Source organism: Gossypium raimondii, chromosome 2, assembly GCF_025698545.1.
Source record: "Gossypium raimondii isolate GPD5lz chromosome 2, ASM2569854v1, whole genome shotgun sequence".
Classification (NCBI taxonomy): Eukaryota; Viridiplantae; Streptophyta; class Magnoliopsida; order Malvales; family Malvaceae; genus Gossypium; species Gossypium raimondii.
In genome coordinates, this window is record NC_068566.1 from 31,045,885 (window position 1) to 31,117,973 (window position 72,089).

The 72,089-nt window shown below is 33.8% G+C and overlaps 3 protein-coding genes across 12 annotated transcripts; 2 read left to right on the plus strand and 1 right to left on the minus strand.

Annotated features, from left to right (window-relative positions):
* Positions 1-17,569: 17,569 nt before the first annotated feature.
* LOC128036215 (kinesin-like protein KIN-12E) lies at positions 17,570-25,198 on the minus strand. Of its 2 annotated transcripts, XM_052627136.1 has the most exons (4): positions 24,723-25,198; positions 24,259-24,322; positions 23,823-23,888; positions 17,570-18,416 (listed from the first exon to the last, which is right to left on the minus strand). In XM_052627136.1, the coding sequence occupies exons 1-4, from the start codon at positions 24,809-24,811 to the stop codon at positions 18,384-18,386; spliced, it is 252 nt and encodes an 83-aa protein (XP_052483096.1). In that variant the 5' UTR covers positions 24,812-25,198; the 3' UTR covers positions 17,570-18,383. The 2 variants fall into 2 exon arrangements, 1 of the variants encoding a protein (XP_052483096.1); XR_008193018.1 differs by lacking the exon at positions 24,259-24,322 and having other exon boundaries at positions 24,723-25,194.
* A 2,399-nt stretch (positions 25,199-27,597) lies between these two features.
* On the plus strand, positions 27,598-31,865 carry LOC105788134 (probable methyltransferase PMT18). 8 transcript variants are annotated; one of them, XM_012614877.2, is made up of 7 exons: positions 27,598-27,740; positions 28,178-28,259; positions 29,098-29,823; positions 30,031-30,241; positions 30,383-30,680; positions 30,789-31,256; positions 31,342-31,865. In XM_012614877.2, the coding sequence occupies exons 3-7, from the start codon at positions 29,128-29,130 to the stop codon at positions 31,568-31,570; spliced, it is 1,902 nt and encodes a 633-aa protein (XP_012470331.1). In that variant the 5' UTR covers positions 27,598-27,740; positions 28,178-28,259; positions 29,098-29,127; the 3' UTR covers positions 31,571-31,865. The 8 variants fall into 8 exon arrangements, with proteins under 8 accessions (XP_012470331.1, XP_012470323.1, XP_012470332.1 ...); XM_012614869.2 differs by having other exon boundaries at positions 28,178-28,243; XM_012614878.2 differs by having other exon boundaries at positions 27,631-27,740; positions 28,153-28,259.
* An 8,010-nt stretch (positions 31,866-39,875) lies between these two features.
* LOC105788133 (uncharacterized) lies at positions 39,876-47,557 on the plus strand. Of its 2 annotated transcripts, XR_001131888.2 has the most exons (11): positions 39,876-40,207; positions 40,298-40,376; positions 40,487-40,581; positions 40,879-40,983; positions 41,069-41,148; positions 46,104-46,194; positions 46,269-46,376; positions 46,583-46,669; positions 46,841-46,869; positions 47,028-47,096; positions 47,208-47,285. XR_001131888.2 is itself a non-coding variant. In XM_012614868.2 (10 exons), the coding sequence occupies exons 1-10, from the start codon at positions 39,977-39,979 to the stop codon at positions 47,337-47,339; spliced, it is 1,077 nt and encodes a 358-aa protein (XP_012470322.1). In that variant the 5' UTR covers positions 39,885-39,976; the 3' UTR covers positions 47,340-47,557. The 2 variants fall into 2 exon arrangements, 1 of the variants encoding a protein (XP_012470322.1); XM_012614868.2 differs by lacking the exon at positions 46,841-46,869 and having other exon boundaries at positions 39,885-40,207; positions 47,208-47,557.
* Positions 47,558-72,089: the final 24,532 nt, after the last annotated feature.

The following is a 72,089-nucleotide window of genomic DNA, read 5'->3' on the forward strand; positions in this document are numbered from 1 at the left end:
ATCACGGGACATGGGCGACATCCTGGTGGCCCGCGGTGGTTGGTCATCGGTGGAAGAGTTATACTCCTACTAGGAATCTAACAGAGAGTTTGATTCCAAATTAATTATTCCAAAGATAATATTATTTTAATGTTTAATATTAAATTAAATTTAATATTTATCTTAATAGTATTTTATTAATTTAAAATTAAAGTGATTATCTTAATATTAAATTTAATTTAATGTTTATCTTGTAGATAAACATTCTATTATTTTAATAAGATTTAATATTAAATTAAATCTAACATTTATCTTAATAAATATTATATTAATTTAATACTAAAGTGATTAAGTTTAATCATAGTTGAACTCTCTAAACTCTCTCTATATAAAGAATGTCTTGGGTCATTATTTACATACACTTGAATTCAAAAGAAAGTTGTAAAGAGAAAATTCTTTGAAGAGATTATACAAAAAATTTCTAGAGATATTTTTCTAATTTACAACTTGACTCAAAAGTTCAGAGAAATTGCAAAATTATCCCACTGTTAATTTTTTTTGAAAATTTTATGATTTGAAGAAAGCCTACACTCAACAGACGTGAGCTTGAGGATAGCGGAGAAGACTATTCAGTCGAAGCGCTCATCCTAGATGAATCAAAAAGGTACAATTTTGATTAAATGTTTATTACTTTAGATATCACAACCAATACTTGTTTTGGAAAAACTTTTAAAACTATGGTTTTTTCCCTAAATTTATTTTATGTTGTGTTTTCTAAACCCGTTTTTCCAATACTAGCTTGGTCCTAGAGAGCAAGTGAACTGGGACTTTTTCCTAAAGAAGTTTAGGGAAAAGTTTATCAACAAGCTCTTCGTTGAACAGATGAATAAAAAGTTTCTAAAGCTTAAACAAGGAACAATATCGGTATTTGAGTATGAGCAGGATTTCATTAGGCTGAGCAAGTATGCTAAGGACTTGGTCCCAAATGAAGAAGGCTTATGCATCAGATTTGAAGGACGTCTGAATGAGGAACTTCTGGTGCTATTGTTTTCATTAGAGATCCAAGATATCGCTACCTTATCTGCGAAGGCTTATAGAATGGAGTTAGCAATTCAAGAGAGGAATAAGGTTAGGGAAAGGGAAAGGAACAAGCACAGAGTTTTTGGCACAACTAAAAACACTGGATTCAAAAGACCTAGGGATGTTAAGGGTAATCGTACTGCTCCAGTGAGGGAGTCTCAAACTGTTAGCTTTAATTGGGAACGAAGTGGGCGTCAAGCCACTTTCATGGCTAACACTAAAGGGTCTAGGAAAAGGAAGGTCTCCGTCTATAAAATTTGCTGGAAAGTTACCATGGCCTACTACAACTATGCATCCTAAGACCATTATAAGAGGGATTGGCTAGTGAAAGGAGGTGGGAACACTGAACATTCTGTTTAGGTATCCTGGGAATCTCAACCAAAAGTGAAGAATGGGACAATGACGAAGTTCAATTCTATTCAATGAGCTTCAAGGAAGAATATATCTAAGTCGGGCCCAAAAGCCTCAGATAGAGTCTACGTAATGCAAGCAAAGGAGGATGTTGAAGCCCTCGACATTGTCACCGGTAAAGTTTCTTTATTCGACAATAGCATACATGCATTGATAGATCCTGGATCTACTCATTCTTATATCTGTGATAAGTTTGTGTTTGGGAAGAGTCTTCAAGTTGTCCCTATTGAGCCTAGGATGATAGTTACAAATCCACTCGGTTAGAGTACTGTGGTCAATAGGGTAATGAAGGACTGTTCTTTGGGTTTTGGTGGGTATGAATTTTTGGCGGACTGATGTTGCAGAGTTTTCATGAGTTTGATGCCATATTGGGATTGGATTGGCTGGCAAGGCATAACATGGTAGTTATTTGTAAATCCAGAGGTGTGTGGTTATTATCCGCCGGTGGCAACAATGTGTTCATTTCAAGGGTGAAGCGTGATGTTAGGAACAGTAAAACCTCAGTCGTTTCATCTCGACAAATGTTTGTTATGGGTGGAGATGCATATTTGGCATATATTTTGGACTGATCAATGGTGAGGGAAGACTTCAAACAAGTGACAGTTGTTAACAAGTTTCCAGATGTCTTTCTAGAAAAACTACTGGAGATACCGCCAAACAGGAATGTAGAATTCTTGATCGATACCACATCGTGGACTACTCCTATTTTTAGTGCATCGTATAGAATGGTGCCAGTAGAACTAAAATAGTTAAAAACTAAATTTCAAGCACTTGCATTTGGTGGAGTTCATGTACAATAATAGCTTTCACGTCAGTTTGGGCATGTCAACCTTCGAAGCATTATGTGGAAGGAAGTGTTGATCGCTAATTTGCTGGATAAAACTTAGTGAAAAGAAGCTAGTTGGTCCAGACTTCGCTCGTGAGGTAGAAGAAGGTATTGAGTCATTAAGAACCATTTAAAGATTGCTCAAGATCACCAGAAATCTTATACAAATAGAGAAAGGAAATTTATGTCTTATGAAGTTGACAACAAGATGTTTTTCAAGGTCTAACCTTGGGAAAAGGTCATTCAAATTGGGTTAATGGGGAAACTTAGCCTAATATTCATCGAACCTTATGAGATTTTGGAGCGTATAAGGCCATTGGCATATCGTATAACACTTCCACCAGAACTGTCCAAGATTCATAATGTGTTCCATGCGTCGATGCTACAAAGTTATTGCTTAGATCCAAATCATCTGGTACAATTAAAAGCGTTATAGGTGGAGCCTTGATCTGCTGTTTAACGTCACAGCAATAATGTACAAGTGTACACTGTTAATGCAAGTATAGTAGACAGATGTGAGTTTGTCAGATATCGATCCCACGGGGACTGTAGTCATTTTTTCTATTAATGTCAGTGCAATAACTAGATAGAAACGAGATAAATTGTGAGAGTAGTTGTTGATGCAATAACTTGAAAACAATAAAATAAAATATGATGGTAATAAATTGGGATCCCCAACATGAATCTTCAGTAGAATATTAAGTGCTCACAAGGTATAAAGAGATAGGTGATTGTCTTAGCAATAAAGTTCAATGTATATCTTACCCAGCGTCACTCCTCTATTTAATCTAAGATTTAACCATGCATACTGACCTCACCTTCCGATGATGGCAACATGGCACTATTAAGAACAAGTAGACTAAATTCTTCTAATCCTCACTCAACTTCCGTTGTAATGCTTGTTGGCTCAAACTGTCACTAGACTTTTCAGTGTCAGTGACTGCAATAACACTTCCGTGTTACAAAACATTCAAACCCCAAGATTAAATAATAAAAGCAAGATTGAATAAGATAACATTTAACCAAGAAGTCATGTGTATTTCCATACAAAAAGAAAATAGAGAGTAATTACCAGCATTTAGAAAGAAATAAGAAAGAGTCGAATGGAGAATACTATCCCTAGACAACTCAACTGAATCTCTCTATTCCCTCTTGTCTCGCACTTAGGTCTCCTCGTCAGGAGCTAGTCTGCATCTGGTTTTCACGTTGGCTCACCCGTGTAAGGTTTAAGCTGCCATTGCCGCAAGCTTCAAGGTAGGATAATGAAGACGATAATCCAGAAAAAGCTTGTCTTTCTTTTCTCATGTCCACCTTTTATGTCCTTTTCCAACAGTACAGGTGTCCTTTCCCAAAATGATTCTATCCTTGTAAGTATAGGTTGATACCAGACTAGACAGCTCACACAATTTTAGCTCTTATCTGGACAGCTGTCAAATACGACGACAATTCTGGACGCAATCTGGAATTCACTCATGCAACGATATTAATACAAAAAGATAGCAAAATTAAGGATAAAATAGGCTAGGATTCACTAAGTTATAAAATTCAATTTACTAAACTGAAAATGCTAAAATGTATGCTAGAATAACTAAATGAAAACAATTTAACCAATAAGTAAGGGGGAAAACATATGTTCTTTCTAGTGCTATCACACCCCCAAACTTGAGTTTTTTCTTATCCTCAAGTAAAACAGAAACTAGCAAGGCCACAAAAAATTTGACTAAGGCAGATAATCACTCTAGCAACTTGAACCCTCTAAATTCCCAATGGATGAGTCACATTGAGATAAAAGAATATTGGATCAAAAATTCATAAGCATGAATGAATAAGGTTGCAACTTCATTAATGCTAGCATAATGCTTCAAACCCTAAGTTCAATCTACCAGTACAACATTCATTGTACAATACTAAGTATGCATTTTGTTTTTTGGAATAAGGCATATCATTGCATTATTGTACCCTTGTTCTTGTGAAGTAACGGTTGGGTGCAACAAACCCCCAGGGAGTACGTAATTGCACCGACACAGTCATCCAACGACAGCCTTTGGCCAGATTGATTTTTTCTAACGCTTATATTAGAGTGTTCCCTTTTTAACATTCCATAGTACACCCACTTTGGAGTGTCCCTAATTTATAACTATATACACATATATAAACTACTGTAAAAAGCACATTCATTCAAGATTTAAGGAAAGATAGCAGTCATCCATTACTAATGCAATGAATTAAACCTACAACCTTTTGTCAAATTTATCCAACTAATTCATTGATAATTTACATGATTCAAGAATTAAGCATCGAATGTAACAAAAATTTTGAACAATTTTCATTAACTATAATTAAACCTTGCATGCTTCAATTCCAAAAATAAAAATTTTGAAATGTGGGTGCATTTCCAAGCCCCATGTACATTCCCCCAAACATAAAGTTTGCATTGTCCCCAATGCACTAACATGAAAATGTAATGACAATAAAAATGCAATCACAATATATATTTATCAAAATTAAACCTATAGCTACATGCAATGCATGAATACTATAACTAATACTTAAAATAAACTAACTCAGTTATCCGTAGCTATCGATGTGGTTGCATGATGTTTCTTTCTCCTCCTTTTTTTCTCCTCCCTTTTTTATCTTTTAAGAGCTCTTCCTTTTCTTTTCTTTAGGCTTTGCACGATCTTCGGATTGCTCCTCAATTCTCGATTTTGCCTCAGAATCATCAACTGCTATCTGTGTAGGAGAGGCCACTTGGAGTGGTCTAGTGTAGACCACTATTGCCAATGAATTGTATTGCTCCTCATTGGTTACCTCAGCAACTTCTGCCGGTCTCACTCCAGTTCACTCCAAATTATCAACATTTGCACCCACATACTCAGGTGCGATAAAAATCTCCACAAAAGAATCTTCTTCTTTTTCCTTCTCATTTTCAGCAACTTCTTCTTCTTCAGCAACAACTTCCTCTTCTACAGAAGCAACTTTCTTCTCAACAACAGTGTCCTCTTGACCAGCAAAAATACCACCCTCAAACAAGCTATCAATCTTTCATAGGAATTCATCAATGTCCTTGGATTCCTCTTCTTTCTCATTATTAGAGACCTGCACAATGGGTGGGAATGCCATTGATCTATCTCGGTCTTCTAAGTCCTCATTCGAGGAAGAAAACTCATAATTACGAATGATTAATAGAAGCACTAGGAATTTTGGTAGTGGGGATGGGCTTAGTTGGCCTAATGTGGCTACAATAGAACTATTCTGGGCTCTAGTATAAGCATAAAACAAATTCTGGGATTTCTCCATATCTTCTACTGTAGCGACAAGCCTGATCTGCCTGTTGTTGATGAAATTTACCATTTTTTCGACATCTTTCAGTTTACGCCATAATGATGTCTCTACATTTAGGTTTGTTCCTTTACTGTTGGCTTTGGCTTTGCCCTTTATTATCTTGCTAATTTTCGTCTCCTTCAGTATCGGTGTGTCCTTGCCACGAGTCATTCTCTCAACATAGGCTTCATTAATTGGGCCCTTATTGTCCAGGACTTTCTTACCAACATTGGGAACGATTTCTCTTTGCCAGCATAATAACATCTCTAGTGATGGGAAAAACAAGATCTCAGTCTGCCTTGCGGCACAGTTAGCAATTTCTTGGTGAAGCATTGTGCCTACATCAATTTTTCTGCCATTTACGAATAGAATGTATCAAACACATTCTGTCAAGGATGATTGTGGTGCTGTGAGTAGAGGGCTTTAGCCAGCAATTGACAAAATAAAACCAAATTTTGCCTTGCAGTTTCAGGAAGTGAAGGTACATCATATAATTATTTTGATGGGAACCCGTCTACACTGCTCTCTCGACACACCAGTATCTCACCAACAAGTCTCGTTTTTCATTTATGATGTCATCAATGAACTCAGAGTGTTCGTTGAAATCGACCTTGGTATTGTATAGCTCGTTTATTTATTTAGACAAAAATGAACTATAACTAATGATCGTAGATATTAGCATAAAACTCACATACTAGTGAAGGCGAGTAGCTTCCAGGATGGGTGCAAAAAGTTTCCCACTTTAACTTCGAGATGGTCTTGTAGACTTGTTTACCCTAGTCTTGTTGTGGCGAAAGGGAAATGCCCTGTTCGGGATGGAAGTTTCACATCAACATGTTGTTGTGAAATCGTTCCTTTGCCGCTTTATTCAAAAAGACTACTAGCTCCTTTGTCTGTGCTGGCCTGGGGGATTTTGACTTACGGACTGTGGTAGCAGAGGATGCATGTTCTCTAGCAGATTTGGTGGCTTTCTTGACCGAGCCACTTGTTTTGGCCATCTTTTGTTGAGGGAGAACGGTTTAAAGTTAAAAATATATGATCTTGAGAAGAGAAAAGAAATCAAACTGGTTGCTTGAATGCATTACATTTGGTATAGTGAGAGAGGATTTATAGTGAGTGAAAGAGGAAGATAGAGAGGTGTGTTGTTTTGTGGAGAGATATAAGGCTGGCGGGAAGAGTTGTGTCCAATAGAAATTGTGCTAGTTCAGAAAAATCAAACGAATGAATGAGTTTTGATCCAACGGTGGAATCTAAATTTCCCTGAATTTTGCTAGGATATAAATGGCAATACATACTTATGGAATGCGCTGACAGCAAAAGTTTAATACGTCGAAAAGGGTACATAATTTATTCTGCAAAAAGGAAGGAAAACAAACTTTAACAAAACATAAATAAAATAAACTAAAATCATGGAGTACTAATTAAAAATTAAAACTTTTCAACCAATTTAATGGTCTCTACTTGCTTTTGATCATTGTTGCCAAAATAGTGTTTCAGCCTCTATCCATTTACTTTGAACTAGTGTCCATCACGTAAATCTTAAATTGTGACTGCACCATGAGGAAATATGGCGACAACTTCAAAAGGTCCAGACAACGTGAACGCAATTTACCTGGTTTCAATTTGAGTCAAGAATTGAATAATAAAACCTATTGACCCTCAATAAATTGTCGCTGTAAAATAATCTTGTCATGCAACCGTTTGGTCTTTTCCTTGTGAATTATAGTATTTTCATAAGCATTTCTCCTAATCTCCTCTATTTCAGTGATATCCAATAGTCTTTTCTTTCCAGCCGCTTCATAGTTCATGTTCACTTGCTTAATTGCCCATATTGCTTTGTGTTCCAGTTTGACTGGTAATTGACATGCTTTCCCAAAAACCAATTGATACGGTGACATCCCTAATGGAGTTTTACATGCTGTCCGCAGTGCCCATAAAGTGTTACCCAATCGGAAAAACCAACCTTTCCTCGAAGGATTTACAACCTTCTCGAGAATGTTCTTAATTTGTTGATTCGATACTTCGGCTTGTCCATTGGTTTGCGGATGATAAGTAGTAGCCATTCTATGATTAACTCCATATATATTCAACGCGGTCGCCACTTGGTTGCAATGAAAATGTGTAGCCTAATCACTAATCAGTGCCTTTGGTGTGCCAAGCGGTTGAGTGTCTACTTGTGAAAAAATTTTAGTATTGTCTTTGCATCATCCTCTGGGACTACAACAACTTCCACCCATTTCAAGACGTAGACAATAGCTACTAATATATAAAGATTTCCAAATGATCTTGGAAATGATCCCATAAAATCCATACCCCAAACATCGAATAATTCAATCTCCATAATTGACTGCTGCAATATTTCATTGTATTAGGATATAGAACCAGTATGCTGACACCTATCGCATTGATTCACAAAATTGTAGGTGTCTTTGAATAATGTAGGCCAGTAGAATCCTGATTGGAGAACTTTAGCCGCAATTCTCATACCACCGAAATAACCTCCATAATGAGTATCATGACAATGCTTCAGGATTTAAAGCATCTCTTCTTCCGGAACACAATGTCGAATGATGTTGTCATTGCATACCTTGAATAAATACGACTCGTTCCAATGATACTTCACTACGTCAAGAAAAAATCTTTCTTTTTTATGGCCTGTGACACCCAATAGGAGTTTTCCACACACTAGATAATTAACAAAATCTGCATACCAATGAGTTGCATCTATAGCAAATAACTTCTCATATGGGAATAAGTCAACAATTTGAAGTATGTTTCCGTCTTCGCTACTAAATTATAATCAAGATAGATGGTCTGCAACTTGATTCTCTAAACCCTTACAATCTTTTATCTCGATGTCAAGTTCTTGGAGTAGTAATATCCAGCGTATCATTCTTGGTTTGGCATTCGTTTTTGCAAAGATATATCTCAATGTCGAACGATCAATGAATACAGTAACCTTTGCACCGACAAGATATGAACGAAACTTGTCGAAAGCAAAGACTACAACCATTAATTCTTTCTCTGTGGTTCTATAATTGAATTGAGCTACTGTAAGAGTTTTGCTAGCATAATAAATGGCGTGAAATATTTTTCCCTTTCTTTGTCCTAGAACTACACCCACAGCAAAGTCGCTTGCATCGCACATAACTTTAAAAGGTTGAGACCAATCAGGTACAACGACAATAGGTGCATTCACTAGTTTCTTTTTTAACTGAATAAAGGCATCTAGACATGCATCGTCAAAGAAGAATTTTTTATTTTGTTCCAACAATGAGTATAAGGGCTTTGCAATTTTTGAAAAATCTCTAATAAACCTTCGTAAAACACCACATGTCTAAGAGAATTACGAATACCTTTCACGTTTGTTGGTGGAGGTAAATTCTCAATAATTTCCACCATAGTTTTGTCTACTTGAATTCCTTGACTAGAGATGCGGTGTCCTAACACAATGCCTTCAATTTCTATGAAATGACATTTTTCCCAATTCAGGACAATATGTGTATATTCACATCGCTTCAATACTTTATCCAAATTGTCAGCGCAATGATCAAAATCATTATCATAGACTGAGAAATCATCCATAAACATCTCTAAAGAGTCTTCGATCATATCTGAGAATATTGTCATCATGCACGTTTGAAATATGGCTGGTGCGTTGCAAAGACAGAAAGGCATACGGCGAAAAGTGAAAGTACCAAAGGGGTAGGTAAAGGTTGTTTTCTCTTGATCCTCCGGTCCAATAGAAATTTGATTGTACCTGCCATCCAAAAAGCAATAATAGGCCTTTCCAGCAAGCTGATCTAGTATTTGGTCAATGAAAGAAAGTGGGAAGTTATCCTTCTTTGTGGCCGGATTCAATTTATGATAATCCATACAAACTCGCCATCCCGTCGGAATACGTGTAGGAATTAATTCATCCTTATCATTGTGAACCACAGTGATGCCACTCTTTTTAAGCACGCATTGCACTGGACTTACCCAATTGCTATTAGAAATCCGGTAAATAATTCCAGCATCAAGCCATTTTATGATTTCCTTCTTGACAACTTATTTCATCTTCTAATTTAATCTTCTTTTATGTTCAATCGGTTGCTTACCTTCATCTTCCAACTTGATCTTGTGCATGCAAAAAGAAGGACTAATACCTTGAATATCAATAATACTCCAAGAAATGGCTCATTTATGTTGCTTGAGAATATGGACTAATTTCTCTTCTTGAATTACATCTAGTGTTGCAGAGACAATAACTGGAAGAGTATTGTGGTCACCTAGAAAGACATATTTAAGATGATAAGGTAGTGGTTTCAATTCCAGAGTAGGAACTTCTTCAATAGATGGCTTGAAAATTGGGGTTGTTCTGTTGGCTAGGTCTAAGGATTCAATCTGCCATCCATGCTTGATTTCAAGATTATGAGCTTCAACCATGTTGTCACAATCGTCTAAGGATTTAGCATCAAATGTTACTACAAACTCTTTAGAAAATACTATGCTTTAGTCATTGAAATCTTCCTCAATTATATCACCTAGCACATCAACATTATGACATTATTCTTTGTCCTTGCATTGAATAGATTCAAAAACCCTGAAGGTGACTTGCTCATCATTAAGTCGTATGGTTAGTTCACCTTTATAAGCATCAATAAAAGTTTGGCTGGTCGCTAAAAATGGTCATTCCAAGATTATGGGAACCTCCTTGTCTGCCTCGCATTCAAGCATGATGAAATCAGCCGAAAAAATAAATTTATCCACACGAACTAAGACGTCTTTTATTTTCCCTTCAAGTTGAAGAAAGGATCGATCGGCTAGTTGTAATGTCACTGCAGTAGATTTCATGTGACCAATTCCCAACTTCTGAAAGCAGATAGTGACATTAGGTTAATGTTAGCTCCCAAGTCGCATAAATCCTTACCCAAATAATGATTGCCAATTGAACATGGGTTGGTAAAGCTACCATGATCTTTCAAATTAGGGGGCAACTTGTTTCTCAAAACAGCACTACAGCCTTCTGTGAGTGCAATAGTTTCAATATCAGTGAGCTTATTCTTCTTAGACAATAGGACTTTTATAAATTTCCCATAACTCAAAATTTTGTACCAGAGCATCTACTGAAGGAATGTTGATCCGTAGTTGCTTCAGTGTGTCTAGGAACTGCTGATACTACTTGTCATACTCATTCTTTTTGAAACTTTATGGGAAGGGTGAAGGTAGAGATATATCTGTTTCCGTCGACACCTTTGATTGTGTCGACAGTTTCGAAGGTCAGACATTAGGCATATGAGTGACAATTTGTAGAACTTCTTTGTCTGATGCATCGACAAACTCTTCAGATTCAACCTACTTGCCAGTGATCACTCCATCTGTATCTTGAGGTGCTACAGTAGAGTCTAGAAACGGTTCACCAGTTTGTTTACCACTCCTAAGAGTGATAGCCTTACAATGTTCTTTCTCTATCGGACTAGGATTTTTCATGTCACTCAGTAATGAGCCTAGTAGTCAAGTATTTAGATTTGAAGTAAGTTGTCCTAATTGTGCCTACGATGCTCGAATGGAATATGAATTCCCTTGTATGATAGCTTCCATGCAAGTAATATACTCCTGAATTAATGCCTCAAGAGTTGCTAACGGGTCAGAAGTAGAAGCTTGTGCGTACAGTTGCTGTCAATGTCTTTGAACATGTTGATTTGGTATTGAAGAGTGTTGTGGTTATATTGGAATTTGGTCTGGATGTGTTTGGACTTGTTGTGGATGCATCTGAGTGTGTTGATTGTACTTCTGCTATTGTTGATTGTAGTTCCTTTTCCTAGAATTATAATTGCCCTGAGTAGATATATTCCCATATCTGAATGTCATAGCATTTTGTCTAGAATTCTGAGTTCCCCAAAATGGTTGGTTGCGTGTAAAGTTGTTGTAAGAATTACCATAAGAATGTTATGGATGTTACTAATATAATAGGCATTTTCTGCATGTTTTGGACAATCTTCATAGCTATGGTTGTCACTACAATCTCACAACAAAAAGTAGGAACATCAACTTGTTGAGTGACTTGTATAAGTGGAACTCCACTAGTCCATAGCATACTTTTAATCATGTTTGTGAGAGAAGAAACTTGAGCGCTTAGTGCAGTTATTGTATCCAATTCAATAACTCCTAAAGTAGTTTTTGCTTGTCCAACTCTGAAGATAGGGTATTGATAATCATTTTGAGCAATTCTTTCAAAAATTCTCACAGCATCATTATAAGTACAATCTAGCAGAGGTCCACTGGCTGATGCGTCGACAAAATTCCTTGTATGTAAATTCAACCCATTATAAAAAAATTTATTTTGTGCTTCTGATTGAATGTCGTGCATGGGAAAACATAAAAGTAAATTTTATAACGTTCCCATGTGGTGTGAAGATTTTCATCATCCAGCTAATGATAATCAGTAATATCATTTCAAACATGAGTATTCATTGTCGGTGGGTTAAATCGCAAAACAAACTGTGTTGCTAGTGCGTCCCAAGAAGTAATTGATCCAACAGGTAGTCCAAAAAACCAAGTACAGGCTCTTCCTTGTAAGGAATAAGGAAATAATTGCATCTTCAAGGCATCATCAGGAACACCTTGTTGACTAAAGGAAGCATAAATTAATAAAAAAGATTTAAGATGTTCTCTCGCATCTTCGTGTGGCAGTCCAACATATTATCCAGTAGAATTCAGCATTTGAAACATTACTAGCTTGAGTTCAAAATTCTCTACTTGGATTGTTGGCCTAACCACTCCTAGTTGTAAATCATCCAAAACAGGTATTACAAAATCTCGTATAGTCTTATTTTGTCTGCGAGCAACTTGCAGCAACAATGGGTTATTAACATTTTGTTGTTGCATCGGGGGTATGGTTGCATTGTTCCCTGGTAAAGCCATATTTCTTTGTTCTTAAAGTCTACTCCGAACAGTACTTTCAATTTTTGGATCAAAATCAGCAAGAAAATTTGAATTGCTCCGTGTCATAAAACACATAAATTGAATTTAAAGAGTTAGCAACAAAGAAAAAAAATAGTTAGTGAATACGAAATATTATATACAAAAAATATAGTGCAAAAACACACAAAAAACAAAAATAAACATCAGACAAATGCCGTCCCTGGCAATGGTGCCAAAAACTTGATCAGTTGTTTAACGTCACAGCAATAATGTACAAGCGTACACTATCAATGCAAGTATAGTAGACAAATGTAAGTCTGTCGGATATCGATCCCACAGGGATGGTAGTCATTTGTCTATTAATGTCAGTGCAATAACTAGATAGAAACGAGATAAATTGTGAGAGTAGTTGTTGATGCAATAACTTGAAAAAAATAAAATAAAATATGATCGTAATAAATTGGGACCCCCAACATGAATCTTCAGCAGAATACTAAGTGCTCACAAGGTATAAAGAGATAGGGGATTGTCGAAGCAATAAAGTTCAATGTATATCTTACCTAACGTCACTCCTCTATTTAATCCGAGACTTAAACATACATACTAACCTCACCTTCTGATGATGGCAATACGGCACTATTCAGAACAAGTGGACTAAATTCCTCTAATCCTCACTCAACTTCTATTGTAATGCTTGTTGGCTCAAACTGTCACTGCACTTTCTAGTGTCAGAGACTGCAATAACACTTTCGTGTTACAAAACATTCAAACCCCGAGATTAAACAATAAAAGCAAGATTGAATAAGATAATATTTAACTAAGAATTCATGTGTGTTTCTAAACAAACAGAAAACAGAGAGTAATCACCAACATTTAGAAAGAATCAAATGGAGAATACCATCCCCAGACAACTCAACTGAATCTCTCTATTCCCTCTTGTCTCGCGCTTAGGTCTCATCGTCAGGAGTTAGTCTGCATCTGGTTTTCATGTTGGCTCACCCGTGAGAGGCTTAAGCTGCCATGGCCGCAAGCTTCAAGGTAAGATGATGAAGATAATGATCTAGAAAAAAAGGTTTTTTTTCTTTTCTCACGTCCACCTTTTATATCCTCCTCCAACAATACAGGTGTCCTTTCCCAAAATGATTCTATCATTGTACGTACAAGTTTATACCAGACTGGACAGTTCACGCAATTTTAGTTCTTATCCAGACAGCTTTCAAGTGCGGCGACAATTCTGGACACAATCTAGAATTCACTCATGGGAAAATGCAACGACATTAATGCAAAAAGATAGTAAAATTAAGGATAAAATAGGCTAGGATTCACTGAGTTATAAAATGCAATTTACTAAACTGAAAATGTTAAAATGTATGCTAAGGATAACTAAATGGGAAACATTTAACCAATAAGTAAGGGGGAAAACCTATGTTCTTTCTAATGCTATCAAAGATAACTAAACTGAAAAGTCTCATTAATTTCATCATCTTCTTCACATGTGGGTTTCCTGAATTTGTGTCAAAGCCTATTTTTCTCCTACCAAAGATATCCATTCGTCTTTCTATTAGTTTTAAATGATATCTAGTCTCTCAAACTAAATTTTCAGCCATTAAAACACATGTTTTAAATAAAAGTCAATATTTGTGTTGTTAATGGTGGATTTAAGGATTGTGGATTAAAATGTGGTTTTAAGGTAATTTTCAACTTATTTTAATAAGTTTAGAAGGTTTCTAAAGTTACTTTGAAGTTTCGTTAAGGATTTCTCAAGTTTTAATGAATTTTCGTCATAATAGCCATTGCACGTCGAAAAAATTTGATACTTTGAAACGTGTAGTTTTGAATAGTTTAAAGGTTAGGAATTAGTCGTAGATGAATATGTAGATGAATGGAATTTGTTTCTTGCGAAAAGATCAAGTGTAGACTGAAATATACGAATTTAAAGTTTTCTATGTTGAAGGTTTCAATTAGAAGAGAACGTAGCTTAGGCTATTGTTTTTTATTGTTTAAGGTGAGTTAATGATTGATTGTTGATTGAATGATTGTGTGATTTTTCTTGTTGAAGTGCCAGATTCAATAGGACCTTCAATAAGTAGAGACAAAGGCAAAAAAAAGGCTTATCTGAGCTTTTGGCTTTCCAGCGAAAGTGTAGTTTTGGTGAGTGTTTTGGAATCGCTACTCGTAGATGATTCATTTTGTAATTGGGAATTTAGAGATAGCCTAAAACCCTACTCTAAATTCTGAGTGTAAGTGTTTTCACACCTATGATTAAATGTGATATATTTGTGATTGTGCAATTGTAAAAATATGAACATACATAAGATGTTATGACACGTGCCATAAGCTTGTGATGACTATTGTGAAAGAGAATATGTTGGTATGTTATTCATGCCATGTGATGATAAATATGTGGGTATGTTTTCATACCATGTGACAGTTATTATAATATGCTAACGATGTGAATATGCATTGAATATGTGTGAAAAATTGGTAAGTAAATATGTGATAATAATGTGGATATTTTGGCCTAGTGATCTTATGAGGTCATTGGATGTAGTTTGTACGCTATATGATTGTGAATACTCTCCTTTGTAATGTGATTTTTGGGGCGTTAAGGCCTAGGGATAGTTTTCGGAGAGATAAGGGGATGTGGGCTAAGCTCTATTCATTGGGATATGTGTGTTTAGTGCGTTGGAAAGTGTTAGCTATATGCTTCACTTGTAGGACATGTTCAACTTTATGAGTCATTTTGGTATGTTGGAGATCCGTGTATCCGATGTGTTGCGATAGAGTCCACTTTATGTTTCATAACTTCAAGAGCTAAACTATCATAAAAAGTGATTGAATGTGATTAAATGTGATTTATATGCGTTGTGATATATGCTTAAATATTCATGTGATTAATGTGTAAAAGAATTCATGAAAGATGTTTAAATGTGTAAAATATGATATTAAAGTTAGAGATGTTATGGATATGATGTATACCTGTTTCACTGTTGCATAATGACTTGTTTACATAGTGGTTATTCTGAGCATTTACTGAGCTTGTTAAGCTCACCCACTCCTTTTTAACCATTGCAGATAAGTAACGCCGATGTGAGTAATGTGGTCTCGAGGGGTGATCCTAGCCAAATATTTTAGTTGCTATTAGTAGGTGTTATTTGTTTAATTATGTTTTAGGAAATAAAAGGCAATGTGGTAGACTTTGCGTTGGTTTTACTATGATTTTTAGTTGTTTGCATGCCAAATGTGCTTGGTAAGTTACAGACATAAAATATGATGTTGGGACTGATATTTAGGATATTTTGGTGATAAATTTGCGTGGTATTTAATGCATGATGTTTAGAATTAATTTGGAATGATCTATGTGATGATATATGTTGTGTTTTTAAGGTCTGTAGCAGAGGTATTGATATTCAAGTTTTAAAAAAACGATACCTTTGAAATTTTTGAAGTGCAGGAAGTCAGTTTTGCTAGTTGGTATCGATATTTTAGTACGAGTATCGATACTCAAGATAAAATTATCGATACTTTTCCATTGGTACTAATATTTTTTCGAAAGTTAGGTTCTTAAGACGAGAAACAGTAAGCTAATTTGGTATCAATTTTCCAAGCAGTATCGATACCACTTGAGAGAATTATCGATACCACACTTCTAGTATCGATACCTACGTAACATGTTTGGGAAATTTTGCTAAATGGTCCTAATACATGTTTAGTACTTATTTTATGATTATTCAATGAATGTTTAGCATGATTCAACCTCCTTAGAGTGTGTATGACTTACGTTTCATGTGAATGCTATTATATTAAAGGAAAACAAAGATGCATTTGTAATAATGTGACAATTCATGATGAATATGAAGGGAGACAGTGGTGTAGCATCCTTGTATCTAGGCTCGGTGATCGAGCCAGGTATAGGGTGTTACAGAAAGCACAATGAGAGAGCAGTATCCTTATCTCTTCGTAGATAAGAAATTTTGGGGACAAAATTTTTTATAAAGGTGGGGGAGTTGTCACACCCTCAATTGGTAAGTTGATATTGTCTTGGAAATTATGCTAGCAAGACCGCCTAAGTTGTAAGACTTAGGCAGGTTAACGTTGGCGAATTCCCTAGAGTAGTAATTCGTTGAGCTTCGCCGAGTCTGCAAGATCTCATTTCATAGTTGGCAAGATCCTTATTTGGCAAACTCTTCCGTAAATAAGGCCACCACCCGTGTTTTGTGTTGCTATAGATGTACTTGTAGTGGTTAGTGGGACACGTTTAATTCATCTAGCATCCTAGTGGAGGTAACATGTCAATAATTGTAACATTCAATTTGTGCAAGTGTACACAGTCGTTCAAGTAATAAGTAAATGAGTTATCTTCTCCACAGGGAATGTGTATGTTAATCGATTAATTGTAAAATTATAAGTTAACAATTTGGTGATAAAAACACAATAATTTGAATGATAATGATCAAACTAGATTAATTTAACTAGATGCAAAATTGATCCCCAATGCAATTTTAATCTAAGTATGCAAATTATCTAAATGTATGAATGAATTTAGCAGTAGAAATACAACCTCAACAATCAATAACGTGAATAGGCTAGGATAACTACATTAATCAACTTGATTAATTTTCATCATGCTTAACAGTGTTCGGAAAACATTTCATGACAACTCGATCTTTCATGAGTTTGGAAACCAAATTAAGTCCTTTTGGAATCTTTTACTTAGTGAAACATGCATTTTACTGATCATATTAAACTAAGGGTTTCTTAGTATTTATGTGAAGTAACAAGGATGGGTTAGGTTTGAAACAGTTTAATCACATAAACCTAAAAACTATGCAAGATAATAGAGCTCGTTAAAATTGTTATGAACCTTCAATTTAGTCAGGTTACGATCTAAATTAAGCATGCACTTTTCAACTATTGTGTCCATTAGCCGTCGTCTAGTTAGGATTGCTCAGCTAATTCTAATGCATCCAATCACGTATGAATGAAATACATACTTGAATTTAATTGAAAACATGATCAACTAAGGCACAAACACTTTAAACATGAATCAAACAAATCTCATTGAATTAATGCATTTAACTTAGCTAAATAGATTTAAGCTACCATTGCTGATGTCAAGATCACAAAACACATTGCAAGCATAATTAATTTAAAACAACAAGTAAGGGAAGAATAAACTCTATTTCAAGTCGGCAGCCTCGCGAACTCTGATTGAAGGTGTTTTCCTTCGCTCCTCTTGTTGCACTTTTGCTAATGGCTCCTCAAGGTGGTCGACTAAGAGATGATCTTTTCAAGGCTTTTACTGGCTAAAAACTAAAGGGAAAAATGGAATGATAGGGATGGTGGATGAAGAGAGCAAGAAAGGGAATGAAGAATGTTGTGAAAATGAGGGATGAAGAGATGAGTAAGGGATGATTGAAAAGGTGAGATAGGTATGGTATTTAAAATTGAACTAGGTAGGAGAGTTTACTAAAAATAGCAATAATAATCCCTTGGATTTCTCTCTCCTTATGGCCAACCATGATATGTGGAAGAGAATGTGGTTTGGTTGCTTGATTCAAGCATGAAATCATGTTTGAATCATGCAAGGTGTGGACATTTTCTCAAGCAAATCTTGTGTGCCAATTTCCAATGTTCTTCCAAGTTTGCGGACCTTCAAATAATTGTCCCAAAATTGATTTCTTGGCTGCCCAATTGTGGTTGCCGAATTGGGCCTCTCTTCTCTTGAATTGGGCTATTAATGACCCAACTAGCTTGTAGACTTGACCAACATGTATCATATTTTTTATTTGGTCAATGCGGCATCTTGATGACCCATTAATCTTAGTCTTGCCATCCAACACATGAGAATAATAACTCATGTCCATGCAACACTCAACTCTATGGTCCACTGCATAAGTAAATTTAACATATTAATAAATAACATGAAATACTTTAATTTTATGCACAAAATCATATAAAAAAGGACAAATTTGCATACTTTATAAATTCATGTCCATTATTAACATTTAAGCAAAATTCACTTAATTAATTAACAAATACTCAAGATTAATATTATTTTTAAGCAAAAAGGTGGTAAAAATTACTATAAAAAATCCTATATAATTTCGTTTACAACAACCAGGACACCTAAGAGCCTCGTAGGATGTGATTAATTAGTGGAAGCGTGCGTGCATGATTACTGATTAGAGATTAAACCTGAGTGGGATTTGGGCTAGAGATAGCTATAAATAAGACAACTTAGTAGTGGAGAGAAGATTTTCATTTCATATTCTCTCCTTGCCTTTGTTATCATCGAAGAAAACCCAAAGTTTTTCTTCATTGTTAATGGTAGTTAACAACCCGATTTTAGTGGTGTCAAAAATAATGATTTCGGGACCACGATTCCGAAAAGTGAGTAAATATTTTATTTTTATTTAATTTTTATGTGGTCATATTGGGATCATACTAAATTTTTGTTAAGAAATTTTAATATTTATTTAGTTAATTAAGTAAAAAAGGACTAATTTGTAAAGTTTGCAAAAGTGGGTTCTATTAGATAAAAAGGGTCAAATGACTTTGAATAGGTAAATCAATGGACTTGGAAAGTAAATATACCATAATTAAGGTTAGTGGATGTTTACAGATAGGTTTTATTGTAGTTTTAATGATTTTTAAAGGTTAGATTAGTAATTTAATAAATAAGTTAAAAGTAATAGAATAAAGATGAAATAAGCATCATCTTCATCAATTTTCTTTTCTTTCTTGGTCGAACACCATTGTTAAGGAGGAAACTTTTGGTTGTGGTTTTGCTCATGCATGGTAAGATTTTGAGTTCCGCTTTTAATGATTTTATGTTTTTGAACTCGTTTTAGCATAACCTACTTAGCTCGAGGGTTAATTTGCAAAACTGTTAAAGATTGAGGGATTTTCCATGAAAGAGTTTGATGATTTTGTGATTTTAGTCGGTAGATTATTAAATCTAGTAGTTAAATGAACATGATTTGTTAAATGAATTTTAATGATATTTTATGAAGTTAAGGTTAAGGATTTATTGGTTAAAAGTGTAAAATTCCTTAAGGTTATGTGAAATTTTAAGTAAATATGGATTGTTTAGAACCTTATTAAAATTGGCTAGTATGTTTGGTGATGGAAAATGGTTAATTCATAAGTTAAGGATTTGGGGATTTAATTGTTTATAAGTTAAAATATTAGGGATAATTTTGTAATTTCATATTAATATGTATTATTGGTTTAATTGGATATTTGAAGTTAATTTAAATACTTAAGTGAATGAAAATATTATTTAGATCAAGATATGCAACAACCAAACTTAAATCGGGGAAAAGTTAAAGCGTTGGACTAAGATTCGACTCTATTTTTGCAACCATAATTATCGAGGTAAGCTCGTATTATACAATTTTTTATATTAAATTTTTAGCTAATTGTTCTATTTAATTCTTCATGGTGGTTGTGATTACATTTTTTTTATGATGGAAATTGAGTTAAATTGGAGACATGTATCGGGTTTTGAATCTAGCAGGCTTCGAGCTAGTGTATGAAATCAGGCCTTCAGCCTAGCAAGCTTCGTGTCAGTGTATGGAATCAGACCTTAAGCCTATCAGGATTTGTGCCGGTGTATGAAATTAGACCTTGGGCCTAGTAGGCTTCGTGCCAGTGTTGTGAATCAGATAACCGTTGTGATTCTATTAAGCTCAATGGGTAAGCAAAAGTTAAAGAAAGGCTGTTTATAATTAATTGTTGTTCATGACTTTATGAAATGCTAATGGTGAGTTTTTATCATGTGGTGGAAAAGATGAATTATGGAAATTCATTTCCTAGTATACGCTATATCACATAGATGTTATGTTTATATGTTGGTTATTAACCATGTGGATTATGGTGGATAGGAAGGTATAATGTTTAAATGTTGAAATGAACTTGGTTGAATGATTTATCGATTCATGTTCGGTAAGTTAAAGTTAACCTTATACTAGCTTACTAAGCAATAAATGCTTACGTAGTTGTATTTCTTCTATTTTGTAGTCTATCAGAAGCTCGATCAGTTGGAACCTTGTCGGAGTCTTATCATACTATCTAAAATTCACCTTGGTAGTTTTTGAATATTTTTGTTTTGGTTATAAATGGTATGTATAAGGCTTAATATATAGGGTTTAATGTCATTAATACTTTTGTTGTGTTTTGGTTACTTTTGTAAATGGTTATATGCATATATGGTATAGTTGGCTTGTACATGTTAAAAGATATATGTGTAAATAGTCATTTTGGTATGCTTATTTTGAATGGTAATATGGGATGATGATGATTGACATCAGGTAACTAATTTACCTAAGTTTTGTGATTGAGAAGTAGAATTATAGCTTTGTTCTTAATGGATTTTGTTTTGGCATGAAATGAGGTGTCTTTAAATGGCATATGGTTAGAAGAGCTAAGTTGATTGAATTGGTATGTTATGAATGTTTGATGTTTGTTTAGGGCCTTTGAGTGTGTGCAAATGGAGTAGATTGTTGGGAAAGGTTTGATTTTAAAATGGCTTATTTTAGGGGCTAATTATGGAGCACACAACCTGGGACATAGGCTGTCACATGTGTGTCTTAAAAATTTTGGGTGCAAGTTGGTTCACACAGGCACAAAAAGTTACACGGCTTAGCGACACGGTTGTGTGACCCTGAGCTACACGGTCACGGAGAGTTACACGGCCTGCACACACAAGTGTGTGGATAACCACACGACCATATCTGGAGTCACACGGTCTGGGCCTGATTTATTTAAATCAATCCTTGATTACTTTTAAATTGATTCTAGGGCCCTAGTAGCTTGATTTAAGGCTCAAATGTGTATTATTACCATGATTAATTTGACTAATTAGAAATTATTTTGTAAGTTGAATTATTTGTTCTGTTTTGTACAATAACATTTTGTAACCCTAATTCGGCGGTGGAGACAAGTTAGAGGTGTTATAGGTAGAATTTTTAGTTAAGCTTTTAGGAGCTTCTTTCTTAAAATTTGTTTGCTGGTAAATTCTTAAATCCTTATTTAAGTTTTACCAGATAGAAAGGAGCTGTTGTAAGGGTTGTTCAGTAGGGTTACCATTTGTATACTAGATAGGAAGAAAACTTTCATCTGGGAATTGTTGCATGTTTATTGACTCATGGTATTTCATTAAGATTTGGTTGTTTTTATATTTAAAGAAGTTATTTGATTGTTTTAGCCAAAGATACGGGAGAAGGTCCCAGTGCTAAAAGGAAAGAACCCGTTGAGTAGGAAAGCTCTAAGTGAAGGTTCTTGATGAGTTCTTTTCTACCTTGAGTTCGTTATCAATATTATTATGTTTAAACTTTCCTGCTGTATACCCAATTAAGTAGCTTTAATCTTTGGTCCTGGTAATGTGCTAAAGGGGTCATGGTAAACATTTTATGCATATACGATTACAGTCTGTAAAATAGAAATAGAAAAATTACATGTACATGGGTATAAATACTCTTTCCTTAGTGCACAAGCTCCGTATCCAGAATGGTGTAATAAGGTATCGGAGGGTTGCTACGTATAATGATGAAAAAAAGATCCATGATATTATATTTTACCTTTGATATGGCACTTTGGTGCAAACCGTGACCGGTGAGTACTTGGCCTTGCGGGGGAATACTCATGTGTTCAGATTACAAGGAGGAATGATGAAGGTATTGAGATTATGATTGGTTTAATGGCTCTAAGGAACGGTATGAAGATGCAGGATTAATGGTTCTTCAGAATTAGGATTAGAAGCTAGCACAAGGAAGGGAGTATACAGACAAAAAGGGGTGTATATCATGTTAAACATAGTGTGAATGTTGCATGAAGTGTGAAAAGTACGAGAAACGATCATAGAAGGGTAGTTCACAAATGAGATATACAAGTAGAATAGTTGTGTCTTGTACCCGTTAAATGCATGTCTCTATTAGCGGGCAACGTTCGCCATGGGGCTATGTCTATTTGCAAAAGTATCCACCGACGGATACTTTGAAAACATAAAGAATTGTATCCGCCAAAAGTGGCATACCATTTGTCAGTCTAAATCCTAGCGTAATAGTGTTTGTTGAACCCTATTGTAGGATTATATTTCCTTGGAACTCATTAAGTTCTTATGAGCTTACTTAGTTTCTTTCTTCTTATTTTCAAGCTCTTAGGTTAGACGTATCATTGTAAGGAATCATCCAAATTTGCGGCCTATTTGTGAACCATCTCTTGTTTTGGTATAACATGAAATCGTTAGGGTATTTGGATGTCTATTAGTTACAGCCAGTCCAATGGTTTTATTTTGTGACGCTCCATACCTGGATTCGACGATCAGGCCGGATGTGGTGTGTTAACATAACTCATTAAAGCAAAAATTGATCGTTTCCTCATTGCTGGGAGGGCATTTATAGGAGAGGTCATCTTGTCTTATAGTGTGATGTGGTAGGTCATTACAATGGACAGTGGGCATACTGGCATAGTGTACATGAGGTGCAAATGTAATGGTCTTAGATAGTACAAGGTTATTATCATTCCCTGGTAGAGCCCACTCGTCATTAGAGGCGTGTTCACACTTGGATAAGTGCTTTGCACTTAAAAAACGAGTGTTTGATGATGTAACTTATTGAGCTAGTGGCCTTATCGTGGAAGCGAGTGATCAAGGCCAGTTTTGAGGAAGAGCGAGTAGTCTTTTCATGGGAAGACAGCTGGGTAAAGGAAGGACTTGGTGGCAGGAGGTGAAAAAGTTGATTTTGATAACTTATTGTGTTGACATTTGTCTAAGCTCTGGGATTGTACAAAAGGGAGTAAAAATTTACTTTTGAGACAAAATTATCTAATTTTTATTTATTTATTTATTTATTTTATACAATGTTTTTCTAACAATCGAATCATAATATTATTTTGAATTTAAATTTATTTTAAGTACTATTAATTACATATTAAATATTTAAAATTATTTTGAAATTTAATCATATAAAAATTTTGAGATAAATATTTTATTTTTTATTCAAAATATATGAATTGGTATTATTTAGGGTCAGTTCTTTATTGCTTTTGAGAAGTGCTTTTGAGAAGTGCTTTTGAAAAGTGTTTTTGAGAAGTGCTTTTGAGAAATTTGAGTGTTTGGCATTGCTGTCAAAAAGTGCTTTTGAAGAATAAAATGTCCATTTTAGACATGAGATTATAAAGTAACAAATATGTATTTAAATAATGTTCAAATTAGTTAATATTATGATATTTTAGCAAAAATATAAAAAAATAATTTATTATAACTTATTGTTAATATTTTAATATATAATACCTTCAGCTGTTGAATTTGCAGTCTCATAGCAACAACATCTCCAGATGCATCTTCATTTACCACTGCCTACAATACATTAGTTCAAATCTTTCAATAAATATGACATCCAAAATTTAAAAACTATATACATTAACTAGAATTTGACTAACTGATTAAGAGGTTAAAACAAATAAATTTTTTTAACAAAAAGTTGTATTTTTAAATATATATACATGAAAAAAACTTGGTATCACTCTACCTTTTTAACTAAATGGGTTCCACAACACAAAACTCTTATTATTAGTATACAAGTATAGAGTATGTAGTCTAAACAGGCTCAAAGGCTAGCATCGGTTCCCGTTGGGAACAGAAAATGAAACAGAGGATTTCAGGAAATCACATGAATGACGAGTAAGCCATGCATTGAATTAAAAGTAGCTAAGCAAAGATCTCATACATTGTTCTTAATAAATTTAACCCGCTGTGCAAACTTCAATGTACTTAGTGTCTCCAATGAACAACTGCAGAAAATGCCCAAAAGTTCGAACTTGAACAGTTCCAATGAAACCAAATTAATTTTGAAAACAATTTATAACCATGAACAGTCTCTATATCCTTTGTTTTTCTTTTATCGGTTCTTCACCACATAGTAAATAGGCTCACTCTCATATAAGAATCAAACAAACAATTTACACCACAGTTCCAAATCTCAATCAAATAGAGACTAAAGACTAAAGGAAGAATTAACTAAAAGAAACCACAAAACCAATATGAAGAGACTTTTTAATAGATGAAAGTAGAAGAGTAGCAAAGCAAATCCAGAATATAGGTTTGATCAGATAATACAATTCGAAATTAATGAAAGACCAAGAAAATCTAATCAAATGGGAAGTAATAGGAGGAGTAAAAAAAAAAAGAAACCTTTCGGCAGTGGCGAGATAGGTGGGCACATCGTCGGTGCAAGCGAATTTCAATGCTGAAACAACTACTTGCCTGTTTCCCTTCTCCATTTCTTTTATCTCGATTCTCAATCCCCAAACCACAGCCACCGAGTAGAGTAAAGCAAAGCAGTAATCCAGAATTTTCCTGAAAATTCTAATCGAAAGCAGTAAGCCAAAATTTTGAAAGTGAAAATGTGAAAAATGGGTATAGAGCTCCTCTAAAGAACCAGAGAAAAGAAACTTTTTTGGGAGAGAAGGCAGGTTAAAATGGGAAATTATCAGCCAAACGGACTTTTGGCTGAAGAAATGGAGAAATTTTTAACTTCTTCATCAGCCAAAAAGCACTTCTCAAATGGTGAAAAAAATTTTGAAACGATAGCCGTAAATTTTGAAACGATAGCCGTTCTTCTTTGCTTTTAAGAGAAAAACACTTTTTGTTGCAAAAGCCTGTTTAAAAAGCAGAGGAGAACGGGGCCTTAGAAAGATAAGTTAAATTACATACTATTTATTGATAATAAACTAACTTTTTTAATATTAATAAACATCACTAAAAATATTTTTTTAATAAAAAATATGGTTAAAAATATAAAAATAATAAAATTTGTGTTTTATTTGAAAAAAAATAGTTGGAATTTATTAACATATTACTAACAAAATACTCATTACTAACAAAGTACTCGATGTAACTTTTCTAAAGTTTTAATGGGAGTTGTATCCAACGCTACATTCTTGATAGTCTCGATGTTAGCAATTAACCCCACCTTATATCTGGAGTGTCGGCATATAGACATTACTTTTACCTCCATGTCGATGGATGATAATGGTGTTAAATTAAGTGAAATAAGCGATTTGCATAGCCAATAATTCCAGTGAAACTGAAGTTTCATGACGATTTAGAAAAGGCTCATTTTCAGAGAAAAAGCCATGTCTATCGTTAACTTTTTCCCCCTCTTCTAGTTTCTGGAAATAGATTTTTCTAATCAAAGTAAGCCTTACCCAACATTTCTTTGACATTTACAAATGTTATGGATGAGTACAGGGGAGCATTTTTTATTATTATTTATGAAATCCTGTCAGGACCAACTATCATGGGTGGCCAACATATGTGTGTGTGTATATATATATATGCAAATTTAACTGAGAAGAATATGACTTGTTCAAAATCAAATACTGCCCATTTTATTCTTAAATGGCTTATTCTCTTGGAAAGCATACTTTGTGGAGGAATGGTTTAAGATGCTTTTATACTCATCACCGTGGGAATCAAATACTCAGCCTGAAATTCAAAGTGGTGGCGACCAAAAGGAAGAGCTGATAAATTTCTCAGAAAATTCAAGGGCCTTGAAGTAAAAGTATTATGAAAAATTTTATACTAAAAGTTGGACTGAAATTTACTTTTCTACTAAAAGTTAATTGGATAAATTAACTACGGTTTATTAAATTAAATAGTAATCTAGTTCTTTTAATAAAATTTTTATCCATTTCTACAATTAAAAACTAACGTAATTAATGAAATAACCAAACGATTACATGTCACGTATCACATATATCTTATGCTAACGTATAAAAATAGATAACATTTTAACTTAAAAAAATAATTTTTTTCTAACTTATAAGATTAATTTATTATTTTTCAATAAAAACACAAAATAAAATTTCACTCAATTCATTAATTTATCATTTTTCAATAAAAAAACACAAAATGCAATTTCACTCAATTCCAAGATAGCGGCCAATTGTATTTCTTATAACTTCCATAATCAACCATTGGGTAAATTTTGGATTCCTTCAATGGAATTTGGAAACACCCTTCCCACAAATCATGCCATGGGATTACATAAATTTATTGAATAAACTGCACCCAATAGTCAAATGGTCTCTGACTCTGATCAGAGCAATTTATTTCTGATCCATGCATCAGAGCCTAATAATCTAAGGCCCTGAATTCAGTGTGCAACTGTTGCTGGAAATGACCAAGGTTAATAATGAACAATGAGTTGTAGTTGGCTAGGAATGGGGAAGGGAACAATGAGTCCAGTAAATTGCTGATGGGGTCCAATGGAGATAAAAGGCCATATCAAACAGGTTACAATGCTTTGTTATTTGGATTAGGATTAGGGTTATTTAGATGATCTCAATTTTAAGACAAAAGCAAGTCATTGGATACCTTTTGTTTCCCTGTGTACATGGGAGTGTGTGCATTGAGAGACAAAAATCACGAAAGCATACTGTAAATTAAAAGAGAAATAAGGTAAGCAGCAATCTCAATGCCATTATGCTAAATGGCAAAGGGTTTGAGCCTTTTACAACAACCAAATCAGTACTACTATACTTATCAGTGTTATATATATAGGAGCCTAAACAACAACGTACGGTATCTACTGACCCTCCCCCATCTCCCTTAACAAAATAATCAGGGCTCAACCTGCCCACTACGCCCTGCCTACCAACCTCCTTTGTTCTTTTCCACGATTATGACACATTTTAAAAAAACTTAAAACAATAATATGTGAAAATTTTATAGATATATGATCAAAAGATAAATTATCAAAGGGGTCTTTCTGATTTTTATTAGTTCATCATACGAATGATATGGAATATCCAAAATTCTTTGTGAAAAGGTCTGATTTTATTTATGTATATGGACGAAATCATCTTTAGTTCTTTACGTAGACGAGTGTAATCATCAATCAACATGTTTTCTTTTAATATTTGTCAAAAGGGTCCAGCAAAAAAGTTCCATGCTTGATTACAGTTTGTGTATGTTTGGTGGGGTCTTTTTTTTCTTGTAAAGTTGAAGAACAAAAACAAATCCCTTACCCCACTTCACTATATATTTTTTCCAAAACTAAAGAAAAGGGTTTCTTCATTTTTCTTATTTTATGTTGAAATTTGTGAACAGATGAATATGGCAAGTGAACTGCAGATGTCAAGAAATGGAAATGAGAGCTGCTGCTAGCTCAACAATCTTCTACTTCCCTTTTTTGTCCTTTTAAAAGTTAGATCTCTCATCTCTCTCTTCCTTTCTGTCTTTAACTTCATTTTTGGTTTAAAATATCTGTCCTTTTTTTTGTTTTTTTTATGAACAAAGAAAACTCATCCACCACAAGGTTTAGGGAAGTACATTAAGACATGTTATCCAGTCTTCTACTTCTTATTTTTCAGTAATATTCTTTTTATTTCCAAAGAAAAAACAATGGAATTCTAAGTCCTGTAAGTGAGGGAGGTTTTATATCTTCTTTTTGTTGGTAACTTATTATTATATTCTTCTTTCTGATGCACCAATGTGGACTGCTTTTTCTTAGCTACTTCATTGGTCTTCTTTTTGTTACTTTTTTTTTCCTTTCCCCTTTTTTTTTTCATATTTATTTATGTATTTATATGTATAGCCCCATTTAAACAAAGTTCAGTGCACTGCACCCCTTTCTTTTACAGGTACCAACATATTTGGATTTTTGAGTTGCTGAAAGTCTCAGGGAAGAACAAGTTTACCTTCTTCAGGTACTTCCTTCTTCAGGTACTTTCTTTTTTTTTCTTTTTCTTTTTTAGGTACGAAAGTTTTCATTTTTTTTTTCCCTCAAAATAAAAGGAACAAAACAGTTTTTTGCTGCTGCCATGTGTGGTTCATGCTGAAAATAGTCCAAAGTTGTGAAAAATGAAAGAGATAACCACAGATTCAAGGTTCTGCTAAGTTCTCTTTCTTTTAACAAGTTTGCTGGTTTCTAAAAAGACTCCTTTTCTCCTTGATTTTCTTTTTTCCTTTGTTCTTTTTTCTTGCTTTGGGTTTGATGTTGTGTTTTGTTGGGCACTTGGGGCTATTAGATATGTTCTGATTAACCATTTTCTAAGGGCTTTGAGATGCTTGCTTTTAACTTTATTTCTTTTTCAAGTTCTTCTATTTTTGGTACAAATGAAAATATTGGGGCTTGGTATTCTCTTAAGAAGCTTCAGTCTTATTCTTTCCTTTGTTTCTTCCGTTTCTTCTCCAAATTCCTGTTAATTAGCTTGGCTTTAGAATCTTTACTTAACTATGTTCTATTCAATCTAGTTTATGAATCTTTGCTTTTACCTGCAAGAATGCTGCCATTATATCTGTAGTTTACTTATGAATGAATCACTTGTTTCCTTATTTCTTTGGACAAAATGTGCCCATATTTTCTGTCAAATTGACGTTCTTGTTTTCTCTTATATAGAGATAATTGAATATTGCAATGCATTCTTAGAATCCCACCTTGCAATTACTTGTGTTGTCTTTCAACTTTTATGTGCAAGAGAAGTTAAGATTAGCTTTCAGTTCTGCTGCAATGTTTCAATTCTAATGTTTTCCTCTTCACATTTGCTTTGTTGTATATAAGCTTGTGATGAGATAATCGCCTTTGATCCTGATGGCCAAAGAGTACAGTGGATCACCAAAGCATCATCATCGACTCGAAGCGAAGAGGAACCCCCTTACTTGGATTCTAGGGGTTAGTTTCCTCTGCATATTGTTTTATGTGTTGGGAGCTTGGCAGCGTTCTTCTAACCCCAACACTACTCAATTTAGTGCATACAATAGAGGTGGCTGTGATAGTCATGTTACTACATCCGACAACGGCAATGCTGTAGTTGGTCATCCATCATCAACCAACTTGGACTTTGCAAGCCATCATCAAGTTGTGCTAAACAGTTCTAAAACAGTCAGTCAGTTCCCATCATGTGATATGTTATTCAGTGAGTACACTCCCTGTCAAGATAAAGTGAGAGGAAGGAAATTCGATCGTAACATGTTGAAATACAGAGAGCGGCATTGTCCCGCGAAGGAAGAACTTCTCCGTTGTCTTATACCTGCTCCTCCACAATATAAGACCCCTTTCAAGTGGCCTCAGAGCCGAGATTATGCCTGGTACAGCAATATCCCCCACAGAGAACTCAGCATTGAGAAGGCTATTCAGAATTGGATTCAATTAGAGGGTAATCGTTTTAGATTCCCTGGGGGAGGTACCATGTTCCCTCGGGGAGCTGATGCATATATCGATGATATTGGCCGGCTCATTCCTCTTACTGATGGAACTATTAGAACAGCAATTGATACTGGCTGTGGGGTAAGTAACGAATATCCTTTTCAATTTACTTGCATCTTTTCCCATGCTTTGTAATTTGTTGCTGTCTATTTTGGGCTATAAACCTTTTACAATCATGAATTGCTTTCGACTCCTGTTCTATTACGAAGTCCATATCCACTTTCAGTCTATGATATTAACTGGTACTTCAATTGCTAGTAATTATTTTCTTCTTTACTCTGGTGTTAGGTTGCAAGTTTTGGTGCTTACCTCTTGAATAGGAATATCTTGACAATGTCTTTTGCTCCAAGAGATACGCACGAAGCACAGGTCCAGTTTGCGCTGGAACGTGGAGTTCCAGCAATGATTGGAATTATGGGGTCACAGAGGCTTCCATACCCCGCTAGGGCTTTTGACTTGGCTCATTGTTCTCGCTGCTTGATCCCTTGGAAAAAATATGGTAAGGCATCTGCATGTCTTTTTTAAAAAATGAGATTAACTCTGTTAGGAAGGTGCAATGACCGTTTTACTACCCTCTATCTCTTTGCTCTATAGGTTGAAAAGTTGTGTATAAGCTAATGGTTTTATTTAATCGGTATAGATGGTTTGTACCTCGCTGAAGTGGACCGGATTCTACGGCCTGGTGGTTATTGGGTTCTTTCCGGTCCCCCTATTCACTGGAAGAAGTTCTGGAGAGGCTGGGAAAGGACACGGGAGGACTTAAAACAAGAGCAAGATGCTATTGAAGATGTTGCCAAAAGCCTATGCTGGAAGAAAGTGATTGAAAAGAATGATCTATCGGTTTGGCAAAAACCCATTAACCACGTTGAGTGCTTCAGAAGTAAGAAGGTCTTGAAAGCACCGCACATGTGCGAGTCAGATGATCCAGACACAGCTTGGTACTCTCATTGGTGTCCTTCATGTTCTTGTTTCCTCCTTGATACATACTCTGATATTCATATTGTCCACTGTGGTCTCATTTTCCTTTTGTCATTTGTGCTAAAAAGGTACCGGAATTTGGAAGCTTGTGTAATTCCACTTCCTGAAGTAAGCAGCTCAGATGATGTTGCTGGTGGGGCAATAGAAAAATGGCCAGAGCGAGCATACGCTGTTCCTCCTAGAATTAGGAGTGGCTCAACACCAGGCGTCACAGCTGAGAGATTCGTAGAGGATAATAAACTTTGGAAGGAAAGAGTAGCACATTACAAACGAATCATTAGTCCACTTCCCACTGGACGATATCGGAATATTATGGACATGAATGCTTACCTTGGGGGATTTGCAGCAGCTATGTTAAATTATCCAGTTTGGGTCATGAATGTGGTTCCTATAAATTCAAATCATGACACTTTGGGAGTTATTTATGAACGAGGCTTAATTGGTACCTACCAGGACTGGTGTGAGGCATTCTCAACATATCCAAGAACATATGATCTCATCCATGCTAGTGGCTTGTTTACTTTATACCAGAACAGGTAATGTTTGAGAGGTGGTATTCTCAATCATGAGCGCGTAATTCGTAATTGTGGTTGAACTGATGTTATATATTTTTCATTGAAGGTGTGACATCACTTACATCTTGCTGGAGATGGATCGGATTCTGAGGCCGGAAGGGACCGTTATATTTAGGGACACAGTGGAGCTGCTTGTGAAGATCCAGAGTATAACGGATGGAATGAGATGGAAGAGTCAGATAATGGACCATGAAAGCGGACCTTTCAATCCAGAGAAAATTCTTGTTGCTGTCAAAACATACTGGACTGGTGAAGCAACTCAAAAACAGCTCTAACTGGGATTTCAATCATCTCTCTTTTCTGCACTTCATTTGTCACAATTTTCCATCTTGGGAACAGTCAAAATCACTGAAGGGTAAAAGGGTGGGTTTGATTAAAATTATTGATGGTATAATTTCATTGATGCACTGTAATACTAAGCAGATTCTGTTTGTACTACAAATCTAGCGGATACTGTCATTGTCTTAACTCTTGGTGATATAGTATGATTAGCTAAATAGATATGTACACTGTCTGCAGTAATTGAAAAGTAAGCTCTCTGTAGCCTGCCCCTACAGTTTTTGAATTAAATGATCAATCATATACATTGCAATGCGAGATGATAAAGTAGGGATTAGAAGATAAACCTGTTTGTCTTCTTCAAAAGCAGCAGCCACCGCATATCAAAAGAACTGTGGTGCACTGTTGGAAATGTGATCTTAGAAAATAAAATGTTCATTCGAAAGAAAAGCTTAAACAAAATCTTCTGAAGTTCTTTCAAATTGGTTTTTCTTCAGCAACTCTTTGTACAGAAGCTTGTAATAGCCCGTATGGCCAAGGAATCCCCTTAGTTGTAGTTACATTCATCGGAATTGGCCTTTGTTGAATTCCAGCCCTTGAGCTTAAACATCAAACTGACCAACTAATGCCAATGGCCATGCAACAGGTAATAGGTAGTTGCTTGAGGGTGATAGCCAAGCATTGAAATGAAAATCCTTTGCTTTAGGGGCTCTGCCTGCCCCCGTGTGGGGTTATGAAGCTCACTCAATAAATAGCGAAAGACCGTTGGCTAGTAGTGGGCATTGAGGCCAACAAGGGCCAAGGTTGTTCTTGCCAATGATGCTTGTTTTTCAACTTGGACCCTCTTAGGCTAAGGCTTCCTTTGGATTCAAACACAATACAGTGCATTAAAATTTTTTAGCTTGATTTTCAATCTCACTGCACCACAGTGAATTGCTTGGCTGTTTGGATGCCTTGGCTTCCCTGTGAGACGTTTTCACAAGATGGACAGCCTTATCTCCTTGGTGCTAAAAGCTTGATCGACTCTAGCTAGGACGATGAGGTATTTTAGAAGACAAAATACCCATACTTTAATTTATTATTTTACCATTTTATCCTTAGATGTTAAACTAATTTTTTCCCAATCTTATTTGTTTTCGATTTGGGAACAAAAGCAAGATTTCTCCCTCGTTCTTCTTGGTTTCTCCCTTGTTCTTCTTTGGTTTGCCCTCGTTTTTTTGGTTTCTCCCTCTTTTTGCTTTGTTCTTGGTTGTGGGAGCTTAGGATATTCTATTTCTTCAATCGGACTAACAAGTTAGAGATATCTTGTGTTTTTCCTCTATTTTCTCATGCTCAACATTTACCCTTTTCTCAATTAATGGGAAGTCTACATTAATTATCGCACTCTCGGATAGTAATCGTATAGTGATGCAAGGTATATTTATTCTTTAAAACAATTTTTCCTCGAAGTTAAATTCTTTATTAAAAGTAAAAGGATGGATGTTTTACCTAATTGGAGGCAATGGCTTTGTGTGATTGTTTGCAACATTGGATGGTTGATTAAAAGTGTTGTTCTTCCTTTGAGGTGAGATGGTTTCTTTGTTACTCACTGTTATTATTGTTGTTATTGTTATTGTTTTTCTTTTGAGTAGTCGGTTTTAAATGATATCTTGACCTTATCCCATAGGCGACAACATTTTATCTTTTGATCTTTGGACCTATCATTTAGCATGCTTTACACACTATTTAGTAATATTATTACTAACTATAATTTTAAGTCATACACAATGAAATTACCTAAACATCTAAACTCAAAAACATTATAACTTAAAGCTTGTAGGGTACAAATCGAATTTCCAATGCTTTTAACACTTGCTTAAGCAAAAAAAAAAACACAAACAATGCATGTAATTATTCCCGATAACGATCAAATTATATAGTAGATTCAAAGTTAGAACAGAAAAAAAGTGAAAGGAACTCGAAAATAGTACCTCAAAGGAACTAAGATAGGAGTCGAATGGAGTCTCCCCTGCTTCAATAGCATCAGTCCCCATTTAATATATATATCCCTGACTATATATAAACAAAGAACACAAGTCAAGTAATTAAACAGATCAAAAACTACAAACAAGCTATAAATGATAAAAATTGCAAACCAATCAATCTAGGAAGAAGGAGATTTAATTCATTGACACGAAATCCAATTTGTCTTCTCAAAGGTAGTAATCTTATGCACAAATCCAAAAGTGAAAATACCTGCATTATTAACTCATTTAGAAAGATGAATGGAAAATAAATCAAGTAAAAGGACTCCAAAAAGTCATTACAACCTATAATTTCCACTAACAAATCTGCCAGAAAATAAGGAATGGAGATAACTTCAACATACCAGGTCTTAAGCATCGAGACAGAAATAATAGAACATATTAACTGAATACACCTTAACAATTGCATCATTTTAGATTTTCTAATGATGTTAACAAAAATTATAGAACATGTAAAATCTATGATTTTGTCGAAGTACTAGAATGAAGTAAAGCATAAAAAGAAAAAGGATGAAAAAATTGACCTATATGTGCTAAGAATCCTCAAATCTTAAAAAAAAAAAACAAAAGCTACACTTCAGGCTGCTCAAATTTCAATTTTATCAAATATTGTGTGATAAATAACTATGCAGTAAAAATCAGATACAATCACTATTCTTTTAAGGGTAAAATATAAAGCTTTAGCTGCTTCAAGTAAATTGAAGCAAAGTAAACTACAAATGCAAGAACTATGAAGATTATACTTTGTATATTACATTGTTCCCAAAGAAAAATAAGTACTATTCTCTAGTAGAATAGTATCAATGAAAATTACTAGCTTACTTCCGAAAAGCAGATATAGTTGTCTAGATCTTAGAGAAAAACATTTAGATTGTAACAATTAGTCCATTAAACCATTGCTACATGATTTCACAACTACATTAACAACTACAAATAGTGTTTAATTCCAAAATGGAAAGAGATAAGTACAACTGCATGAGCACAGAAGGAACAAAGGGGTTTTTCATCTTCACAGGCTATTATTGATTAGCCACTCATTCAATCTTGAATAACAGGCATCAGCAAACAAAAAATAATGCTAATAACATTAATGAATGGCTATTAAATCAGGAATCAGGAGTACCCATGCCCAACACTAAAAGGTAGGAATTGGAGGTAAGTAAGGAAGAGTAGGGACGAGAGGTAGTGTTAAGGAAAGGAGAAAGGAGACAAACACACATGTGCTCTTTCTCCGGATGCACTAAGCTGCCATTGGAGATAATTCCCTTGACATGATCCTGCTAATTCATTCATATTCATGTCAAAACAACAGAAAGCTTTTTCTTTCTATAGAGCATGACAAAAGCCACACAAATCCTAGTAATTACATAAACTCGGATCAAACTTAGAAATTCTTAACCCAAAAAAGAAAGCAAGAAAGACCAAAGATCTTCCTTACCAGATGCAAAACATCAATAGAAACAAGCCGCGCATCTTGACCTTCAATTGTTACCAAAAGAACATTTCTGGCAATATCCGCCGTGGTTTTGTTGTTTACAATCTCTTGCCTGTTAGAATATTGTAGGTAGACCGTTTTGCCTCTAACCTCTGATCGGGACTTGGATCGGTGGAGGTGGATTGGGACTTTGATCGGTGGAAGAGGGGAAATGGGAGTGGGAAATGGGAGGAGGGCACGGGGTTTGGGACTTTGATCGGTGGAAGAGGGGAAATGGGAATGGGGAAATTGCACTGTATTAGTGTATTTTAAAAATAAAAAAATATATGTAGTGTATTTTAAAAATAAAAAAATATATGTAGTGTATTTTAAAAATAAAAAAATATATGTAGTGTATTTTAAAATAAAAATATATGTAGTGTATTTTAAAATAAAAATATATATATGTAGTGTATTTTAAAAATAAAAATATATGTAGTGTATTTTAAAAATAAAATATATATGTAGTGTATTTTAAAAATAAAAAAATATATGTAGTGTATTTTAAAAATAAAAATATATGTAGTGTATTTTAAAATAAAAAATATATGTAGTGTATTTATAAAATAAAAATATATGTAGTGTATTTTAAAAATAAAAATATATATGTAGTGTATTTTAAAATAAAATATATATGTAGTGTATTTTAAAATAAAAAATATATGTAGTGTATTTTAAAATAAAAATATATATGTAGTGTATTTTAAAATAAAAATTTATATGTAGTGTATTTTAAAAATAAAAAAATATATGTAGTGTATTTTAAAAATAAAAAAATATATGTAGTGTATTTTAAAATAAAAATATAGTTTATATTCGGTTTATTCAATTATTTGAAGCATGAAGATGCAATATTTTTCTTGAAAGATATTAATTTTGAACTTAAATCATGATAATAAAAATTATGGGATTTGTGAAACAAATTAGGGAATTACCTTTCTTGTGAAGATATAGAACAACCCCAAATGTGCAGAGAACTTGAACCAGTTGAATCAAAGACTCTATTTTTAAGCAAAAAATAAAAAATAAACACAACCAAAAAAGTAAAAAATAAAAAATTATCCTTTCTATATCCTCGTTATTGTTTACCATAGATCTTTGAGAATTTTTTCTTTAGTGTTCATCTTATGGCTTTCATCCATTCGTGATGTATTATTCTTATTTTTATGAAATTATATTATTATATCTAATTATATATTTATGGTTTTATATCGGTTGACATTTAAAATTAAAATAATAATAGATGGTAAAGACACGAAATTTTGTGGAGGAGATAGTACCTTAGCAACAAAAGTCATTTGGGATGATGAGTCGACGTTGATATTTTGTGAGCTTTTGTGAATGAAGTCAATGCTGGTAATAGACCAACAACTCATCTAAACTCAAAAGGATGGGAAAATGTCATTGCTCTTTTTCAAACAAAAACACAAAAAAATTATAGAAAACCTCAATTGAAAAATAAGTGGGATACATTAAAAAAGGAATCGAGGTTATGAAGGGAGTTGCTTAAGGAATCTACAGGTATTGGATGGTGTCCATCTAAAAAGACAGTCGATGCTACCGAAGAATGGTGAGCTGCAAAAATACAGGTTAGTGTTAACTTTATCATTATTTTAATGCATAAATTTTATTGAAATTAATAATTTACTATTATAAAAATCTTAGTATAACATTTAACATGTTAAGTAGCAAAATCTTGATTTTAAAGGATTTAAGAAGAAATGAATTAAACCACGATTGAATGAGTTAATATGGCAAATGTTTGCTGGCATTATAGCCACTGGAGAGAATGCTTGGGCACCTTCGTCTGGTGTTCTTCCTAGTAGGGTTCCTATGGGAGATGATGCACCTAATAAGGGATTTGGTGATTCAGATGAACATAGTAACGAGAATGAAGGTATTCCTCCTGATGAGGTACCATCAAACCCTTCTCATGAAATTCCTAAGCGAAGAAAGCAAACACTTGAGGCTGTACACGGTAAAGGAAAAAAAATCAAGTTCAAGTAGAAAATCATCAAGAAATACATTAACTACTCAGATTGAGAAATTGTGTGAGAGTGTGGCTAGTCCAAGGAAGTCAGTGAATGAAATTATTTTTTTCTCACTCTCAATATACCATTTCAAATGCAATGGATGCTTTGCGTGCTTTGGGAGATAAAATTCCAAAAAAAGATGAACTATACTATTTCGCCACCAAAATGTTCCAAATACCGGTGAAACGAGAAGTGTTTTTGAACTTAGATCCAGATGATAGGGTTTGGTGGCTTCGACGTGAGTATGCTGAACAAAATCCAATTGCATCATTTTCATCCTTGGTAGCAACATCCTCATTTCTTTTCCAACCATACCATCAACCACCTCCACCATAAGCTCCTTAGAATTATTATTGTAATATAACTATACTACTTTTTTATATGTAAAACTAATGTATGATACTTTTTATGTTTGGTATTTTTATGCTATGCTTTTAATCAAGTTTCTGTGTTGTATAGAATGCCACGAAATATTAATTTATTTTCATTTGATTACTTTTGCAGGTTATGGATGAATTTAACAATATGTATAATAGTTTTGATATGAATTATGATACCCCCGAATTAAGTGAAGAAGCTCAATGAAAATAGCCACAATTGTTACCTAGGTTGAGCACAACAATTATCATGAAGAGGAAGAATATGTGTTAAGTAGTGTATTGGTACACCATGAAACTTATTTTACTATGCTACTGCGTATGGATTCAAATTATACAGGTCAAATGTGGGTGGACGAAGTATTAAATGGGCACGATGGTCGTTGCATGAATAGTTTTAGGATGCCAAAAAATATATTTTACAGCTTGTTGCATGATTTGCAAACAAATTATGGCTTAAAGAATGGGAAAGTATCGGCGATGGAGAAGTTAGCATTATCATTGTACATTCTTGGATATAGAGAATCAAATTCAAATGCAACAGAGCGATTTCAACGATCTGGGGAAACTGTTAGTCAAATTTTTACTAATATGTTGCATATTTGCTCGAATGGGAATAGACACGATTAAACCCACTGAAGGTCAATTCGAGGAAGTACCGAACCATATTCGACATGTTACAAGATATTGGCCTCACTTTAAGGTAAAATTTACACAATCTTTATATTTTTAAAATATAAATTATTTTAACTTTTATCTCATTACTTGTATTTATTTTAAAGGATTGTATTGGGGCCATAGATGGAACACACATAAAAGCATGCATTTCGCCTTCTTGTCAAATACCTTATATCGGACGAAAATGTGAACCAACTCAAAATATTATGACAGTTTGTGACTTCAACATGTACTTTATTTTTGCATTTCTTGGTTGGGAAGGAACAACACATGATATTAGAATTTTTTTGCAAGCACTTAGAAAACAAGAGTTAAAGTTTCCACACCTCCACCAAAGTTGAACTTTAATTTTTAATTAATTTTACATAAAAAATATTAAAATTTTTAATTTATTTTTAAACTTGATATTGTGTTTTACTTTTTTGTAGGAAAATATTATATTGTGGATTCAGGATATCCACAAATGGCAGATTTTCTAGGTCCATATAGGGGGAACGATATTATTTACCTGATTTTCGTCGAGATAATCATCAAGTATCTGGAAAAAAGAAATCTTTAATCATGCCCATTCTTCGTTACGCTCTGTGATTGAACGAACATTTGGAGTGTGGAAAAAAATGGCCAATATTAAGAGATATTCCAAGTTATTCATTCAACAAGCAAGTTTTAATAGTTATTGCAACAATGGTTTTGCATAATTACTTTCGAAGACATGCTTGGTCAAATGATGAGGATTTTCGAGAATTTGAGAATATACCCGACATGCCAGTCTCTTCAGGCCATTTTGATATAGTTGAATCGAGTTCTTCTAACAGAGAAAGTGACCTTGAAATCACGATGTTAAGGGAAACCATTGCAACTAGTTTAATGAATCCATATTTATAAAAACAATTTGTATCATAACCTAATTTCTAGTAATAATGAAACTTGTTATGTCTTATGTTACTATATTTTTTTTATTAAAAATCATCCTTTTAGATACTTCAAAATTTGATCAAAGTATAATGTTACTATTTGTGAAAATAATATTTATCATTGTTATAAAAAATATTTAACTATAAAAATTAAAAATAATTATCATTTTATCTAATAAATAATTTAAATTGATTATATAATTCATTAAAATATTAGAAGATACATTTTAATATTTTATTAAATGAATTTATAAATTCACATATTTTAATAATTTTAAAAAAGTAAAATAATTTTAAAAAATTCTATTATATATCAATTCTAATCTGATGTTCTTAATAGTCATTTTTTATTCTCACCTTACCGCTACAGCTAGGTTTGAATCTAAACACATACTCCACCATTGTTTCTAATCTCATCGCTACAGTATCCAATCTCACTACTACAGTAACTAATCTCACCGCCACCGCTATTTTTAACCTCACTAGAGGTAAACACACCGCCCATCTAAACTAAGGGTGGGTTTGGATGGGCGGTTGGGTGCGATGCGTTTAGCTTACTTTTTGTCTCACGCTATAGTATCGCTACAGTATCTAATATCACCGCCACAGGTTTTTTTACACTAACCGCAGGTAAACGCACCGCTCATCCAAAACTCACGCTAAACCTAAATTTTTTCTCAAATATATGGACAAAATGACGAATAAAATTAAAATAATAATAATAATAATTTGAATGGTGTCGCGTGGGAATGCGGGACAAATTACTCGCAGTCCACGTAATAAAAGAACCAGAAATCCTTTTCCTTTGCTTTGCTTTCCCTTTCATGGTATAAAACAAGTACGCATCCGACCATCGTTCATTTTTTTTTTTGAATAATCAGGAAAAACCCAAGGAGTAGAAGATGGAGAACGTGGAGGAATCGACGAATGAAATGGAAGAAGAAGTAGGGAAGGTGATGGAGCAAGCCAGAGAGTTGCAAGAAGCAGGCGCTGGCCTCATATCCATGATATCCAACGACGAGCAATCTCTTCGCCTAAAGGCGAATTCTCTCGATTCCTCTATTCGCCACCTCCGTTCCTCCATTACTACCGTTCTCTCTCAGAAGCTTTTGGATCCCAAACTTGCAGACAAGGTAAACTCCCCACTTTGCATCTTCTTATTTCGTTTTTCATTTTTAAATTTGGAAAAAGAAACAAATCCTGAAATTTGGATCTGAAAACAGCTGGAAGAGGATTTACAGACAGCGATATGTATTATTACCGATGGAGACGCTGCTGGTTTTCTTCCTGCCAATGCTCAGGGTATAATAATTTCTTTCTTTTTTTTTTCTTTTAAAATTTTAGTAATTTAATTTTCCTGGTATTAGAGTTATGAATTGATTAATAATGAAATGGTAATTGGGGAATGGCAGGTTGGTATCTAAGGATGTTTCTGGGACCAATCAGTGTTCGTGCATCTCGCAAAGAGATCCAGTTGAAAGCTAAGGAGGAATATAACAGCTACAGAGTAAGCATTACTTCACTATAACCCTTCTTTTCTAAAATTCGATTCTTTGATTTTCTTGTTTTTGGCATCCCAATATGTTCTTCAATTTTACTATTGCATCAACTCAATATGCACATACATATAGCCTCATTTTTGCATTTAGTTACCCCTTACTATTGTATATTTAGACATCTCAAAGTTGTAGTTTAAGTTTTTCTGATTCATGATCTATCCGTGAATAAAGTTTTTATAAGCAAAAAGAGGAGATATTTGAAATTTAACTATATATTCTTAATAAATACTACCTCCCTTCAACAGGATAGGACTGCCTTAATGTTTATTCTTTTTCCATTAATTTTGCTTATTTTACGATCGTGGATATGGGAAGGATGCTTGCCTGCATTTCCAGTTCAGTTGTACGAGGTATTTTATGAATTATTCCTTAGGGTTTTTGTTTGAGAGTCAGTTCCTTTGTTATTGGTTTAATGCTGAGTATATGCTCTGTTAGGCATGGTTGTTGTTCCTTAACACTGGTTTGGCTTTGCGAGAGAACATATTGCGAGCAAATGGAAGTGACATTCGTCCATGGTAATTGCATGCCATCTTTTTTTTTCTTTTCAAATGTTTTCCAAAAGCAAGCATGTTTACTTTCTAGTTTTGTTTTGTATAAATGGAACTTTATCAAGAAAAATGAATTTGTAGTGTGCAGTAATCTTGAGATTATAGTAACTCGAGAGATGTTTTAATGTCAATGTAAATGGTGACTTGTGGCAAAGATCATATTGGAAAATGTGTTCATACTCCTAGCACCTCTCTACTTTTTGTTACTCTTGTATGGGTCACTACATGCTTTTAAATTAGGCTTTCTTGGTTTGTGATGTAATGCCTAGAAAGGTACACATTGGAAAGAATTCAGAAACTAGTTTCTTTGTTCTGGTGTATGTTTATGCACTAATGTTAATCATCCTTGCCATGTTGTATTTTCCTTTTGGAGTAACCATATCATGTTAATGATTCTCTCCTACCCTCAAGTTGGTGGACTTGTGCAATTGTTTAGGACTATTAGATTTGATGGATGCACCGTACAGAGTGCTTGCTTGTGTGTGATTATGTGGGTATATGGAGATTGGAAGTTAGTGAGTAAGACACTTGAGAAGGGTTGGACATCATAAGATCGTCAAACTGGAAAGAAAGGACTTAGGAAGAGGGAGGTCGTTAGTATGGTTTTCTATCTTATTGTAATGATGACATTGTTTCTCATTAAGTTTTGAAGCATGGAGCACCCTCTCAATTGTTGATGTGAAGACACAAAAAGACAATGGTGTCCATTATCTTGCTAATTTTATCCTTTGGTTACATTATTAGGATTGATTTTAGTTTTGGTTGTAACCATTTTTTATATGCTCTAGGTGTTTTATCCATTGTTATCCCTTCCTTTTTGAGATCAAATGTGTAGATCTTCCATTAGGATATGGTTATTGGCCTATTGCTCATAGTTTAAAGCTTGGCATGGTCGCTTATCGTACTTAGTTTAAACTTCTTGACTTGTCTCGGCTACAGACCAAATTGGTATGAGAAAGAGTAGAGGTTGTTATGTACGTGCATTTTGCTTGGTGTATAGCCCCTTCCAATTTGTTCGGTACATTAGTTGCAACCAGTGTTGTTTGAATTGAACCGATTAGTTGGACTAGGAACCAGTCGGGAGATCGGTTTGGAAAGTGACTTTGAACTGGATAGATCAGGAACCAATATGAACCAATTGAATTGGCTAAAAAAACTGATTGAAGAGGGGGATTGAACCAGAATTTTTAAATTTTTTTATTTTTTTTGAATTTTTAATAATTTTTTAATCGGACTAGTCGGATCGGTCAGACTGGTGAATTGGTGGCTTGATCGGTTCAACCACCGGTTTGATTTAAAAAACATTGGTTGCCATTACAACATGTCAAAATTAGTTGTTTTCAAATAACATTTATGGGTGAGAGAGTTGTCATAACCGATTTTCATTAGAGGTCCAAAATTAAGAAAAGAGTTAGGTGTTAATTGAAAGAAACTGCAGGTTTGGCGATCTCTACTGTAAAATCTAAAAATTTTAGTGGCTAAATGACAATTAGTTGGGTTTTAATTCTGGTTTAGTTACGTTGAAACTGACTGGTTCCTGAGTGAGAAACATGATGATGTTGGCCATTGGTTTTGATGGGGTTTTTAGGTGACCGCGCATGTAAGATTATATATAATTGAGAAGTGTTATTCCGGGAGGAAAATTCTTCTCAATTCTATTTCATTTTCTTCTCTTCTTCATCTTCTTATATAGTTGTTTCGAAGAAGAAAAAGTTCAAGGAAAGCTCTGCATGGAGCGATGAACATGAGGATTGAGTTTAAAAAGATGAGAATCTGAATTGGTAAGTTTCTTAATCTTTCTGTAATCGTGGATTTGAGAAAAAGAGAAGTTAGGGGTTTTTGTAAAATTTGAAAGGTTTTCTGTAAGTTTCTGGATTCTGGATTTTAAAGCATGAATGCCTTCAAGTTAACTGATATACTTGGTTATCATGCTTAGCTAACCAGAATGGAGGAGACTCTGGTATTTGGAAAAACTAAGCTGACAGGGAGGAAGGACAGCAGGTGAGTTTCTGTACTCTACCTTTGGGTGTTTGTTGGTTGTTGTGACGTTTGCATGCTCTGCACTGAGTTTGGTCTGAGTCTGGCTGTATACGTGGCTGATTGGAAGGGCTATTCATGCATATAGCTGTGCAACTATATGAATGTTTGCAAGTATGTTATCTGAATGTATGATATGGTTGCGTAATGATGAACTAATATGTGACGTACTCCATGTTATAATTGTGAACGTAATGTGTATGAAATGTATGTTTATAAAATGTGGAATACGAAGGGAAGTATTTGGCAGGTTAGTTGAAGATAGGAAAATTGGCATAATGGAGGAATGGACGGATGGAATGAGGATTGGAGTCACTGAAATACGAAATGGTCTGGCCTTGCAGGCGAACACTTAGGTGCTCGAATTAACAAGGAGGATTTGAGGAAGTTTGGTTGGATAAATGGTCTATTGGCTCGACGGAGTGGCATTATGGAAATGATCTACTAGCTTTATGGAGCGACACCATAAAAATGGTCTATTGACTCCTTGGAATCGAAAGTCCACGGCTGGTCATGACATGATCCAGTGGAGGATAGATTCATCCTTACGGCAAAATGAAGTCCACCAGGATAGTAAAACATGGAAGCCCGTCGGGGCATATATGTGAAAACCACTATATGACTCGCGTTTATGGCGTATTAGAGCGCTAGCAGACTTGCAGATAAGAGGCTTCACCAAAAAGCGAAGGCAAGAGGAATCGGGGAAAGTGTCTTGTGCATGGAAATTTGCAAATACATATCCACCATTAAGAGTCCGCCAGAGGTAATGAACAAGCCAATATTGGTTTTGAGAAAGCGAGACAATTTTTCGGATTCTCTTTCCAAGTGTTTCTTGGCAAAGAGGTCACTAGAAAAGGGAAGTCCGCCAAAGACTATCTTATGTGTAATGTCCACCAAGGACTAATTGTTCTATAAAGTCCGCTAGAGACTAACGAATGAAGAGGATGTCCGTTATGATTATCTAGGGTTGGGAAGTCCGCCAAGGACTAACGAATGAAGAGGATGTTCGTTAGGACTATCTAGCGTTGGGAAGTCCGTTAAGGACTATCTTATAAATGAAAAGTCCGCCTTATACGATCTAATGAGGAGATAGTCCGTTGGGGACTATTTGTTGTTGGGAAGTCCATTCGAACTATCTAATTAAGGGAAAGTCTAGTGAGACTATCTTACATAAGTCATATTTTTTGGATTTATTTATTTCAAAGTTTTAATATTTTAGATTAATAAAAGTTTGACTGGGCCTAAGGAGGTTTATATTGCAAGATAGTTGATTAAGTCTTAGTTTAGTAATTATTTAGTATTCAAGTAGAACTTAGACATGCCTATAAATAGCTAAGCATGCCCAGCCACCATAATATGGATTATGTTTGATTTTTTTTGTTGATAAAATACTTCAAGGGAGATTTTCTTAGAAGACTAGTTTCATATTTCTTTTTTATAGAGCTTTTGTTTCATTCATCAAGATTATGGAGGAGGTTTATTATAATTTCATTTTGCTTAATTCAAGTCAATTGAGAGGGTTGATTAAAGGCCAATATAGTTATTTGTTAGAGCAAGTTCACCAAAGGAGACTAGGCTATCCATCCAATGATTTGTCTTCAACACCATTCATCTTCTTTCTTCTTTTCATCAATCCATCTATAATCTTTTGTTCATTTTTTTTTGATTCTTTGTTTCCATTGTTTTATTATCTATTTCTTGTTTGAAGATTTCATATTTGAGTCCTAGAACTTTGGGTGTAAAAGCTACTCTTGCAAGAAGTTACTTAAGTCGCAAGAAAAAGTCAAAAACTTTGAGTTGATTATTCGCGTTTTTAAAATTCAATCTTGAGCTTCCGCATCAAATATAGAGTTGAAGGTTTTCTGGATCAGATTTAAAGAAAAGGATGGGTTGTTGGATATGAGTTTAATGGGGTTAATGAATAGAACAAATGAAGTTGGTTGTGACTACCATGGTTTTTGTCAAGATGGAAATTGGAGGGTTTGATGCATACGATGGCGAAGAGAGATTGGTAAAGGCTGCTATAGAAGGGTCTACCTTCATATTTACCATAGAGTTACTACCTTATTTATTGGCTATTATTTTATCCATTCCTTCACGCATTTGATCAAACAATTGGGTTTTGGTTTCAGCAATAATTTCATCAACATGCTGCAACATATGATCTAGCGTTTGCTCTATCTTTGTTTGCATATACTTGAGCTTCTTGCGTATTTTTACTCACCACTTCGCCAACCATTTTGCCATTGTTGAGGATCATTGGCTCTAATGCCAAATTGTTACCATCATAAATTTGGGATTGATAGTTCAACTCACCAAAGGGAGACTAAACCGTCATAAATTTGTAATCCCTTTTTCTGGTTTCGCTAAAATTTGACTTGCCTTTGTTTTATTAATCATCCTTTTTAATAGAGATTATTATAATTAAAGAAAGTAAACAAAGTCCTACTAAATCCAACTTCTATTTAAGAGTCCTAAAACAAGTTATTTTATTCTAAGAATCCTACCCAACAACCTCTCGTAAGAGTCATACCTAACAACTACTAAGCGTCCACAACAAAGGTCTTATCCATGACCATTTTCTCCTTGTTATTCAAAATTATTCCCATCCACTTAGTAAAGCCGTTTGTAGCCATGAAGCTTCTATAATCTTGTGGAATCTTCATTCTGATTAGCATGTTTGATGATTTTGTTGAACTCTTTATTTAGTCTAGAATATACTATGCATTAGCCTGGGAGATTTTTTTTTTTTTTTTTTTGTGATGGTGTTAGTTAATATCAAAATCTAAACATCAAACGTTCATTCTCAGTGTGTCTATAATTTGCGTTTGCACTTTCTTGATTAGCCTTTCGAATTCATTGATGACTAAATGATCATTTTGCAGGTGGATATACCATCACTATTTTGCTATGGCTACTGCCCTTGTTAGTCTCACTTGGGAGATCAAAGGACAGCCTAATTGTGGTCAAAAGCAGGTCATTGTTCTACTATTGTTCACTAATTATATTTTCCATGTCACCTGATTAATAGTGTGTTAAAACCTATTCAGCGAGGTGTAGAACTTTTCCTTCAATGGGCTATGATGCAAGGAGCTGCCTTGCTTCTACTAAATCGATATCAGCGCCGGAGACTATACACTCGGATTTCCCTAGGAAAGGTGTTATTTCTGTTTATGCATCAAAAAAAAAAAAAAAAAACTATTGTTTCCTGCGTACATCGTTAACTATTTTTGCATATAATCTATATAACCTTGGTTTTGAATCCTCTTTTGTTCCTTTGCATTCTAGAAAATATCACCCTTTGTCTTCACAGTTATGGAGAATCGGTTCTAAATTCTAATCTTTAGTGTGTTACTATTTTCAGTCTAATAGCATGAATGTTGCTCGGAGAGAAACAACCGGTGTAGATTGCCAGTTGTGGGTCTTATGTCCAATACTTTTCGTTATGCAGGTAAACCAAGCTATCTTGTGACTGATTGATGAGAATGTGTAAATGGGACCATGTTCATTTCATGTTGTTATTTTACCACTCATTATAAAAAGGGTCTAAAACCTTAGTTCAATCTCCCAATTTTGTAGTGTGATAATATCTGTATGATTTCCATGATTTCTTACATTTCAGGTCTTCAAATAACTTAAGTCTCTTTTTTGGTATGAAATTCTGACTTATCGTTGCCGTTTGTTAGATATTATGTATCAAATCCCTGAATGTTGTGCATAGTGCTTCTTTAGGATTTAACTTTGTTATGTTGTTATTCAACATTTCTTAGACATAAGTGCTTGCATGATTCCAAGGAACATGATTGTAGGGTTTTGAGGCATATGTCGGACTACTACTGCTGAAGACTGCATTTGCCCGCGTTGTTACAGAATGGCAGGTAGGTTTCCCGTTTTCCCCGGCTTCTGGCATTTTATCTTTCCTTTCATCCATGCAATAAGAAAAAAGAAAGAAATGAGATGACGAGTGATGGAAAGTTGGGTTTTGGCAGATAATATTTTGTGGGATCATATTGGTAATTCTGGCTGTTGGGAACTTTATAAACACGGCACAGACATTGATGGCGAAGTCAAGGTTTAAGGGAACGATGAAGAAGAGTAAGAGCAGGCGGGAGTTATATTAGAGTCTTGCTCTTCTGTTTATTTCTTAGGATAATTCTTATATATCTTTTTTTCCTTTGAGAAAAATTTTCACAAATAATTTGGCTTGTTTTGTAATTAATTTCGTTTCACAGATTAAAAGCCCAAAAAAGGGCTTTTAAATCTTATTTTTTGTCAGACATTAGGTTGTTGTCCTTACCTTTTAATATTTAATAATGAAAGTCACGATTAATAACACTAATTTTACACTTTTAAAATAGAACAAAAATAGTACTCACATGGCCAATATAAAATTCAAAATCAACTTTCACTTTACTTTTCTAGCATTTTATTTGTTTACTTAACCTTTTACGCATCAATATTGACCCACATGAGTAATTTTTTAATTTTAAAATGTCACATACACCAATGTTGTTAAATTATTTTGACATTATTATTAATTGGATTAAAAGATTAATTTTAAATATGCAAAGTGTGTAGGTAGTAAAAGCATAATTAAATCTAAAAGAACAGGTTCACAATTATGATAGAGAAAAATAAGGTTACTTATCATGATAAATTTAATTGGCTTAAAAGGTTGAGAATATATAGATCAGTAAAAAGAATTAAAGGAATAATATAATAGAAACTGCGGTGCTGCCTGGATAACCCCTTTTCCCTCTAAAGCTTACCATATTATTTCCTATTTTATGTATTATATAATTTGGCACTCAACTTACTAGGATGATATAATACAATAATCTGTTTTAGATATAATAAAGTCAGTCCATATCATCTTGATTTTCTACATTAAAAACTTGTGTTAATTATTTACTCGCTTCATCACTGTATATATTTTCAGCTTCATTATTACAATAATTATACGTTTGATTATAGACATTTCTATCTCAAAGAGGTGGCCCAAGCCCAACTTGTCTCCTTACTTATACTGTATAAATAATTTTGCCATTCTTCAAAAAAAAAAATTTATGGGACGAATATAGAATAATAGACTGATGAAATTTTAATAGGATTTTAATTTTGATACCATGCTAGAAATATTTAACTTATTAATAAATAAAAACAATTGAAGAGATTACTCAGATTTGAATACAAAATCGTAAATAACCTAAAACTGTATTTACATGCCACTGGCAGATGATGGTGCATGGTGGGTTGTGTCCCATTCTCATGTGTCACCTACATATATTTTATTAATTTTTAAGTGATTTTATTCGTAAATTTATTAAATAATTATTTTTATTGTTTAATAATTTTGTTGTTATTTATGCAAAGTGTGTGTGTCTCTCTCCTTCATGTGGGTGGTGTTGTAGTGAGAAAGGTGCAACTACTGTATTACTGATCCATATGATGTATTGTCTCATGTTATGGATCACACATGACAAGGGCCACCACCACCACCCCTATCCCCTTCACAATTATTAACATCATAAATAATATGCACTCACGAATGCGCATTTACATGATAATTAATTACATACAAAATGCCAATGTCAAAATGTCAAATGGGCAATAAATCCAAACAAATATCTATATCTATATATATATACACGTATATATTAGAACCCAATATTTTGTATATTTGTGTTGTATTCATATATTTTATGTTATTATCGTATTTAAGATATTTTAAATTCATTTAAAACTTCATTTGTAATTGTTCTGTATGTACATATGTACGTATGAAAGAAAAATAGGAGAAAATCAGGTGCTAGAGAAGAAGGCCAAGATTGTGGTGAGTTCGTGATTGTAGAAAATATATACATACATGTATATTAGAACTCAATAATTTGTATATTTGTGTTAGTATTCATATACTTTTTATGTTATTATGGTGTTTAAGATATTTTAAATTCATATAAAACCTTATATGTAATTGTTCTGTATGTATTATGAAAAAGAAAAAAACAGTGGAGAAACTGGGTGCTAGAGATGAACTCCAAGGTGATAGTAGAAAAATAACAAGCACATGGGTAGAGGCACATCATGGGGTTGAGTGCATATTTGGTACATTATCAACAAGTTTTTAAATTTTACAAGTAGAATCACGAGGTTGATAAATATCTTATAAAGATTTAATAAAATATTTAAAATACACATAACAATTTTTTAAACTATTTGTGAGATAAAAACCTATACTATCAATATATTAAATACTAACCTATAAATTTATAGGTGGAGATATATCACTTGTTATTTTCTGATGTTTTAGGTAAATCTCATCTATATTATTATTTTTAGTTATATTTAATCTTAAAATTATTTTATTTCAACAGTCAATCTTATTAATTTTAATAATTAGTGTATCAATTTTTTAACTAATAATTGAGAAACATATGGGGTCCGCGTGTGATGTGTCACTCATACTACATCATGAAATTAGGTCAATATTAACAAAATTAGTTTAGGATTTGGATCAAAATAAAACTAATTAATATTCATATATTTTTATCATAAACATAGAGGTGGAGCGTTATGGGAGCGGGGGCTCAAATTTTGAATTAACTGGGTACCATTAAAATAAATTTAATATTTTTATTTATAATTTAATTTCATGCTATTTTTGTTTTAAGACTTAAAAAGTATTGTCGAAACTATTTTTATTTTGAAAAACGGAGTCGACTTTTAAAACGAAAATGGAGTTGCCACCAATCTTTTTTCGAGGTGTGATTGGGTCACCTTGAGATTAATCATTTTAATAAAATATTTTGATTTATTAAAATAATGATTTTGGTCTACAAAATTTGAGAAAACGGGCTCGGGAGTCGGTTACGCACGAGGAAGGATTAGCACCCTCGTAACACCCAAAAATTGGTACCTAATTGATTAATTAACGACCTAATGTCAAAAATTTGAAAAGATTTTAAAATACGATCCTCTTTAAAAACCTGAATAAATCGAATTTGATGTTAGGACCTCCTTGTCCCGAAGTAATAAGATGTCACATCCAGTAAGTTAGGATACGACATTTTAAACCTCGAAACTAAGCTTGTCTCATGCATTAAAGTTTAAAAAGGATATTTGGTTATTTGGATAAAAAAAATCGAAACTCAGTAAGTTAGGGCACGATTTTCTCAAAGCTCCAAAGTACCAAATATTACCTTATTTTTAAAAGTTTTCTTTTTTAAAATAAACGAATACAAGTAAAAGAATAATTAATGATTAAACAATTAAATGGATAAATAAAAAAGGTTAAAAAAACGCTTAAGTCAGTCTAACTCTCACAATATGAAGATTCAACAAAATTCCTCCACCAAAATCCAACTCAAATGAAAGTAACTTAAAAAGAAACGAAGATGAACGAAGAACAAAATAAGAACAAGTCACAGAAAGTAAGAACGCAGGAGAGGGAGAGATTTGAGTGAATGCTCTTAAGAATTATTATTGCTCCAAACTCAAGTCCTTTACAATGAAGGAAGAGGTCTTTATTTATAGTTGAGCCTCCCCAAATCCAACGGTACAGATCAATTACATCAACTGCTAAGATTAAAGGGTATCTACAAATTAAATCTCTAAGATTACAAAATCATATCTTCTAAGATTGCATATCATATCTAAGATTGCATATATCATATCTAAGATTGCATATCATATCTAAGATTGCATATCCTTGAAGATTATGTTTCTATAAGCTTATAAATGGACCTTCAACCTTTTCAAGTAATTGGCCATTCCGGTCGGGCCAAATGATATAATTTTGTACTGGACTTGGACTTTGTTTTATTATTTTGGGTTTATTATTTTTTTGTGAGCCCGGGCTAAATTGGCCTATTACAGCTGCCCCTCTTTGCTCATTGTTGTGTAACGAGAATGGAGCAAAGACTATAAAATGGTCAATTTTGCTCGGTCTTGCTGGGTTCTGACTTCTTTGAGTGCTCGTCTTCTTCAAGTAGCTTATTCCAGTCCACTGCCTTTTCAGAGGTATAGGAATTGATGCTTCGATCCACGCCACTGCAACGTCAGGGAGATAGGATTTGTACCTTGTAGCTTCTCAAAAGAACAAAATTTGCTATCTTTAGTCTGCTCCACTGTAACTTCAGGAAGATAAGACTTGTAGCTTCAACTTGTTCCGCTGCAACTTTAAAAATAAGTCTGATGCGATCTGTTCTACTACAACTTCAGAGATATGAGATCCATCATTCTGATCCACTCCACTGCAACTTCAGGGAGATAGGATTGGTTTCTTCAATCTGTTCCACTGCAACCTCAGGGAGATAAGATTGGCTTATTCAATCTGTTCCACTGCAACCTCGGGGAGATGAGACTGGATGCGATCTGCTCTACTACAACTTCAGAGAGATAAGATCTGTGGTTTTAACCCGCTCCACTGTAACTTCAGGGAGATAGGATTGATTACTTCTGTCTTCGATCTACTTCGCTGCCAATACAGGAAGATAAGATCTGCTGTTTTCGATCTACTTCGCTGCCAATACAGGAAGACAAGATCCGTTATCTTCGATCTACTTTGCTACCAATATAGGAAGACAAGATCTGCTATTTTTGATCTACTTCGCTGCCAATACAGGAAGACAAGATCTGCTATTTTTACTGATCTGTTCTCTGGGGAGCATGACCTGTATAATCCATTTTATGAACCTAATTATGCCTAGTGATTAGGATGACATGATCAGAATGAATCAAATGCTCCTAACTAGACGTGTATGAATGACATTTGAATGAATGCATAATGTCATTTTTTCGAGGATGATCCTTCTTTATCGCTTAGGTTATCATTACTCAAAGTTTATTAAAGTTTTATCATTGACGTGCTACAACGCCCTCTTGCTTGGTTAGCATTTCCAAAGAAACACTTAGTCAGATTGCCCCACTGTAACCTTCAAAGTTTAATCTACTGGGACACAAAATTTGTACCATCTTTCTCCCGCTGTAACCCAAGGGTAGAAAAATCTGGCCTTTCCTTACTCTTCTCCTATTGCAATTCAAGGATATAGAAAGTGAGACTCTTTGGTCCTTTACACCATTCCCAGGGTGTCATTCCAAATGCCTAAGCACAAATGAAGGATTCTCTTCTCCAAGGAAACCCCTTCTTATTGCTTGGTGATTTAAGCTTTGTCACCCACCTGACATCTTGTCATTTTGTTCGATCAATGTTTTTGACAACAAAATCCAAATAGATAGTCTTCATTTGGACTCTTCTTTCTCAGATTTCTAACCTTTAAACTTGGTGCGTTCTAAACAATTGTCCTGTTTCAGGTTCCTGTATTATTTAGAAACTTCTAGAGTAATATGTAAAACTTCCCTTGTGAAAGTTTTATTAGTCCATTAATCGTTATTCTAATGCAACATGCTTGCAAAAAGAACAAAACGATGGATAAAATAGAATTGATTTGAGAGCAAAGCTTGCAATGAATAAATTATCAAGAATATTGAGAGTAAAAGAGGAATTGACTTGTATCTTGAAAAAGAATGAAGTATTCCAAGAATAAGTAAATATAAATAGTATAATGACTAAGTGCCCTAGATATCGCAGCTTGAACTTCTTTGTACAAACTTCCTGAAGACCATTCTGAGTTTGCCATGTGTTTAGGAGATCTACATTACTCTGTCGATGCCCCAAGATGTCGCGTACCCTTTCCTGCTGACTCAGGCATAGCAAGATCACCGCATGCCCCATTTTGCTCAACATTTGAGTAACTATGATCACCCCATGCCTTATTCTGATCAAAATTTGAGCCACCCTTTTCGGGTTTTCAACTCAAATCCCCTTTGGTCTCAAGGCGCCATTTACGGGTTTTCACCTTGGCCTCTCTATTTTCTTTTTTTTATTTTTATTTTTTGGACTCAAAGTGCCCTTTGCGGGTTTTCACCTTGGTATTTTTTTTTGAAACTCAAAGCGCCCTTTGCAGGTTTTCACCTTGGTCCCTTCTCCTTCTTCAGGTGAAGTATTTCTTGATCGAATTCATGTTTACAAGATTTGGCAAATTTTTACCATCCATCTTACTCAAGACCAAAGCTCCTACGGAAAAGGCCTTCGGCATCCATTTTCCTCTAAAATATTTTTGTATAGGAATGATCTTTTTCAACATTAGGTCCCCCTCATGGAATTCTCTGGGACGAACCTTTTTGTTGTAAGCCCGCATCACTCACCTTTGGTACATTTAACTCTGCTAAATAGCTTTTAGCTTATTTCCTTCTGATTAGATTGGATCCATTCTGCTTCATCTAACTTTAGCTCAACCAATACCTGGAGAGAAGTGATTTCTACTTTAATGGGTAAAACTACCTCCATCCCGTAAACTAAAGAGAAATGTGTTGTCCCGGTGAAGTCCTGATAGATGTTCGACAAGCAAGGAGGGCAAATGGTAATTTCTCATGCCAACCCTTGTAAGTCTCAGTCATTTTTTGCAATCTTCTTAATATTCATTTCTGGGCGATACAGTGATGAATCGCGATGTCTGATTTTGAATTGACTACAGACTTCAGCTATCGTGCTATCATTCAAGTTCAATGCATTTTCCAATACCATCTTCTCTGGAATTCTATATCGGCATATGACGACATTGGTGTATGAAGCAGCCTTTACCCATTTAGTGAAGTAATTAATGATCTTAAAAATGAAGCAATGCCCATTAGAAGCCTTCGATAATGATGACGTCCAGGCCCCATTTTGCTCAAAAATTTGAGTCGCTCTTTTCGGGTTTTCAACTCAAATCCACCTTTGGTCACAAAACGCCCTTTGTGGGTTTTCGCTTTGGCCTCTCCTTTTCTTTTTCTTTTTCTTTTTCTTTTTTGATTTTGATATTTTTTTAATCTGAACTCATAGGATTAGGCAAGTCCTTGTTACCCCTTTCAATCAGAATCAATGTTTTTCTAGATAAAGTCTTCTACATAAGATTCTCCACTTTTATCTTGTATGCGTAAGATCTTTGTGATCAAATTTCTTCCATAGAGCCTTCTGGGGAAAAATTTAACTATGATGAAAACCTTTGGATCTTCCTCTTCAATTTAGGATAAAATCTAACAAAAATGTGAAGAGATGGCAACTCGACTCCAATGGGCAAAGCTATGATAAGTCAAAGAAAAAAGGCGTTGCCTCGGCAAAGAAATTTCACTGCATCGTTCATGATGTTAATCTTGAACATACTTTAAATTTCTGACATCATGCTGTTGTGCAGATTCCAATGTCAGCGCTTAACCCGGACATATCCTGGTATGATCATACAAAGACGTTTTTAAACCTTTGAGGTAACTCAACAAGGTCTTGCTTCGTTTCTTCGGCTATGCATGTTCTGATTTTACTACTTTTCCCTCCTTCAAGGTCACAATCTACCTTGTCTCCTCATGAGGTAAAATTTTCCTTCCTGCTCTACCATCCTCAACAAGTCCGGAGATAGGCTACAATCTATGTCATTTTCAAAGTCATGAGATCCCTCTAAACACATGTCTATCTCAAAAGGAACTTCTGAGTCTGTAGCAGCGTCACTCATGTCATTGATATCTGAGGACCCATAGTAGGTACCAAAGAATATACAAAGAATATACATTATGATTATGAATGAATGAAAGAATGGTATGGAAGAAAATCTAAAAGAATGAAAGAATAAAAAATAATAATAATTATTCGAAAAGAATGAAAGAATATTGGCTCAAAAATGATCGCAAGGATATATTTCATTAAAATAATAACGTTCAGACATGAGCCTATTTCACAAAGAAGCTCTTATTGCTTCTAGGCTAAAAGTAACGAGTGTGTTCTGAATATTATTCTAAGTAAACTCTAAATACTATAGGGATTTCTTCCGCAATCCAATTATTTAGAACACCTCCAAGTTGGTAAGGGCGAACATCTAACAATGACTCTTTTTAATTGCGTCTTCATATATGGCATTGATGTGAACATTTCCCAACACTTCTTCATACATAGCATTCACTCCATTATCAATCATGATTGGGTAGTAGATTTTTTGCATTGGATGAATCGTCAAATTTGACAACACCCATACTGATAAGCCTTTCAACCACTTTTTTAAAGGCAATGCAAATTTCTATGGAATGCCTTGTAATTCCCGTATGATAATCGCTTTGTGGACTTGTGTCATACCATTTGGGGTACGGAGGTTGTGGGGGTTTTGAGTAGAAAGGGGAAACAACGTGTGCATCGAATAAGTTTTGATACAACTCCTTATACGACATTAGAATTGGCATGAACTGGAGTTTCTCAGTACCTTGCTTCATACATGATTCTTGTCTTGATGAACCTTGTTGACTAGCAGCCAATTTTCTTGGTTGATTCATCGTAATCGATTTATTGTATGTATTAATGTTGTTCACCTCGTTTTCCTTTTTCTTCAAGGCCAACCTTCTATTATTTTCCTCAACATCAATCTTTCCACACCTTATGACACTTTCAATCATTTCACCATTCATCATTATGTCAAAAAAGCTTTTTGTGGCACTTCCTAACATATGAGTGATGAACGGAGCTTTCAATGTATTTATAAAGAGCATTGTCATTTCACTTTCCAAGAGTGGTGGCTGAACTTGGACAGCAACCTCCCTCCATCTCTGTGCATATTACTTGAAACTCTCACACGTTTCTTCTCCGTGTTCTGTAGAGTAATTCTATCAGGAGTCATGTCTGTTATATGACTATATTGCTTTATGAAGGCTTGAGCTAAGTCCTTCCATGTACCAATCCTAGTACGTCTCAACTGATTGTACCATTTGGATGCTACCCCTACCAGACTGTCCTGGAAGCAGTGTATTAGTAGTTGATCATTGCTAACGTAGCCATTCATCCTTCTGCAAAACATGGTGATGTGAGCTTTAGGGCAACTGGTTCTATTATACTTATCAAATTTTGGCATCTTAAACTTGTATGGAAGCACTAATTCTGGGACCAAACTCAAGTCCTTGGCATCAATTCCACAATAATTCTCAGTGTTTTCCATCGCTCTAAATTTTTCTTCAAGCCATTTGCATCTATCCTCTAGATATTTTGGAAATTCCTCTTTTGCCCCTTCCTTTTCAACCATTTCGTCAAAATTAGGGACAACGGGATTAACATGGTTATCTCCAAGGTTAGAGCCTGATCTGGCTTAAAAATTCATAAGTATCGAAGCACCGGCCTAAAATTGTTGATGCCTAATTGTGACAGATGGTCCTCTTGGGTACATTTCATCTTGGGTTTGCACATGTGGAGGAGTAAAGCCTGGAGGATAAAGAGGTCCATCATTGTCTCCTTCTTCAGCGCTAGCCATAGGGCCTTTTCCCTTATCCATTCCTCTAGCCAATAGTTGAGTCAGCTGAGTCATCATGCTTTTCTGGGATTCTAGCATTTTATCCACCATGTCTTGTTGAATCTTATCCAAATTCTCTTGTACTTGTAGCTGAAGTCGGTCTTGCATCTCCTTTTGGAATTTTTCAAGTTTTTCTAATCTTTGATCCATATTTCTTGATTTTGTACGGGTACCGTAAGGGTGCTTGGTTGATTGGTTTTCCAAATTAGCTAAAGAATAATTTTAACCAATTAGGGCTTTTTAATAATCTTTAATGCATATGATGTCATGTAATGCATGAAATGAATGCCTAAAGAGATATTGATTTTGATTCAATTACATTTAGACAACTTCACTAGAAAACAAACTTCTTTACATAAAACGAATGCATGTACAGCTTCACCCACATATTCGAAGAGATAACATCGATCCTTTTCTTCATCCGTATGTTTGAGATAAATCTCGCAAATTTCCAATGGAATTCATTACTAGCCCCTTTTGCTTGATCTTGGTCGTGATCCACTGTCTGTCTATCCTCGTAATGCTTATCAACTTCTTTAAGGAATTTGGAAGGTCAAAGACTCTTAGATAATCATCTTGAATCCTCAGACCACGAAGTAAAGTCACGAACTCTTCCATCACCCTTCTTGTGTTTCTCAGAATATATTCGTGCAACTGTATTATTGTCCACTTTATCAAGAAATTCGTTTTCCATGACAAGCTCTCTAATTTAGTAATCAAACTTGAATCAACACCCCTTTTTTAATATGTAAATGCAATGCAAAAATAAAACAAAACATAAACAAGTTAGTACAAATTAAAAGCAAACAAGAGAATAAATAGAGTACTTACTTGGGTGACCTCTAGGGGTTTGGCATAGTTATATCTAGGGCAAGTTCCTAAAGTTCACTATATGTGGTTTCGCTTCTAGGGTAAAGGTACCTGAACCAGTAGATTCCTCGATCCTCACCTATTATAGGTTCATACGGATCGAGTTCGGTTCAGGGGAATGCATTTCCCTATGGCTGCATGGAGATAAAAATCTCACGAAGACATAGGTACAGATGTATCCCGAAAGCGATCCACTATCCTGCACGGAGGTGAAAACCTCACGAAGGACTAGTTTCTCACTCCCATTTAAAAGGGTATAACCAAACGGTTATGTAATGCAATATATAGAGATAAAAAGAATCGAACCAATAAAGCAAACATATCAAAGTAATGCAGATCATAAAAATGCAATTAAAGGATCGTAATTTTTAAAATTAGATTTTCAATTTTCGACAACAAGACAAAAAACAATCAATTTTATGCCTTGACTCTCTGATTTCCCCAGTGGAGTCGTCAAGCTGTCGAAACCATTTTTATTTTGAAAAACGGAGTCAACTTTTAAAATGAAAATGGAGTCGCCACCAATCCTTTTCGAGGTGTGATCGAGTCACCTTGAGATTAATCATTTTAATAAAATATTTTGATTTATTAAAATAATGATTTGGTCTACAAAATTTGAGAAAACGGGCTCGGGAGTCGGTTAAGCACGAGGAAGGATTAGCACCCTCGTAACACCCAAAAATTGGTACCTAATTGATTAATTAACGACCTAATGTCAAAAATTTGAAAAGATTTTAAAATACGATCCTCTTTAAAAACCTGAATAAATCGAATTTGATGTTAAGACCTCCTTGTCCCGAAGTAATAAGATGTCACATCCAGTAAGTTAGGATACGACATTTTAAACCTCGAAACTAAGCTTGTCTCATGCATTAAAGTTTAAAAAGGATATTTGGTTATTTGGATAAAAAATTGAAACCCAGTAAGTTAGAGCACGATTTTCTCAAAGCTCCAAAGTACCAAATATTACCTTATTTTTAAAAGTTTTCTTTTTTAAAATAAACGAATAAAAGTAAAAGAATAATTAATGATTAAACAATTAAATGGATAAATAAGAAAGGTTAAAAAAATGCTTAAGTCAGTCTAACTCTCACAATATGAAGATTCAACGAAATTCCTCCACCAAAATCCAACTCAAATGAAAGGAACTTAAAAAGAAACGAAGATGAACGAAGACAAAATAAGAACAAGTCACAGAAAGTAAGAACGCAAGAGAGGGAGAGAGTTGAGTGAATGCTCTTAAGAATTATTATTGCTCAAACTGAAGTCCTTTTATAATGAAGGAAGAGACCTCTATTTATAGTTGAACCTCCCCAAATCCAACGGTACAGATCAATTACATCAACGACTAAGATTAAAGGGTATCTACAAATTAAATCTCTAAGATTACAAAATCATATCTTCTAAGATTGCATATCATATCTAAGATTGCATATATCATATCTAAGATTGCACATCATATCTAAGATTGCATATCATTGAAAATTATGTTTCCATAAGCTTGTAGATGGACTTTCAACCTTTTCAAGTAATGGGCCATTCCGATCGGGCCAAATGATATACTTTTGTACTGGACTTGGACTTTATTTTATTATTTTGGGTTTATTATTTTTTTGTGAGCCCGGGCTAAATTGGCCTATTACAAGTATATTTACAAATAATACACAGTCAAATAACTATAATCATAATTAATTATTATAAAGAATGATTGATTTGAAAATAAAACTAGTAAAATTAAAATATATCCAAATAGCATCTACTACTTAAATCAAAATAAAATATAAAAAAATTATACATATTTTACATAAAATAAAACTTAAATACGAAATCTTGAAATTCTCAAAACTTTAACATTACTATTAAGTCGAGGTATACATGAATACTACTAATAAAGTTAAAAGTCTTTTTTTTCTTACTTTTATTTTTCTACAGATATATATTTATGACTTAATATAATATTTGGTAACCGATCTTAACATTTTTTTAATTTGGTATTTAAATTTTTTAGCCCAATTTAGTACTTGAACTTGACATTTTTCTTAATTTGGTACTAAAACTTTTTGGGCCCAATTTGATAGTTGAACTTGACATGTTTTCCTAATTTAGTACCTAAATTTATTAAATATTGTACAAATTACACAAAACACTAAAGGTGTTAAAATTTTTTTTGATATGCTACAAAATATTGTCAATATTAGAGGAAATTAATGTTAAAAAAATAGGTATTAAGTTATACTTAACGAACTAACATTAAATAAGAAAAAGGAGTTTTAAAACTGAATTTAAAATAAATTAATTATTTTCAATTAATAAAATAATTAATTAAATAAATAAAACTAAAAGTAATTGGACATATAAAATATAAAAGAAATATCATATCATCATAGGATGTTGGTCATACATTGATTATTTTTACTACCTCATAAAAAATAAAATTGTTAGTATATTAGAGTAATTTATAAAACGTTTGGCAAGTTCAAGTATCAAATCAAACAAAAACAAAAGGTATCAAATTAGAAAAAGAGACAAGTTCAACTACCAAATTAGACCCCCAAAAATTAAGTACCAACTTAAGAAAAATATCAAGTTTAGATACCAAATTAAGAAAATGTATCAAGTTTAGGTATCAAATTAAACAAAAAAATTAAATACCAAATTAAAGAAATAAAATATCAAATTCAAGTACCAAACACTATTTCTTATCCATTTCTCTAAAAAAAAATCCAAAGCTTTCAATAAGAATGTGGACTTAGTAACGTTTGTTTGATAGATGCATAAAAGATGTAGTTGAAGAATAATTGGAAGAAAAATTCTGTACACATTCACCAATGCCATTTATTTCGTTTACTCCATAATTTTTTACAATTTTATTGTAATTCACTCATACGATACAAATTAATTTTTATTATATTTTAATTGATAACACTTTAAAATCAAAATATTTTCTTGTATAAAAAATCAAAATATTTTCCAAAATGGAAGGAAACGTAGGGCATAATATGTTTACATTATTGATTATCAACAACAATCAACTGGTTTTTGTAATACTCTTACCCAATTTAGACATGTAACACCCTCAATTCGATCAGAATAATCGAATTCGGATTTTAGGTATTATCACACAAATATGGACATAAGTTTAATTTACTTTTACGATCTATAGATAATGACAACTTACTTAACTATGAATTTCCAAACTAAAATACATAAGTAAATACCATGAGTAAATACAATTACAACATGAGGTAATTAGATTACAACAATATCCAAATTGAAACCCTAGTTTATTACAGATGCCCCCAAGTGTGGATTTCCAAGTAGCATTTTAGTCTTTGAACTCGTTGCCAAACTTGCTTTGTATGCATAATAACCAGATAAGCCACTTAACGGCGTAATCCTAGCGTTGTCCCCCCTGACATACATAGATAAGTTCATGAGAACTTAATGAAGAAAACGTTATTTGCCTGAGTAAAATTTGCACATTGCAACTGATAATTTATATAGACGATCTCGTCGTTCTTGACCTTCAACCTTGTCTTTGGCGAGTACTTCCTTAAGTTTTATTCCTTGATTCTTGTCCAATACTTATACCTTACTCTGAAACTGTTCCCCTTTATTTAACAGAATGTCTTCAATATATCACTTACATCATTCAAGCTCTGAGCCATCACCTCATCATGATTTAATAAGACACACATGCTTAGACGACGGATACTTCCTCCGAACTTACAAAGTTCATATCTTTATTTAGAATATATTTTCAATACTAACCCATTACTTCTATATGTCTCTTCAATTCACTATTCTCGACAGAGTCTTAATCTCATGAAATGCCTTACCACATAGCCCATAGATACATTTCGTCCTTACATTACGCCAATAATGTTTGTGAGCAATACAAAACTTGTCACATGGGAAATTCAATAGAATACGTCATGAAGGCCTTATCATGGTACACCACTAAGGTAGACCATTCAGTGTATGCCGCAAAAGCTTTCCTTTTTATGATCCGCCATAAAGGCTTTTCTTTTTACAATTCTCCACAGAGGTTATTCTTTTTACGATTCGCCACAAAGGCTATTATTTTCTATCGTGTTTTTGCGATATGGATTTTGTAACACCCTATATGCAACCCAGTCGCCGAGCTCGAGTAATAGGACGTTATACCACCATCTCACATCGTACACATCACGAGTCGATACATTGGTAAGCAACCATATTATATTTTAGTATTTATTTGAATTCCAAGTCTTCCATATGTTAGTAATCATTTAAAACATGCTAAGCATACTTCAAATGTACCTTAAGTAACAACCAAACATGCATTGGGATCATTTAGCAAAATTTCCAAAACCAATACGTAGGTATCGATACTAGAACATGGGTATTGATACCGTGTGGAAAATCGGTATCAAATCAGCATACTATTTTTCATCTAAAATTAAAAAAACCAAAAAATATCGTTACATTTAAAAAATTATCGGTAATTCTGCCCCGTGTATCGATACTCGTGGTATGGTATCGATACCAAATTACGATTCTGATTCCCTGCACATTTAAAAATCACAGAGGTATTGTTTTTACAACCCGAATATCAATACCTCTGCTTTAGACCTAAAAAATACAACACACATAAGCCTTCCAACCATCCCAACACAAGTTCATTCAACATACTGCTTTACTATATCAACTAAACATCAAATCGTCCATAATAATAGCTTCAAACATCGTATTTAAGTCTAAGAAGTAATCAACATAATACGAATCAAAAATCAAAACCCTAAGAGTAATTAAACCATAGAAACGTCCCAATTATCATATCAGATTTTAGCATAAAGTCTACCACATTGCCTTATTCCCGAAACATAAGTGAATAAATAATAAACACCTATGAAAAAGCAAAAATGGACTTGCTTGGATCACCCCTCAGAACCACACCGACACACAACTAACCTGCAATGGTTTTAAAAAGAGTGAGTGAGCTTAACAAACTTAGTGAATGCCTAGAACAACTACCATGCAAACACGTCATCAAGCATTAGTGGAACACATACATAGCACAATTAGGATAGTCTCAACTTTATTATCATATTTCACTTACTTGTACATGTTTAACAGTTTATTTACCAAGTCATCGCATACACTTTCATGCATACATCTCAATATATACAAACATATTTATATATAATTTGGCAATTGAGCTATGAAAGCATAAAAGTGGGCATTATCACCACTCATCGGATACACGGATCTCTAACACACCACATAGACTCATAGAGTCAAACATGTCCCAAAAGTGAAGCATAAAGCTAACACTCTCCAACACACCAAACATGTCCCATTGAATGTAGCTTAGCTCACATTCCCTTATCTCTCCAAACATGCCCTAGGGCCTCAGCACTAAAATCACATATACATATAGGTGAGTACTCACAATCCTATAGCATGCCAACTATATCCAATGGGCTCAAGGTTCACAAGGCAAAAATATATGTTATTAAACACACATTTACTTATCGTTCACTGCACTTATTCACTGCAAATATCACATTATATCACAACATTATCACTGTCAGCTAACGTGTATAGCATGCTTACATTTATAGTTTCTCAAAGGTAATCATGAGCACATGTCACATAATATAACATTTCATCTCAGTTCACCATTTTACAATAAAAAGCACATATTAAATTAAGAGTACGAGAAAGCTTAAACTCGTAATTTAGAGTAGGGGTTTAGGGTACTTCTAAATTCCCAATTAGCGCATTGAATCATGCCCACAAGCAATTATTCCAAACACTCACCAATTCGCTTTCGCCGAAATGCTGAAAGCTCAAGCTAGCCTTTCCTAGCTCATAGATGGTCCTAAAAAATATGAAACTTCAACACAACAATTCACACAACAATACATTCAAAAATCAGCTAAGGACTCACGACAAGCAATCAAAAACATAAGCCTAAGCTATGTTCTCATGGAACTGAAACCTTTAACATGTCCAACTTGAAATCCAAATATATCGATCTACACTTAACCTTTTTGCCTAAAATGAGTTCTATTCATCTAATTATTCATCTACGACTAATTCGCAACATTCAATCTATGCTAAACTAATCAATTCATGGATCGACTTTTTTGACATGTTTATGACAATTTTCTGAAAATTCATTAAATCCTTAGAAATTCTTAACAAAACTTTAAAGTAAGTTTAGAAACATTTTAATCTCATCAAAAATAATTGAAAAACACTTTAAAACCACATTTTTATCCAAAATCTCAAAATCCACCATTCAACCCAATTTTCGACTTTTAATCAAAATATGTGATTTAACGGCTAAAAATTCAATTTCAAAGACTAATTAACATTAAAAACTAATGAATAGATGAATGGTTACCTTTGATGGAAGAAAAATAGACTTTTGACGCGAATCTGAGAACACTCATATGTGTGTAAACTGAAAAATATATGGGATTTTTCCTATATAATTAATTACCTTTTTACTTAAATTTGTTGTTAAAACCAAGTAATTATTTAATAAATTAATGAATTATGCGAAACTATAAAATTAGGACATAGAAATTATTAAAATGTGATTTTATACTTATTATATAGTTTTCATGCATAAAATGACTTATTTTATATTAATTTGAGCATATTATATTTTTAAGCTATAAAGTGGGTCATGCATGATTAAATTAAATAATAAAATATAAAATTATATTTCATAATTCATTTTTAATATTTCATTAATAAATTTGGTTTTAATTAAATAAGTAAATTGATTAATTAAAGTGGTTAAATTATATTATTTGGTCATTTAAACTATCTACTATTTTTGGACAGGTCTGAGAGTTTTATTCTAATTGCAAAACCGTCCAAATTGGGGACCAAGTCAACCCAATTTTCTGCTGCACATGGATGTCATCAACCATTTTTTGGTTTAATTATACAAAGTCCTTGAAGAGTTGTTGTGGACTCAAATTAACCAAGAATCAAGGAAAAATCAGCCACCTTTCCTCAATTCAAGGCCGGCCACTCTTGGAGGAAGTTTCAAAGAATGGACACTTCTATTTTTAGCAAACTAGCTCTCTTGCCTCACCTATAAATAAGAGCTCATTTCTCATTTTTTTAATCATCCCTCATCTCATCATCTCTCACTCATTCATCATTCTCTCAAATTTTTTAGCTAGCAATTAAGCCTCTTAAAGAACCTTTGGCCGGCCACCTTGGAGAGCCATCAGCAAAGGAGCAACACAAAGAAGCGAAGGAGCCTTGTCAGTCAGAATCTTGGGTGACAGCCACTCTGAATTGGGTTTAATCTTTCTTTTCTTTAAATTTAATTTAAAGATGTTTGCTATGTGTTATTTGTTCTTGTTTACAACAATGATAGCTTAAATTTAAGCTAGGATGATTATTTTGATTAAATAATATTTATTTGATTCATGCTTATAATGTTTGTGCCTCAATCGATCATGTTTTTAATTAAAATCAAGTCTGTATTTCGTTCATACGTGATTGAAATGCACCTAAATTAGTTGAGCGATCCTAACCAGATGACGGCTAATGGGCACATAATTGAAATGTGCATGCTCAATTTAGATCCTAACATGATTAAATTGTAGGTTGCATAACAACTCTAACCAAGCTCTGTTATCTACATAGTTTTTAGATTTGTGTGATTAAATTGTTTCAAACCTAACACGTCCCTGTTACCTTACACGAATGCTAAGAAACCCTTAGTAAATAAAGATCAGTAAAATGTGTATTTACTAAGTAAAGGATTCCGAAATGACCTAATGTGGTTTTCAAACTCATGAAAGATCAAGTTTCCATGGAATGTTTTTTCGAATGTTATTAAGCCTGTTGATAATAAATTGAGTTTAATTAAAGTAATTGTCGTAGTTTATTTATGTTATAACTGTTGCAAATTGTATTTAATTTTACTGAAATCTATTTCATTCATATAGTTTGCATACTTAGGATAATCTGCATTAGGGATCATTGCATTTAGTTTAATATATTTTAATCACCACTTCTCAACTATATTGTGTTTTTTATTTACCAAATTGTTAATATAATTTTACAAATTAAGTGACTTAGCACAAATACAATCCCTGTAGAGACGATAACTCAATACTTACTTATTACTTGATAACGATTGTGTACACTTGCACAAACCCCAACGTTACAATGTGGGGAAGATGATGAAATCTATGAACTTTTAGGATGTTTTCTTGACCTAGTTTATTTATATTATAATTGTTGCAAATTGTGTTTAATTTTACTAAAATCTATTTCATTCATATAGTTTGCATCCTTAGGATAATTTGCATTAGGGATCATTGCATTTAGTTTAATATATTTTAATCACCACTTTTCAACTATATTGTGTTTTTTATTTACCAAATTGTTAATATAATTTTACAAATTAAGTGACTTAGCACAAATACAATCCCTGTGGAGATGATAACTCAATACTTACTTATGACTTGATAACGACTGTGTACACTTGCACAAACCCCAGCGTTACAACGTGGGGAAGATGATGAAATCTATGAAATTTTAGGATGTTTTCTTGAAGATTTACGAAGATTTAATGCTTTGGGAAGGATGGGAAACAAAGTAATATAGTTTTTCAATAAAAAATAAATTGGGAGAGAAAGGGAGAACAAAGGATGTCAAAATAATGTATTGAGGAAAAGCTATCATGAAAAATAAACTATAGGTGTGGGTTTTTAGGTTGCATTTTAAAAATTGGTCCATCTTCAACATAAATGCTCTAAATTTTGATCTTGTTACAAATCAATCCTTTTCCTAAAATTATAGGTTTCTAAAAACTTTTTTCAAAAATTGATTTGGTTTTTTTTGAAAAACCATAATAAAGAACATTACTAATATACCATGTCATAAAATTTCGAACACTCTAAGGCTAAAATTTCTAAACTATCCCTAAAACTCCTAGGTCCTATTTTGGGGTGTTACAAATTTGCCAAAACGCACTTATGTGAGGTTTGCCCATCATCACATGGGACACGCAGAATACCCCTTTGAGTAATAACCTTCCTTTAAGTTTCTTTAAAAAGTGTCATGGTCATGGACTTTTCCTTTCAGAATTCGTGTTTAAAGTATCGATGGACCCCTTTAAACAATGTCACGGTGACAGACACGGACTCTTAGTAGAACATACATCAAAGCATACATCTAAGACACACAAAAACATTCCAAACACTTAGATACAACCATGCTCAGACATCAATACTCATATACCATTCATTTCACACTTGTGTGTATAAAATTTAGCATAAAAATTACTCATATATACTTTACCATGTATTCAGACCCATTTAACCTTTTTTTCTCAAACCCACAAACAATCATCTAAATACTTCAATCAGATTACCAAATCATAACTCAGAATGCATTCACCTAGGATAATCGTAGATGTTCGCCTTAAGGGTTTGCTTGGAAAGTTTGTATCTTTCTACATGCACACTCATCATTCCACCGTTAAGTCATGAAAATTCTACATACACTATCCCTGTTCTTACATCATTTCCCCGAAGTTTTACTCAACCACAAAATACTCTAGCTCTATCATTATTCAGTACATCTTACCTATTGTTCACAAATAGGAGCTAGAGTGAGGACTCAGCTGACACTCACGAGTAACAACTTGAACTCTAGATCCAACATCCAACAAGAAACTGCAGCAGCTACTACTTATAAAACATAGATACATCATTAAAATTCATTCGTATAACCTTTACCAACATCACAACCCAGATAACCCTCATATAAGGCCTTACTTTTCCCTCTTATTGTTATGCATTCTCATAGACCTAATCTTTCGTAACATTACATGTAAAGCCATAAACTTTACCTTGATAGGGAGTAATCACTAGTAAAGATCTACAACTCCAGCTTGAAGGAGAAAGAAATAGTTTAGGCTTTTTAAGATTTAGATAACAATGCTTATTGAAGATGGAAGAAGAAAAACTTCCCATTTTTCTAGCCTTAATATCTATATATTTAATCTAAGCCCTTATTGGAGATTGACATGTGTCACAACTTTCACCACTGCCTTTATAAATAGTTTACAACTATAGAGAAATGTACACGAAAATCCAACATTTTTATATTTATAGTTTATCCCTTCACTTCATTCCTAACCACCTCGTTAAAATGTAAGTAGCACTGTAACTAAACAAACTTGGCACACAATAAATCCTCAATACTCTTACCAATCTCCTCCTCTTAATGACTCAACACATGTTGAAAACAATTCTTTTAATATTCTAACGCCTACTATACGCCCGATCTATACGCCAAAAGTATCAATTGGGCGAATAACACTATGCCACTCTGATTACTTTCGGTTTGCTTGTCAAATTCAGGACTTGCCTAAGTTGGGTGTTACAAGACATATGGCAGTACAAGAGGCAACTTAAAAGAAATCCGTGAAAGATTTGTTTTATTCCATCAGTGGTGGTTGTTCGGCTTGTCATGAATCTGGTGGGTCATTTATGACCAACCACATGCATTCCTCATTCAACCCATAGGAAAGGCCACCCATTTTTGGCCACCCACTACAGATTGTCCATAAGGACCACTGAAAGACTGTTGAGGCATAACAACCTCATACTACTTCCGCAAAGAAAATGTCAAAGCAAGACCTATATTACTATGCTTGATGACGACTAACATATAATGAATATGCCACATAGCCGACCACATGAATCAACCACCATCCGCATTATCAGTGACATGTCACTACCAAACAAGGGAAACTTCCCCTATATATACCCTAACACACGAAGAACAAGGGATCTTATTCTCCCTTCAGCACTCTACCTTAGAACCCGGAATCACACAACTTCCTCCTCTTCTAATATTGTGCCAAATGAGCATATTTATGTGCTTTATTTTGATATACTTTTAGGCACGATACTAATAATTTTGGTGTTTATTGTCTATTTTTATGTAGATGCGATGGAAGTTCACAGATGTAAAAAAACAAGTGAAATATGAAGTCATATGAAAGATTTAGGCGTCAGAGTAATAATATGATGTCAAAGCTTTTTAGAAATTACGATTATTTTATTTTTATTTTTAATATTATTTGTAAATATATTTATTAATATTTTAATTAAGATTAAGTTTTATCTATTATATTTTATTTAGATAAATATTTAATTTTATCTTTAAGAATTTGAGTAGAAATAAAATCCTAAGTATTGATTTTCACTATTCTTTTGCCATTGAGTAAGATAATAGCTTTTCTTTTTCTTTTTTGGCTTTTACACCACTCTTTGTTTCTATCCCTTTTGTTTTATCATTTTATTTTTATTATCTTTTGTTTAGTTAATTATTACGATTAACTAAACTATATTCTAGCCCAAAGTTGATCAAATCTTGATGTTTGAGTTGTAAGATTTGAAACCATATTTAACCATTTTCATTTGGGTATTCACTTTTTCTCCTGTTCAAGAGTTAGATAAGATCGTCTCATTGTATTACTTTTAGTGTCATTTCATGAAAGATCTCTTGTATGGTATGGTAACGATACACAATTGGTACAATTAATTTGACGTCAAATTATTTTATCGAAGAACAAGTCGGCGTGGTTCGATTGGGAGTGCAGTTGGGTGACAACATGGGGTTAAGTGATCTAACTTAAATGGTTCACGTGGTTGAGATCATTAATTAAAATCGGGTTCTTCTAGTTCGAAAGGCTACCAACGAATTGAATCGTGGAAGCATCTTTCAGGGTTATTCATTAAATAAGGGTTAATCGTTGAACGGTTCCTGCAGTTAATTTACGATTAAGGAAGAATCGGTGGTTGAGGTGTTCTCGATCACTATAACTAGTTTACCGTGAGCAAGAAGACATCCATAGTTTGTGATCAATTATGGGATTGAGACTTACATTGAACTCGATACTGGAACATTTATCAATTGGGTTTATTTTATTTTATTTTATTTTTAATTTTATTTTTAATTATTTAATTTAATATTACATTAATCCCTTTTATTTATTTTACGCTGGACTGCAAGAATTGTGGGCACGAAATTGTCTACGAAGTGCCTTGGTTGTGAGAAATTCAAACATTGCCAAACTCCTTATGGGATTGATCTTACTTATTATATTACAAATTTTTTATTCTATTTTTAGGCATATGATTTATTTTTGGCTGATTCAACACTCATCATTTCCAAATCTTCCTAAATTATTCCATCCTTCCCCCCTAACATCTCCCTTTGGTTCTCTACTTGTCACAGGTGAATTGGCCTCTAAACAACTGTCGCCTTCTCCTCCCTTTCTTTTTCTTGTTAAACATCAATATCAATAATGTTTATAGGGAAAGTAAAAAGAACAGTAAATTGATAATATTTTTATCATAAAACAACAATATTGGTTTTTATAAAAAATATTGGGTTTTAGCGGTGCTAAATTATAGAATGTTTCTATCTCATTAAAAGTTCAAAATTAAGGATGCTTTTATGTACATTGATTATGGCATGTGCTCTAAAATTATATTTTTAAAATTTAAAATATACTTACAGAATAGTTGTCATGATTCTTACATTGTTGTGCAATTTTAAATTTCACTTTGCAAGATACTAAATGAGAGCACTTCAATTCATTTGTGATTTTTTTATTAGAGTGGCAAAATAATTATCCTCAATTTATGTAAAACAATTATAAGTACAATAAAAATATAAATATATGTCTGGTCAATTACAATGTAAAGTCTAACCAATATAAAGCATAGTAGACGAAGAATCGAACGAAACTCATGCATGACATATGCGCATTGTAAACCCATACATCGCAATTACGGATGGTGAAACTTGAACCCAAATACTCATAGACTTAGAACCTCTACATTAACCAACAAACCAAGGCATCAAATTATAGTATTCTTTTTTTTTATAAGAGGTAAAGACAACTGAGATCTTCAAAAAACTTGAGCATTGGGCTCATTGGCTAAGGGTGTTTACCCTATCATCAAGATGTTAGATCAATCCCTAGATATTATTTTTGTGGTTATTTAATAGTGTGGGTGTGTGAGTTGTACCTAGATGATATAAAAATAGATATATTCTAAAAAAAATTGTGTATTACATAAAAAATTTAAAAAATATTATTTATATTATTCTTTAAAGGGTAAAAATACTAAAACAGTCACTTTTGTTTGTCTCAGGTTATATATTAGTCACTTAAGTTATTGTGTTGTAACATTTTAGTCACTAAGCGTTAATTGTCATTAACGGTGTAACGGTAAGTTGACATGGCACGTTAAATCATTACTTCAAATGAAAATTTTAGGTTAAATTATACAATTAGTGTAAGACCCTTAACCTAGTACGGTTGTCGGACCCGAGCTACAGGATGCTACGACAGAAATCAACATATCTAGCATTCATATATACACTTAAACAAACAATATTTCATTTAAACACCTTATTCAAACATATTTCATAGCATTCATATTCAACCCAGGTCTCAAACCGACTTATGAAAGCCTTTAAACCAACCCAAGTACATTAAAGGACTTAACTGTAAACTATGCAAAAAGCATGAAAATTTTAGCAAATAGGGACCACACAGCTGTATGGCCAGGCCATGTGACAGGCTAAGGCCTTATGGAGCTAAGTGACATGGTCGTGTTGAAGAGTCATGTAACAAATTGATGTCGTGTAATATTGAGTCACACGGTTGTGTCACAAGGCCATGTAACTAATTGTGGCTCGGTTGAACTAAATTGTAAAAATTGGTAAACTTTCACAACACTGTGTGGCTGGATTGTGTACCTCACTGAGGCCATGTATCCCAAATATCACCTATATCAAAAAGATCACACGGTCATGCCATATGCTCATATATGACATACGGCCGTGTGTACTTACAAGACCTTTTTCCAACAAGTTACCTAACCCTAAGTTCACTTAGGTCACAAGCAAGCATTAGATCTTCAATCAACTTGTTCAAAAACATCAAAATATATCAAAACACAATCTGAAATCGTCCATCCTAAGCGCCTAACCCATATGCCACAATTGGCACCTTAATTCAACCATGTAGAATCACACATATATGATCATTCATACCACAATTCACATATCTAAACATTCCCACATAATCACCATCAAATACCAATACAACATTAAGCAAAGTTCACCATATAACCAAAACATATTTTCCAATTCATATCAAAACATAACACATACCTGGAAACTTAATATTACATGTCATTTCAAATCACAAACTTTTATTTACACACTTGTAACCAAAATACCTATTTACATGCCACTTATAACCTATTCCAAAATGTTCAAAAATCTACCGAGTCGTTGAACGGATGTGAGCTTCAACTTGATTCCGCCCGACTGCAAAACTTCTAATGATCTACAAGAAAGAAAACAAAGAAAATGTAAGCAACATAGTGCTTAGTAAGTTCGTACGAAATTTAACATAACTTACCCGAGTCTAATATAACTTAAGCATTGAACATACAATTTATACAAGTAAGAAACATGGCATTCTTTGATGATCTATGCAAATCAAAAACCAACAAGGTTAGTTCCTTCACAATATAAACATAAAACATTCCATGCTTATGAATCTTATTTGAGTGAACA

Bases quoted from the DNA above. Each gene is read 5' to 3' on its own strand.
- LOC105788133 (XM_012614868.2), top strand. From the start codon at position 39,977: ATGGAGAACGTGGAGGAATCGACGAATGAAATGGAAGAAGAAGTAGGG. The intron at 40,984-41,068 runs GTATTTTATGAA...ATGCTCTGTTAG, and splicing joins TTCCAGTTCAGTTGTACGAG to GCATGGTTGTTGTTCCTTAA. The intron at 47,097-47,207 runs GTAGGTTTCCCG...GGGTTTTGGCAG, and splicing joins GCGTTGTTACAGAATGGCAG to ATAATATTTTGTGGGATCAT.
- LOC105788134 (XM_012614877.2), top strand. From the start codon at position 29,128: ATGGCCAAAGAGTACAGTGGATCACCAAAGCATCATCATCGACTCGAA. The intron at 30,242-30,382 runs GTAAGGCATCTG...TAATCGGTATAG, and splicing joins GATCCCTTGGAAAAAATATG to ATGGTTTGTACCTCGCTGAA. The intron at 30,681-30,788 runs GTACTCTCATTG...TGTGCTAAAAAG, and splicing joins GATGATCCAGACACAGCTTG to GTACCGGAATTTGGAAGCTT.
- LOC128036215 (XM_052627136.1), bottom strand. From the start codon at position 24,811: ATGGAGAAGGGAAACAGGCAAGTAGTTGTTTCAGCATTGAAATTCGCT. The intron at 23,889-24,258 runs GTATGAGATCTT...AATGTATTGTAG, and splicing joins TTAAATTTATTAAGAACAAT to GCAGTGGTAAATGAAGATGC. The intron at 18,417-23,822 runs GTATTATATATT...TTACTTATGCAG, and splicing joins TGCAAATTCAACAGCTGAAG to TGGACCATAGAGTTGAGTGT.